The following is a 72089-nucleotide window of genomic DNA, read 5'->3' as shown; positions in this document are numbered from 1 at the left end:
TAGATCAGCCAATAGATCATATCACTGACATATTTAATTACTCTCTTTCCACAGGTACTTTTCCCACAGTATGGAAACTGTGTCCGCCCACTTCCACTAAGGTCCGCCCACTTCCAAAAAAAGAACGACGCTGACAATATCGCAAACTATCGTCCTATCAGTGTCCTTCCCGTGCTTTCAAATGTTTCTTAATATATTGTTTTTGAATTTGATCTATTAAATGATCAAATTCGGGAATACTTAACAACAAATAATTTATTGGATACATTTCAATCTGGTTTTCGAAGTAATCATAGCACATGCACTGCACTAGTAAACGTAACGGAGGATATAAGATGGGCTATTGATAACAGGAAACTAACGCTCCTGACTCTACTTGACTATAGTAAGGCATTTCAAACAATTGATTTTGACATATTACTTCAGAAATTATCACTATTGTTTATTTTTTCTGAACCAGTGGTTCAATGGTTTCATTCTTACCTTCACGAACGTAAACAAAGAGTAGTGATCAATCAGGATCATATATCGACATGGCATTGTATCAACAGTGGAGTGCCGCAGGGTAGCGTACTAGGTCCCCTTCTCTTTGCCCTTTACATTAATGATCTCCCTAAAATTCTCACCTATTGTAAATACCATATTTACGCTGATGATTTTCAGTTATATGCTTCTTTTCCCCAACAAGATATTAATAATCCGATTGAGAAAATAAATACTGAGTTAAACAAAATCAACCACTGGTCTACGGCTCATGGGTTAAAATTAAATGCAACAAAATCGCAGTGCATCTTAATTGGCTCCCCAAGAATTCTCTCTTCTATTAATATCTATCAACTCCCAAGTATAAAATTGTCCAATACTGTTATTCCATTCTCCACAACTGTCAAAAATTTGGGAGTCATACTAAATCAAAATCTCTCCTGGTCAGATCAAATAAATGGAGTTTGTAAGAGAGCATTTGGTGCCCTGCATACGTTAAATCTACTAAGAAATTTCTTACCAATATCTCAGAAGATCAAACTTGTCAAGTTACTGGTGTTTCCACATCTTGACTATTTTGACTCAGTCTATTCTGATCTCAAAGAAAATCAATCAAAGCGCTTGCAAAGAGTGCGAAATGCCTGCATTAGATTTATTTTCAATATAACTTACAGGGAACATCTCACATCCTTTTATAAAAAACTGCCATGGCTGACGTTAGTTGGAAGAAGAAATTTACATAATCTTACCCTATTGTATACACGACTCCAAAAGTGCATTACCACCTGCAATTCTCCCTTTCCTGCAATAGCAGGCAACCCAAAAAGCTCAGCGGTTGGGTTGGTTGCACATTCGAAAGGCATTGGACCAAACCACAATTTTGTTACAAATATATCAGTGTGCCAAACTGCAAATAACAGAATAAAATAAATTGTTAAGACTTAACATTTTATTATCGTGATGGCAATGGATGACATAAAAGTTACAAAATCATCTTACCTAAGCAGTTCAAACAAGGTGAATGGTAAGAAATAGACATAAGAGGAAAGCAGTTTCTTTCCTTTTTCCAAAAGAAAATCTCGTAAAAAAGAAAAAGATTATATAATGTAAAGGTTTAATATAAAAGCCTAACAACCCCAAAACAAACATCCACACGACACAGAAAGAGAGAGAAACACAGAATAAGGAACACCAATGGCTTAGCTGACTAGCGGGCCCCTCATACAAGATAAAGAGATGGGAACCTAGTTGTAAACCTAATTGTTATAATAATAATAATAATTATTATTATTATTATTATTATTATTAAAAATCGTCTACTTTCCCAATCTCTGACCGTACCTAAGAGCATGTCTGCATATAGTGGTCATGTGAGTACCTTTTGTCAATGAGTGGCCCTAAAGGTCAAAAGGGATGCAAATCTCAGAGAGAGGAACAAAAACTTTCTTATGATAAATTCTAGGAGAAAGTTCGAAGAATTACTTTTGACGGGTGCTTTCTTGTTTTTCGGGGACAGAAAATTGTATCGGCTAAGAAATTACAGTATATAATATTGCAAATTTGCAAGTGCATTTATTTACAATGCAATTTGAGGTAATAAAGAAATTGAGGACTTCGGGACAAACGACTTGTCAAGTCCAAAATGTGAAACTATAAAGGAGATAGCTTCACAAGGATTTCTATTCATCTGATTTTCTTCAAACTTGGCACATATATACTAGACCGAAAATAAATGCACACATGTTTTTTTTTTGTTTCTTTCGGAGAACAGGTTAAAGGAGGCAAAGGGTCCCTTTTAAAAAAAGGGTACCTTTGATTTAAAAGGACCAAATTAAAGAAACGAAACTCTGCCGATGCAAAGATGACTTCCAAGTACAAAATACGGGTTTTGAAGTTTTTCACAGAGAAATATTGCGGAGGCAATGCTCCTTCGAAATGAGAAAGGACCCCGAACAATCTTTATGGAAATTAGATTTCGGTGGAATTGCTTGGAACCGTGTTATGTTGTAGATATGATGTTCCTGAGAAAAAGTCTCAGTGGGCACAACCAAAAATCGTTGGCCGTTTGTCCACCACGAGGACACTTTCTTAAAAAAAAGCCGAAGAAAACGACATTCGAGATTTTGGATAAAATGACTAAAACCGTGATTTTGTAGATATTGTGATTCCGAAAAAGTATTAATGGCCATAACCACCAATCACTGGTATTTGGCCACTACAGGGCCAGTTTTTTGAAAACAGCCAAATATGGTGATATTCTGGATTTCAATGAAAATCAGTAAAACTGTGATGTGTTGTAGATGTTGTGATCCTGAGAAAAAGTCTCAATAAGCACAACCGCCAATCACTGACCGTTTGGTAACTACAGAGCCACATTTTTGCCAACAGCAGAACTTAACGTTATTTTGGATTTCATACCAATTGCTTGAAACGGTGATATGTTGTAGATATTGAGATTCTGAGAAAAGGTCTTAATGGGCACAAACACTAATCAATGACCGTTTGGCCACAACGAGGCCACTTTCTTGAAAGTAACCGAAGATGGCCATGTTCTGGATTTCGGTAAAATGACTGAAACTGTGATATTTTGTAGATATTGTGATTCTGAGAAAAGGTCTTAATGAGCACAACCACTAATCACTGATCGTTTGGCCACCAATCACTGATCGTTTTGAAAGTAACCGAAGATGGCGATGTTCTTGATTTCGGTAGAAATGACTAAAACTGTGTTATGTTGTAGATATTGTGATTCTGAGAAAAGGTCTTAATGGGCACATACACTAATCAATGACCGTTTGGCCATAACGAGGCCACTTTCTTGAAAGTAACCGAAAATATTGATGGCCTGGATTTCGGTAAAAATGACTGAAAATATGATATGTTGTAGACATTGTGATTATGACAAAAAGTCTTAATGGGCACAGCCAATAATCACTGGCCGTTTGGACACAACGAGGCCACTTTTTTGAAAGTAAGCGAAAATGGTGATGTTTTGGATTTAGGTAAAAATGACTGAAACTATGATATGTTGTAGATTTTGTGATTCTGAGAAAATGTCCTAATGGCACAACCAATAATTACTGACCGTTTGGCCACTACAGGGCCACTTTTTAAAAGTAACGGAACATGGTGATGTTCTGGATTTCGGTAAAAATGACTGAAACTGTGATATGTTGTAGATGTGGTGATTCTAAGAAAAGGTCTTAATAGGCACAACCATTAATCACTGACCTTTGGCCACAATCAGGCCACTTTCTTGAAAGTAACCGAAAATATTGATGGCCTGGATTTCGGTAAAATTGACTGAAACTGAGATATGTTGCAGCCATTGTGATTGTGAAAAAGTCTTAATAGTCACAGCCAATAATCATTGGTCGTTTGAACACTACGAGGGCACTTTATTTAATATGGTGAAACTGTGATATGTAGTAGATCTCGTTATTCTGAGAAAAGGGCACACATACTAATCACTGACCGTTTGGCCACTACAGGGCCACTTTTTGGAAAGTAATCGAAAATGTTGATGTTCTGGATTTCGGTATAAATGACTGAAACTCTGATATGTTGTAGATATCGTGATTCTGAGAAAATGTCCTAATGGGCACAATCAATAATTACTGAGCGTTTGGCCACTACCGGGCCACTTTCTTGAAAGTAACCGAAGATGGCCATGTTCTGGATTTCGATAGAAATGACTGAAACTGTGATATGTTGTAGATCTTGTGATTCCGAGAAGAGATCTGAATGGGCACACCCACTAATCACTGACCGTTTGGTCATTACAGGGCCACTTTCTTTTAAAGTAACGGAACATGATGTTCTGGATTTAGGTAAAAATGACTGAAACTGTGATATGTTGTAGATCTTGTGATTCCATGAAAAGGTCTCCATGGGCACACAAACTAATCACTGACCTTTGGCAATAACCAGGCCACTTTCTTGAAAGTAACGGAACATGGTGATGTTTTGGATTTCGATAGAAATGACTCAAACTGTGATATGTTGTAGATCTTGTGATTCCGAGAAAAGGTCTCGATGGGCACACATACTGCTCACTTTCCGTTTGTCCATTACAGGCCACTTTCTTGAAAGTAACCGAAAATGTTGATGTCCTGGATTTCGGTTAAAAAAAAAAGACTGAACTGTGATATATTGTAGATTGCTGATTCTGAGGGAAGGTCTTAATAGGTACAACCACTAATCGCTGACCATTGGCCACAACTAGGCCGCTTTCTTGAAAGAGCTGAAAATATTGATGGCCTAAATTTCGGTAAAAATGACTGAAACTGTGATATGTTGTAGATATTGTGATTCTGAGAAAATGTCCTAATGGGCACAACCAAATAATTACTGACCGTTTGGCCACAACCAGACCACTTGAAAGTAACCAAAGATTCGGTAAAAATGATTTCGGTAAAAATGACTGAAACTGTGAGATGTTGTAGATATTGTGATTCTGACAAAAGGAATTATAGACACAACCACTAATCACTGACCGTTTCGCCACTACAGGGCCAATTTTGGAAAGTAATCGAAAATGTTGATGTTCAGGATTTCGGTAAAAATGACTGAAACTGTGATATGTTGTAGATCTTGTGATTCTGAGAAAAGGATTTAATAAGCACAACCACTAATCACTGATCTTTTCGATACTAGAGGGCCACTTTTTTGAAAGTAACGGAACATGGTGATATTCTGGTTTTCTTAAAAAATAACTGAAACTGTGATATGTTGTAGATCTTGTGATTCCGAGATTAAGTCTCAATGGGCAGACCCATTAATCACTGAGCGTTTGGCCATTACAGCGTCACTTTTTTTAAAAGTAACGGAACATGGTGATGTTCTGAATTTAGGTAAAAATGACTGAAATGGGATATATTGTAGAACTTGTAAGGTCTCCATGGGCACACAAACTAATTACTGACCTTTGGCAACAACCAGGCCAATTTCTTGAAAGTAACCGAAGATGGTGATGTTCTGGATTTCGGTAAAAATGACTGAAACTTTGATATGTTGTAGATCTTGTGATTCTGAGAAAAGAACACAACCACTAATCACTGACCGTTTGGCCACTACCGGGCCACTTTCTTGAAAGTAACCGAAGATGGTGATGTTCTGGATTTCGATAGAAATGACTGAAACTGTGATATGTTGTAGATCTTGTGATTTCGAGAAAAGGTCTTAATGGGCACACACACTAATCACTTTCTGTTTGGCCATTACAGGCCACTTTCTTGAAAGTAACTAAAAATGTTGATGTCCTGGATTTCGGAAAAAATGACTGAAACTGTGATATGTTGTAGATTGCTGATTCTGAGAAAATGTTCTAATGGGCACAACCAATAATTACTGTCCGTTTGGCCACAACCAGGCCACTTGAAAGTAACAAAAGATGGTGATATTCTCGATTCCGGTAAAAATGACTGAAACTGTGATATGTTGTAGATATTGTGATTCTGAGAAAAGGATTTAATAGGCACAACCACTAATGACTGACCGTTTCGCCACTACAGGGCCAATTTTGGAAAGTAATGGAAAATGTTGATGTTCTGGATTTCGGTAAAAATGACTGAAATGATGGAGTGTGTCAGTGGATCAATTGGATTAAGATTTTTAAGTGGGTTAAGAGTCAACAGGATATGACTCACTGCGACACACAACCCACCGTGACCCACTTTGACCCAACAATCCATTCTGACCCACCTAACCACTCTGACTCACCAACTCATTCTGCTTAGTGCATTGTAGACAGCTTCTTCTGAGCACTGGTGAATTTGTCTACATTTTACTTTCAAGGCCTTCTTTTTTCTTCTTTTTTCATTTGTTTCTATTGAAAAAAGAACTTCAGGCACTCTTGCAGAACTTCAGGAAATTGATCATATTTGCAATTGTAGTAATAGCAATAGGAGTTACTTCTTGACTTTTCAGACACAGCCTAAGAGTTTTTAGAGGAGCTAACTACTGGAATTTTTTTTGAATCACCTATAATGTATGAATTATTATATAAAAATTGAATATAACTATGTATGTGTGATCATCATGATCAAATTGCAAAGTCAACTGAAATGACATTTGGCATATACATAGTTAGGCCCTAATCTCAATATAATTTTTTAAAACTCCCTTTTGTTGAGGGTGGGGGCATTTTCTATATATAGGATTGATTTCTAAAAATAATCGAAAACGATCGATATTAGTTGACTGCCTAATATTGATATTAGGCAGTCCTTGATATGAACCACCTTGACTGCCATGATATAAATTTAACTTCAACTGCTTCTTCAATGTTCTTCTTTTTAGTTTTTAGTTTCTATGGCTAGAGTCGAGAGTAAAAAAATATGCTGTTCAGTAAATGCTGTTTACAATGCAGTGAGCAGAGTGGGTCATGGTGGGTGATGGGTCGCAGTGGTCACGGTGGGTGGTGGGTCACATGCTGTTGACCCACGTCCCACTCAGAAAACTTGACCCACTTGACCCACCGACCCACTGACCCACTCCAACTCTGGTCAACGCTTCGGCGTCTGGAGTAAACAAGTTCTGCCAGGGGAACTTTTTTCTTTAAAAATATATTTTTATATGTTCATATTTATTATTATTATTAATTACATTCTTGCATTTTTTCCTACATTATCTTAGATTAGTGATCGCGGTTTAGGATAGATTATGTAAAGTCAAATACGGTTATGTATGTTTACACTTTCGTTTCTTCCTTTCAAAATGCACTCCTATCTGTTCACGTAATCCAAACGTAGGCATACACTTCTGTATTGATCAACTATAACATTCTAGTTTATGAGTTTATTTGCTTTGGCTCTTCTGAACTTAAGATGTAAGTAAAAACATATTAAGAACAAAATAATAAAGAAACTAAGTCTACCTGATGGATAAAAATAAGAAATTATATAAAATGCAATGAGCTGATCAGTATAGTACTGTATACGTACTTTTGGGCCACCCTGTATATTATTAACAATTTATTTCTTGCATTTAATAATAACTAGCTAAAAATAACCACTTTTCGCATGGATCAGATAAAATATCTATGTAAACAAACTGAACAACGAAACGAAAATATATCGGTAATTTTCTTTTACATATCGCGGGAAATGCCCCTTGAGACCTCCTGGTTCAAAATTTAAAAAGAACGCCTCTGGCTCCCAAGCGATGGGAGCTGTATTTAGAAGTCAACGCCTCTGGAAGAATCACCATTCATCTCAGCGACCGTGAAAACTAAGGATTTGATACTAATAAAGGTCATTTTGGATTATTTTTACGTGTTTCGGTACATCTCCCCCCTCCCGGGAGCTGATTTTGAAAGTCATCGCTAATTGAATGTCACCATTGATCTTAGTGACCGTGAAAACTATGAATTCGACACAAATATCGGCCATTTTCTAATATTACATGTCTCGGTAAACGTCCCCCTCCCCTGAGACCCCTGGTTCGAATTTTTTTTTTAATAAAAACCAGTTTGTCCTGGTCTGGGGCCTGGACAAAAATATCCGTTATTAAAATTTAGTAACTTTCTGTCAACTCGTCTGATTCCCAGGCCGCACACAGACAGACACACAAGCAAACTCGAACAGATAGAACAAACAGCGTTCTTTCGCATAGAATGTTGCTTCCACCCAGCCTAAGTGCCGGAGGGCTTCTTTTATACGTAAACACGTCTAGTGAATCTGCCTCTTCTATCGAAGTAATGGGTCGCGTGTAGTTCTATCTAGTATTAGCTGTTTTGTTATTATTGACCTTGAAGAACTAACAAATGGTTTCTCATGAAGTCACAAGTCGCTTTGGTCCGTGAAGTTGATATACAGTAGAAATGACCTACGCATTATTCACCCGTTGTGAAATAGAAAGATTATGTTGATTTTATCTGAACTCCCACAAATCTGTTATAGCAAGAGGTCTTTCCACAACTACTTCCAATCTAGATTAAATTTCACGCTTAACTTTTTGAGTCATACACAAGAGTATCATTGATATGTTAGTGTTAATAATATTTATGGAACCAAAGATAGGTTTTAAACTTCCAAACTGTGCTGTGCATAAAAGTTGGAAATCTTATAGAGTGGTTTCATCCGTGTGTCTGTTGATGTATACCAGAGCAAAGATGAAAGTGATATACAGAAATGGTTTTCTGCTATTAATTCTTCATCCAATGAATAGAATAGGTTCCATCTCATCCGTTAACTTTATATTGAACCCAGAAGTGGTTCAAATTAGCAATTTCCGGTTCTAACATTTAACCCATAGATGAAAACGGTAACATACATAAAAACTTTTTTTTTTTTGTAGACGATTGCGCGTGTATAGGCAACATATCATGGTCATTCACAATCTCTACTAAAATTGAAAATGGTTTAAATTTATTATTGCTTCCGGTTTCAACAACAGTTTCAACTTTAATCGTCATAGCATAAAACGGTAACATAGCGAGAACTGATTTTTGAAAACGAGTTACCATCTAGAGACAACATCATGGGTACACAAAATATTCTACCGAAATTATAAATGGTTGAAATTTACTATTACTTCCGGTTTCAATTTCCAATTTCCGCCTAATAGAAATAGTAAATGCTTCAAGATGTGGTCTTTTGCAATTAATTCAGTATCCAAAGAATATATTTTATTCCTACGTTAACCTTCTACTCAAACCGGAATTGCTTCAAATTAGCCATTTCCGATTTCAACGTTTGTCGATATATAAAGAAAATGATAACGGATAGTGAGAAGTGGTTTCTGCAAACGATTTAGAGTCTAAAGACAAATATCTACAATACTAAATTCGGCTGTAATTAGAATTTATTATAAGTTCTGGTTTCAATAGCGGTTTCAACGTTTATCGCTATAGAATGAAAACGGCAGTAGATAGCTAGAAACAGTTTTAAGCAAACGATTCAGCCTCTCAACAAACATATCGTTACTATCCATATAACTCTACTAAAACTGGAAATTGTTCAAATTTACTAGTACTTCCTGTTCCAATACTGATTTCCGTAGAGCAAAAATGGTAAAATATATTAAAAAGTGACTTTTTGCAATCGATTCAACGTCTCAAGAATACCCTCCTCCATCTCCGTGGCAGCTTTGATCAAAGCAGAATTTGTTAAAATTAGCCATATTCTGTTTGAACGTTCCTCGCCATAGAGCAAAAACAGTAACAGATAGAACATTTTTGTCCAAACAATTTACCGTCTCTAGGCAACATACCATAATTATTGTCAACACCCTACCGGAACAGGAAATGGTTCAAATTAACTATTATTTCCTATTTCAATTCTTGTTTCCAGGAATCAAAACAATAAGAGACATCAAGATACGGCTTTTTTAAATCAACTCAGGGTCGTAAGGAAATGTTCCTCCAAGAATTCAGCATCCCAAGAATATTTTCCACCAATTCCTATTCAAAACAGAAGTAGCTGAAGTTAGCCAAGTTCGGTTTCAACGTGTATTGCTACAAGTTTAATGTATGACTAAGACTTTCAACTTGTTGCATATATTAGACGAGTTACCAATACCAATAGCAAACTAAAAGAAGTGAGTATCGTTTCACAGTGTGAAACGTAGATTTCCAAACTATATGAATTCAATAGTGAAACTTGAAGTAGTGTTATCATCTATCACAAAAGAAAATGCACGTTTTTCGCGGGATAGTATCCTTCTATCACCTCTCGAAATAATTAAATGTTTTAAAGGACCAATACCTAACCATAAATTGATAAATGTATTACCTTTCGTTTTGCAGCTCAGACAAGATACGATAGAAATATCGTAAACCTTAATAGAAAGACAAAACAGCTACGTTCTTTTACAAGCTTGAAACATACAAATATTAGCAATATATATTTACAGAGTAGGGAGTTTCTGCTACGTTATTCCGTAGTTTATTGGATCCATACAGAACTACCACCCAGATGCTATGTGAGCTTTGTGGTGGACAAATACCGTGTGCGTGGGAGTTTTCGGGGTGGTCCCGCTTCCTCCCACTGTTTTCATTCCACCAATTCATCCCATTATCATCCATACAGCCTGAGCCGTAGTTACCTAAAGAACGTATGACAAAGTCAAGTACTTGACCTACTAAGTAGAATTTGGTACGCTACCTTTAGACCACGGAGGCCAAAGCCGTGAACTGGCGTGCTCATAAGATCAGTGCAATTTGTAGTTATGTTCAATTAACAAGCCAAATACCAAATGATGTTACATGTTCCTGTATTCTTTATATCATAGTATGATACTACAAATATAACAAAATATTATGATGAAATAAATCACCAAGACGCCAGGGTCGATTAGGTGTTCCTGGAACGGTGGCTCAGTGATTGAGCGTTCACCACTGGTGGATGGGGTCCCTGGTTCGGTCCCAGGTCTCGCCAAATGAAATTTGTGGTGGACAAACACCGTGTGTGGGGGGTTCTCGACGTTCTCCCGTTTCCTCCCACTTTATTAAATCCACCATTTCATTTATTTCTCATCATCACCGTCTCCTTTAGCCTAGCCGGCATATCTGTGGGACGTAAAACTCAAAGATTTCATTTGCATTGTTTTGTTTTCGTATTACTAGTAACAGCAGTAGTGGTATTCGCTGTCGTATTAGTACAGTAATAAGTAGTAGCAGTAGTGGTAATAGTAACAGTAGTAGCAGTGGCAGCAATAGTGGAATTAGCACTAGCATTGGTAATCGTAATAGTAATAATAGTATTAGCAGTAGTAGTTGTAGTATTAGTATCACATACGGTGTAGAAGTTTTATATATCTTATCTGTTACTCGTAATGAATTAATGAGTGTAGTATAAGACTTTTACGTCCATGAGCTGTATTATTGTATAATAAACATGGCTGGACAGAGCAAGCACAAATAACAAATAGACAGACAATATAGGGATATAGAAAACAAACTTTGGGTAACTTTTCATACGATTTTCCCATTTGAGAAGGACAAATAGACATTGCAACATTATAACGACACATCTCTCATTTTGCATTGCATATTGAAGAATTGACTTGACTTATCAACTTGGTTGTTCTCAGGCCGGTTACGCCCGGCCCGTTTAGAGCCCGGCTCATTTGTGGCCGGCCAGTTTAGGGTCCGGTCCGTTTGTGCCCGATCCGGTTAGAGCCCGGCCCATTCTCTGCCCGGCTTGAGATTCGGGCCGGATCGGGTCTAGCCGGACACAGAATACAGATCCATCCGGGCCGTCTTCGGGCCTGGCTTTGCAGGGCTCTGGTCTACAGACACACGGATAAAACCGTTCTATAAGACTTCCAGCATTTATGCACAGCATAGGTTTGAAGGTCATTTCTATATTAACTTCATGAATTAAAGGGAACTTGTATTCCTCGAAAGGCATTTGTTGGTCCTTCAAGGTCAATCGAACAATGAAAAAACTGATACTAGGAGTATTTTAACACGTCACTCACTACAACGATATAACAGAATGCTGCCTCCGGCTGTTAATAAAAGCTTAACTAGCTGGAACTCGCTAGTACAGTAGCAACGTTATATACCAAACAACGTTGTACTGTGTAAGAAATGCTAGGGGTTGTTCTGTCCATGTGCGCCGCCTCCTTGGTGTTCCCTGGTTCCAACACTCACACAAATAATCTTGTCAGGGCGCTGCAGGCAAGATTTTTAGTTTCGAAACATAAACATAATAAAATAAATATTTCTCGCTTGACACTATCAAAAAATAAACAATTAAAACATAGAGATGGGAGTTAAAATTTCTAACCTCTAAAACATAATTATTTGTTTCAAATGTGTTTGTGCAAAGGCAACCAAGGAACACACTAAGTTAGTCACTTTATACTTTACGTTCACAACAAAATCCTTGCAGGGGGCGCGGTGGCTCAGTAGTAGAGCGTTCACCTCTGGTGCTTGGGGTCCCGGGCTCGATCACAGTCCCCGCCAAGTGAACCTTGTGGTGCACAAACATTGTGCTCGTGGGTTTTCTCGGTGTACTACCGTTTCCTCCCACTTTCTTCATTCCACCATTTCATTCATCTCTAATCATACCGTCTCGTTTAGCCTAACCCGCATACCGTGGGACGTAAGACTCAAGGATTACATTTTCAAAATCCTTGCAAGTTCTTTTTGCAATACAATTAAAATTATTTTCTTTTATGATGATATTTTCATTTTAATTTGTATGAATGTAGTATTTTCTTTTAGTAACTTTTGATAACATCACTGCCTCTTGCACTCATTCTGCATCATCTAAGTTGTTGAAATATACACTAAATACCACGATTATATATGTTGGGAATATGCATTACAGTAATTAAACTTGAACCCGGGTTTAAACCTGTTTCTTTACGTTTAAGTCAGCCGTGTTACCGACTGAGCTAGGACAGTCCCAACTTATCCTTATATTACCGGTATATTTTACTTTATCACAGCACAGCCCTTTATGACAGTGTTCATAAAAGATTTTAACTAAAAAGAAATCAATAAAAAAAATCGAGACTTCCCTGAAAACATATAACACGTCCCGCATTTATATGCACCCACATACATTTTGGAAAGTCGGCGCCGTTGGTTCTATCTGTTGTGTTTGAAATCAGTGTTTCTTTCAGAAACTATGTTCCGGGGGAGCACACTTCGTATTCCGGGGGCACTATTGATAACTTTCTATTTTTTTTATTATATTATAGACGTATTATTTTGGTCTCTTCCGGGGGGCAGTCTCAGAGCTCCGGGCGGGCAGTACCCCCAAAAACACTTCTGGAAGAAACACTGTTTGAAATACACCTAATCTAATATAAATAAAATAAAAAGTTTGTTTGTGTGTCTGTCTGTCTGTATGTATCTGTGTGCTGCCTGGAGACCAGACGAGAGGACCGAGAGTTACCAAATTTTTATCTTGAGTACCTTGGCCCAGGTTCCAGATCAAGACGAAGCGTTTTTTTTTTTTAAATCGAACCAAGAAGTCTCAGGAGACGTTTACAGGGACATATAAAAGTAGTAGAAGATAACCGATATTAGTGTCGAATTCAAAGTTTTGGCGGTCGCTGAGATCAATGGTGAAACTCCGATTGCATTAACTTCCAAATTAACCCCACTTAGTTGCGGGTCGGGGTGCCGGAGGGGATACCTGACATGTAAAAATAATCCAAAATGGCCGATATTAACGTCAAATCCAAAGTTTTCGCACTCGCTGAAATCAACGGTGATACTACTAATACAGGCGTTGACTTCCAAATACAGCCACCACGCGAATAATGGTTTTTCTGATAGTTACTACTAAATGCAAGAAATAAATTATTAATAATAAATGGAAACAGATAGCAATGCATTTTGAAAGAAAGAAACGAAAGTGTAAACATACATAACCATGTCTGACTTTACGTAATCAAGCCTAAACCACGATCACTAATCTAACAAGAAGAAAGTTGGCTTTAGTAAATTAACTTCGGGGTCATTTTCTGCGAGGTAGTATTGCACATTTAAAATATGAATATTTAAGGATGCGCACGAGTCGAGACATGTCTCGAATCTGGGCTGGAATTCGAGTTCAGACACACTTTGTAAAATTCGAGGCGAGTCAAGACAAACTTATTTCTCGACTCTAATTTTCGAGCCGAGACACGAGTCCAGTCGAGACTTTTCGTAAAAATCTCGACTCGACTCGAATGTCTCGAAAATCTTTCTATAATTTTTAATATTATTTTGAAGAAAGTATTCAGTCAGAAACAGCCTTGAAACCAATTCCAGTATTTATTACTTTAGAAAGGTACCGAACGCATAAACTTAATGGTTAATCATTCGAAATCAAGATTTAATTTTCAGCAAAATTCAGTTAATTAAAACTAATAATTAATGTCGTGATATTTGATTGTACTTCAAATATAATAATAATAATAATAATAATAATAATAATAATAATAATAATAATAATAATAATAATAATAATAATAATAATAATAATAATAAATGCTCTGGGGAACATACACGTGAGAATGTATCTAGTATAGCTTGAGCAAGGCACAATGACGGCGCACGCACACTGCTTGCAGACTACGTACACCCCTTGATGACGACCATGTTTCCCAACGGTAGTGGCATTTTTCGACAAAATAATGCACCATGTCACAAGGCCAGGAGTGTGATGAAGTGGTTCGAGAAATGTTCAACAATGTTTTATATCTGTTGACGGTGTGCGAATTACAAGGGGGATGAGGTAAATCCCCATTGGTAATACTATATGTTCCTATAACCAAAGGAGATTTCCCTCCATGTCAAAGAACTATGTACTGTGTAATTAAAATGTATGAATTGTTTTATCTGTTGTGTGTATGAAATAAATTATTAAAAATGCAACAAATAAATTATTAACAATACATGTGATCAGATAGGAATGTATTTTGAAAAAAAAAGAAAAGAAACGGTAAACATACTTAACTATACATAATCTGACTAAACTAACCGATGGTAACTAATCTAGAATAATGTAGGAAAGATGCAAGAAAACAATTAATAATAATAAATATCAACATATAGAAATATATTTTGAAAGAACAATGTTCCCCAGAAGTAACCTTGTAAATTTAGGATTTAGGATTTAGATTTCTGGGCTTTCGGCATCTGAGACAATTTAGCCCGTCACGTTCGAGGGATGACGTCTCTAGGCGAACACGCTTTCTGGGGAAAGGGAAGGAAGAAAAGATTGAGGAAGAAAGGAAGTGATCTGAAACCTAAGGTATCACCCTGGCATCTTCCTGGTGTGAATGTGGAAAACCAAGGAAAATCTCATTCAGGGTGACTGGCCTGAAAAACTTTTAAATTTTTCGACCGAGTGCCCCCACCAGGAATCGAACACGGGAACGCCTTCACGTAATCATATAAACGTATGTTTGTCTATTCCATTGCATTGCGAATAGGCGAAATTGGAACAATGTTGCATTGGAGTCAGTCATTTAGTTCGAATAAAATCTGTTATTCCTAGCACAATCCCTTCGAGGACATTTCCAAGATCGGGGCAGTGACCCACATGGTCGAAAGTAGTGTTTCCACGAGATGAGACGAGAGAAGACTTCAAGCTGTCCCGTCTCGTCACATATCTCGTCTCGTGAGACGAGACACGAGAAATGAATCGTCTCGTGGCAACACTAGAACGGATGAGGCCCACAAAAAGGAGCTGTTATACAAAGGGGTTAAAATTACAGCTTTTAACCACTTTCGTTTGGTTATCAGCACAATACACAACACGACTACAATCTTCCAATCAGTGTTTCTTTCAGAAAAAATGTTCCTGGGAGTTATATTTAGGATTCTGGGGGTACTGCTGATATTATTCTATTATAGATGTATTATTTTGGTCTCCCCGTCGGGGGTACTCTCAGAGTTCCAGGGGGCAGCACCCCAAAAACATGTCTGGAAGAAACACTGCTTAAAACAACGACTACTTAATTTCGACCACGGGCGCCCGAAGGGAGGGGGAAGGGGCCCGGCCCCCCTTGCTCACGAAAATATATGTGTAATATAGCAAACTACGTATATTAAATACCAGGCGTAATATAGCAATCAAGGAGATGACCCCCTTAAAAATTTCTTCGGGCGCCAATGGTTTTCAGTAATGAATTATTACGACAGGAATATTTGTCAATATCGTCGGTACAGTCGAAAGGCAAGCCTTCGCCACTTATTCTGAAATCCTTTTTTCAAAACCTCTGGCGCCAATTCAAAAAATAAGAAGGCCTATGTGACTTTCTGATTTCAAAAATGACTTTGGTTCGAATAACATCATAAAACAATAAAACGAAACTAAATTTTATTGTCAAACCAGCATCCTTTCAAACTCAGTACAGAAAAAGTCCTACACGTTTCTGTCTTTGTTCGGAACGAGAAAACTCATGAAACAATGGTTAGTTGCTGATGAAACTGGCATTAAGAGAACTTGTATTTCTATAAAGGATTTTTATACATAGATATAACCACCAGCCCTCGGAATGAAATCTTCTGAAACACTGATCTCAAAGAATGGTTTAACATTTTACTTGAATCTGGAACAGTATCACTAAATATTTAAACTTGAATCGGTTAGAAAAAGGAAATAAAAGCTGTTTGTAAGAATCATTTAAAAAATAACTTTAGGTCTTCCTTGTTCTTTTAGGATAGTCGTCATTTGAAAAAAACGCTGGTATACTTTCGAAGGCAATAATTTATTCCGAGTTAATAAATTTTTAAACAATTTCAAAAACTGTCTTTGCATTTTTGAGACATGACACGATACGAGGCATTTCAAGAGACGTCTCGTCTCGTCTTGGAAACGAGACGGAACAAGTAGTCTGTCTCGTCTCGTGTCTCGTATCAAAGGTTTCTGTCTCGTCTCGTGGCAACACTAGTTGAAAGAAAGAAACAAATGAAATCTTTGAGTTTTACGTCCCACGATTATGCCGGTTAGGCTAAAGGAGACGGTGATGATGGGTAATGAATGAAATGGTGGAATGAACAAAGTGGGAGAACCCCGAGAAAACCCACGCACACGGTGTGTTTGTCCACCACAAAGTTCACTTGTCGAGGACTGGGATCGAACCCGAGACCCCAAGCACCCCAGTTGAACGCTCTACCACTGAGCCACCGCGGCCCCAAGAAAGAAACAAATATGTAAAGATATATATATGAGTACACACACACACGGATAAAGTAGTCATACATGTATTTTAATCTTCTGACTACTTAACCCCGACTAATTTAAGATTGCAAGAAAGTAATTATTAAGAAGAAATATAAACATATAGAAATGTATTTTGAAAGAAAAAAAAAGCAAACCGTAGAAGCCGTGTTATGAATCTGGGTTGCCCACTCAACAAGCAGACACCTTACCGAATTATCTGCGGCAGAACATTTGTGGTTTCGTAGCTTTATTTATACTGTGTGTGTTACGTAACGACGCTACGGGATGTCATTACTAGTGCGACCACCTCATTCAAGACCCGTTTTGTAAATTGATTGAGGAAAAAAGAGTGATTTCGTAAATCAACAAAACGGATCTTGTATATAGAGGGTGTAACTAAAAGGTACGGCAAGACTTCATGGGTGGATTTTTTATTGGTAGATAAGCAAGAAAGTTCAGATGACCATATGTCGGGAAATGCATCATTCCAGAGTTACGGCCTTTGAGCCGACTAATGGTGTGAAATAGTCACATTCTGGTCGCTCCTTAATGTGACTCAATTTAAACCTCAATATATCAAACTCTGATTAAGATAGGAAGGTAATTTTAGTAGCAATGTGTTCTGCAAAAATTAAGCTTTCCGCTTATATGCATTTTATGAGTGTATCCCCAAGAAATGCCATCTCCAAAATGCTTATGCAAAAATCAATTAAAAAACAAGTAATTACCCTCCCAGTCCTCCGTGGTACTCCCACACATACATAAAATATACAGGGTGAGTCAAAAGTCCTTGGACACCTGCATAAGTTTGAAAATCGACGGAAAAGTAAAAAGTGATGATGGGAACAGAGGTTTGATGAGGGGCCGCAACTTTTGAAGTGCATGTCATTCATGGCCGCCATCTTGAAATCCGCTATTTTGGATTCAAGTCACTTTTTAAATGGGAAGGGGTGTATGACTCATCAAATAACACTAGCTTGAGCTCAGGACTTTAGTGGTGTAATTTGTTTTTCCTATCTAGTACAGTTTAGAAGTTATTAATGTTCATAGGTGGGAAATTACTTTGATACTGAATGCTACAACACATGTTCTACGTGTTGGCCATCCCGTGCAATGCACAACTGTAGTCGCCGCAACCACTCTGACTGCACACGGAGGAGATGTCTCCTGAAATTTGGTCACAGGCTTGTTGGATGCGTTCCTCCAGGTGTCTCAAATCACGGATTGTCTCAGCATACACTATCTGCTTAAGATGTCCCCATAGATAAAAATCAAGGGGCATTAAGTCAGGGGATCTGGGCGGCCACTCCACGGGACCACGGCGACCAATTCACTTCCGTGGCAGTTGTTCATCCAACCATTGACGGACACCAAGTCTATAGTGTGGAGGGGTTCCATCGTGCTGAAAATAAGATGGGAAAATGCCGTCAGCGTTCAGTGTGGCAGGGAACACAAAATCCTGCAACAGCATCAGATACTGTGGTGCAGTTAAGGTGTTGTAAATGAAAAATGGCCCAATGATGCGGGTGTCCCATATGCCACACCACACCATCACCTTCGCTGGACTATGTTCTCGACTCGGGTCAACCCAGTTCGGATTTGCGTCACACCAGTATCGACAATTATGTCGATTAACCTCCCCGTTCAAAATGAAATACGCCTCGTCGTGAACAGCATGCCCTTGACAAACTCAGGATTCAGTTCGTGTTGTTCAGTAGCCCACACGCAGAACTCCAACCAGCGATCAGGGTCATCCTCGTTCAGTTTATGTTGCATGTGCAACTTGTAAGGATGCCTCTGATTGGCGTGTAATATCCGGACAACGGAGGATTGACTTATTGGACATGCTAGGGACACACGACGGGTTCTTCGTTTAGGACTTTTCACAAATGACGTGACAACCACCGTTGCAGTTTCCTCATTGGTGGCAGTCTTTGGTCGCCCACTACGTGTCCTATCTTGAACAGAGCCCGTCTCTCGGAATTTGGTGATCACGTGAGCCACCGTGCTGTGCGATACCGGTTCTCTGTCTGAGTGCCGTCGGTTGTAGTCAGCTGCTATTGTTCGGTAGCTGCGTTCCACTGATATAACTATGATTTCGATCTTCGGTTCACGTGTCAGACCTATTTTAGATCACCTGGAACAGAGAGAACTGGGTCAGTTACAAGGTAATTTCCCACTTTTGAACATTAATAACTTCTAAACTGTACAAGATTACACCACTAATTTTCTGAGCTCAAGCTAGTGTTATTTGATGTGACGTCCCATTTAGAAAAATAGCTTGAATCCAAAATGGCAGATTTCAAGATGGCGGCCATGAATGACATACACTCCAAAAGTTGCAGCCCCTCATCAAACCTCTTTTCTCATCATCACTTTTTACTTTTCCCGTCGATTTTAAAACTTATGCAGGTGTCCAAAGACTTTTGACTCACCCTATATATGTAGGCGGAAAGCATCGTCCTTTAGAAATACATAGATACCAAAAATATCTTACTAGGTTAATTAGGGTCTGAGCTATTGAGGTTTAAATTGAATCACATTAAGGAGCGATCAGAATATGACTATTTCCACCATTAGGCGGCTCAATGGCCGTAACTCTGTAATGATACATTTCCCGACATATGGTCATATGAACGATTTTGCTTGTCTACCCATAAGGACCCCTGAAATTTTGCCGTACCTTTATGTTACACCTTGTATATATGTGTGTTGGTGCAACAGTAAGTTCCCAAGAATATAGATTAATTCATTTTTGATTTTAATCTATACAACAAATGCTTTTTACGAAAGCGATGAGCCTGCGAGTTAAAGATGGATAAAGACCGTGAATAAAATTGAAGATCTGAATTGCAGAACATCCGAAGTCCACCAGAGTACTTTTTTTGTTTTTAGAAGAAAGACAAAAAGATTATACTTGGAATGCTATTCTGTTTAGCTGAAATTATTTTGAATTTTTTTAAAAAGTTTTGATTTGGACTTACGTATTATGCAAGTGAATAGCCCTGAAACATAGGTGCTAACATAGAAAACAGAAAACGAAAAATACGAAGAAAAAGAGTGGACTTGGGATGTTTTGTAATTCAGGTTTCCAATTCAAACTTCAAATGGAACTGGGGTAACTCGCTGACAATGGCTGACTTAACACTTTGACAATAGCTGGTGTAATGGCTGATTTAAGAACATAATTGATATGGCCTGTTAGCTAAGTAGACTCCCACCCTTCCCCCTCAACATTGGATACGGAAATGGAAAACTTATTTAGAATTTTATTGTTGGTTCCAGTATATTTCAAGCATCACTTCTCGGAATCTGGGCCTGTGATATGTCGATATATCGCTATCATCGATATCTATATTATCATATATTAATATTCGATATCGCAAATATATGGACATGAATATATTCTAAATTTTCGATATCGATATTCGGGGAGTGGGGAGACGAAGTATAAAGGACCCCTAAGACTTGCGATGGATGAAGAAATTAAACTTACTTTTTGCAAGATTGTTTTCTAATCATAATATCTTTATTACCAAACATTGCAATGTAAATACATCCACTAGCAAATTTGCAATATTATATGATGTAATTTCTTAGGCACCAGAACTTTTTTGTTCCTTGAAAAAAGAAACAAAAAATCATGTGCAAAAGCAAGTACTTCGAACTTTGAACTAGAATTTACCATAAGAAATTTTTTTTGCTTCTCTCTCTTGGAGATTTCCATCCCTTTTGGCCTTTGGGACCGCTAATTGACAAAAGGTGCACACATTATCGCTATATGCATTCATGCTCTGAGTCAGAGTCAGAGATTTAGAAAAGGAAACGACTTTTTAATAATAATAATAATAATTATTATTATTATTATTATTATTATTATTATTATTATTATTATAACAATGGGGTTTACAGCTAGGGTCCCGTCTCTTTATCTTCCATGGGAGGGCCGCAAGTCTGCTACGCCACTGGTGTCTCCTATTCTGTGTTTGTTTCTTTTTTGTTTCGTGTAGATATTTGTTTTTGTGCTGTTAGGCTTTTATATGAAACTTTTATATTATGTAACTTTTTCTTTTTATGAGTTTCTTTTTTTGGGTGGGATGGGGGGAAAGAGAGAAATGCTTTCTTCTGATATCTGTTTCTTACCATTCATCTTGTTTGAACTGCTTAAGTAAGTCATTTTGTAACTTTTGATGTCATCCAACTCCGTCACAATAATAAAATTGTCATTCTTAACAATTTGTTTTATTCCCTTATTTGCAATTTGCCACACTGATATATTTGTGACAAATTTGAGGTTTAGTCCAACGCCTTTCGAATTCGCAACCAACCCAACCGCCGAGCTTTTTGGGTTGCCTGCTATTGCAGGAAAAGGAGAATTGTAGGTGGTAATGCACTTTTGGAGTCGTGTATACAAAATACTTACTACGTCAGAACCATCGTATCTAGCCCGTAGATTTTTATATTTATCAGACTTTCATACTAGAAGCACAAGATCACAAGATAATTTCTTGCTCTCCATACCCAGTCACAATTCTGATTCATACTCAAAATCCTTCACAGTAAGCACTACACGCCTCTGGAACAGTCTACCTCAATTAATACACAACGTTTTCACAGTCGCCAAATTTAAAAAATCTGTAAATTCCCTTCTCTTAAGTAAAGATAAGGATACTGGTAGCACATGAGGCATCTTCGTTTTATGAGATTATTAATAACCCACATATGAACACACAACCAATAGGTAACCTATGTTAGTTTGTACAGCTTATATATTCATAGTTCTGGTACCGCTATATGCAATATGCATTTTAAGTTTCTCCATGTTATTTTGTTTCCCATATTGTATATTATTTTCAATTTTTGTTTTTGAAGTGTTTAACTATTTTTTTACTTAAGTAGTAGATTCTTTTTTCTTATGTGGTTCAATACTTTTCTTTTGTAATTGTTAATATTTTCTATATATTGGTGCTTTAAAAAAAAAGAATGTATGCACGTGGTTAAGTGCTCGGAGAAGGCTGCAGAGCCTTAACTTCGCCACGTAAAAGAAGTCATAAAATAAATAAATAAAATTAAATAGAGTATCTTATTCTGCTTTGTGTTAGAATGATCTATGTCTATGCTAATTACTCGTAGATTGCACGCACAAAATGTTTTATTGTATAAGATTATTAATTATTTTATCTATGTGCAAGGTTTTCTGCAATATATTAAATTAAATGTAAAATCTGTACGTCTAAGATTGCATGCACCATTTTCTATAAGCAGGCCAAATATCATTCAACATCAATATTCCCGAGCAATTACATTGTGTAATCTTCACAATCAGTTAATTATGAAAGGCATAGATTGATTTTTCTATGCCTTATTGTCAATATGTCTCTATAATTAGAAATTACTATAAGTAACAATGTTCAATGTAGCAATTCTGCTTTGAAATTTATATATCAATAGACACTCTTGTATTTCCATCTGTACCTCATCATTTTTTTTTCATTTTCTATGTATTTACACATCACTTGTATTATTCATATTAGTACTTTTTTACTTTTAGTATTCCCAGCATTATTTCTTTGTATTATATTCATGTATTCACACATTTTTCATATAATTTGTCAATAGTTCTGTAATGTCTTATATTTGTAGATTTTTCTTAGACTTTTGTATACTTTCTTTTATTGTAATTTAGCTATGTATTATTTTACTTGCCACTTGTTAAATGGAGCATATAGTTCTCCCAAGGGCATCGAAATAAATAAATACACATGGCGGTTTTGGAAGGCTACGAACTCCGCACTGGATGCCTGTTAACCGCCTCAAACGACGAAAATGTGAGTCGTGTGAAAGAACGTTTGCAAACAGACCTTCGAATGCGTTAGTTTAATGGACTACATGTTAAATATTTCAAAACCTATCGTCTATGTAATTTTCATCAGGATTTACACATGAGGAAAGTGTACGCGACACTTGTCCCAAGAATTTTAATCGACGGCGAGAAAGCTCGACAAGTAGAAACTAGTCAAGACGTTGAAAATGTGTATGTGGTGATGAAACGTGAACCCTGAAACAAAGAGGCAAAGTGCCGAGTGTCACACCTCGGAGTCCTTCGCCTCAAGAAGGCGTGAATATAAAAATCAAAGATCAAGACTATGCTCATTGTACTTCTTGACATCGGAGAGATCATCTACCGTGAGTTTGTAACTCCTAGGATAACCGTTAACTATAACTTTTACGTAGAAATCCTCAAGATACTGATATCAAAGATCCGATTTGTCAAAAGTGACGATTGGGAACTTAATCACGACAATGCGCCAGCCCAGACTGCCCTCTTCGCGATCAGCTAACTGGCCAAATCTAACGTGGCAACGTTGTCCCAGCCAACCTACAGTCCCGACTTGGCTGCCGCTGACTTCTTTTCGTTTCCCGGTTGAAATCTTCCCTGGTAGAATAATATTACACAACAGTTGACGACGTGAAAGCAATTTGTGAAATGGTTTTAAACGCACTAAATGAATAGGCCTACAAGGACACCTTCGTAGATTGGAAATCCAGTTGGCAAAGATATGTCGAGACAGGAGGACCTTATTTTGAGGAACTTTAATTGTACTATGTACTATTACTCTTATTATTATGTAAATAATGTTTTGTTGGGACAGACCTTGTATTTCTGTAGTTCACAAATTAAAATGTAATAGTTGATATAATTTTAGAATGTATTTCTATTAACCATAAAATGTACTATTCTCTCTCGTTTAACATAATCAAGAGCTTAATAAGGTCATAATCCAATACCTGTTTTACCCCAATAAGTTCTCATACACCACGGAATCTTAGATTTACAAATTAATTGTTTTTACAGGTTTACTTGTTTGTTCATTTATACCGACATAAAAACTTTTGCTCAATTCAATCACATCTAGCAATTGGTGAGGTGTCATCTTGTGTTATTAGTTTGTATGTTTATCCTAAACGCTAGTGAAATGGTAAAATTCGTCGTTTCAATAAATAACTTTATAAATAGAGGCAGTGAAAGCAACCCATGGTAAAAATTCCCATTTTGTGAGAACTTTGGACATGTATTTTTCCGAAACAGATAAAGGTAATATTCAGCCAGATTGACAAAAGATATATATATATATATATATATATATATATATATATATATATATATATATATATATATATATATATATATATATATATATAGAATCCACGCCGAGAAAATTCTCTAGGGACGAAAACAAGATATAATAGTAAGCAAAGAGCGTGAAATTAGTGCTAGTTTTTCATTTTGTTTCTATCTCAGACGTTCATGCTACTGAGGAAGTGTTTTGTGGGGTGTGATACTAAAAATCAACTGTCCAGAAACGAAAATTGTGTTCTAATAAAATAAAAGAATGAACAAAAACAATGAATTTAAAAATTAAGAACAGGCGGAAAGCAAAAGAAAGTAAAATTTCAAATGACAAACAATCAACTTTTTCACAAAATATCTGAAAACGAAGCTTTTCTAGGATAGTTAAGCTGAGTCTGATGGCATAAAAGAGTGATGCAAATTAAATGTCTGACATTAAAAAGTATGGTACTTGTTCTTAATTAAGAAACATTTATTCATAAGCTATTCTGAATTCTTGAAAGATCGATTACTCTCTTTTCACATTATTATTATTATTATTATTATTATTATTATTATTATTATTATTATTATTATTATTATTATTATTATTATTATTATTAAAGTGACTTGTGTCTCAAAAACGTAAAAATATATGTACATTTAAATAAATTACTTGTAACAAGAAAATTAGAATTTGGTTCCGTAAAATAGAACAGCATTTCTATAACTTTGACAAACAAGATTGAATCTGTGCAAAAATGATTTATTCCACTGCTATGTTTTAAGATGAAAATGAGCTACTACTCACACAACTATGAATATTGGAATGATTAATGGAGTTTGGAAAGAGGTGCAATTCGCCAGCCCGCTCACCTTGGAGTTTCGAAACACAACCTATGCCAATCGTTTGTGCTACGTTTGTGCCGGAATGTACCGCAAAAAGTTTCGTTTGTACCACTTCCGGTACGAATTTATAAGAGTTTTAAAGTGGGGGGCTGGGGAAACGGCAGCCTCCAACCTTGGAATTTCGAAACAAAACCTATTCCAATCGTTTGTGCTACGTTTGTGCCGAAATGTACCGCAAAAAGTTTCGTTTTTACCACTTCCGGTACAAAGTTATAAGAGTTTTAAAGTGGGGCGGCTGGGGAAAACGGCAGCCTCCCAGCTTGGAGTTTCAGAACAAAACCTATTCCGATCGTTTGTGCTAAATTTGTACCGGAATGTGCCGCAAACATTTTCGTTTGTGACACTTCCGGTACGAAGTTGTATGAGTTTTAAAGTGGGGGGGCTGAGGAAACGGCAGCCCCAACCTTGGAATTTCGAAAGAAAACCTATGTTAATCGTTTGTGCCGGAATGTACCGCAAAAGTTTCTTTTGTACCACTTCCGGTACAAAGTTATAAATGTTTTAAACTAGGGGGCTGCCGTTTCCAAAGCTTCGCCACCGTTGAATTTCGAATTAAAACGTATGATAATCGTTTGTACTACTTTTGTACCGGAATGTACCACAAACATTTTCGTTTTCAACACTTCCGGTACAAAAATATAAGAGTTTTCAAGTGGGGGTTGTGGAAATGACAGCTCCATCCATGCCTTTCAATTTCCAAATGAAAAGTATCTGAATCGTTTGTACCGAGATGTATCGCAAAAAGTTTTCGTTGTACCGCTTCTTTTAAAAAGGTATAGAAGTTTTAAAGTATGGAGCTGTGGAAACTGCATCCTCCTAGTTTAAAACTTTTATATCTTTGTACCGGAAGTGGTACAAGCGAAAATTTTTCTTGTACAGTCCGCTACAAACGTAGAAAAATAATTGACATACATTTTATTTCGAAATTCAATGGTGGGAGCCTGTGGAAACATCAGCCCCATAGATTAAAACTTCCTTATCTCTGTACCGGAAGGGACACAAGCGAACTTTTTGCTGTACGTTCCGGTACTAACATGGTAAAAGAGATTGACATAAGTTTTGTTTGGAAACTCAATGGTGGGGATGCTGTGGAAACGGCAGCTTCCTAGTTTAAAACTTCTACGTCTTTTTATCGGAAGTAGTACAAGCAAAAGTTTTGTAGTACATTCCGTTACAAACGTAGTACAAACGATTGGGAAAGTCTAAATTTTGGAAATTGAAAGGAGGAATTTCCGTTTCTACAGCCCAGACTTTTAAACTCTTATACTTTTGTAACGGAGCTGGTACAAACGATTTTTTTTTGGGGGGGTACATTCCTGTAAAAACGTACCACAAACGATTGGCATAGTCTTATCTCGAAATTCCAAGGTGGGGGGTTCTCGAAACGACAGCCCCCTAGTTAAAACTGTCATACTTTTGTACTGGAAGTGATACAAACAAAAATGTTTGCGATACATTCCGGTACAAACGTTGTACAAACGATTGCATAGGTTTTGTTTCAAAATTCCGAGGGGGCTGTGAAAACGGCAGCCCCCTAGTTTGAAACTCTTGTATCTTTGTACCGGAAGTGGTACAAACAAAAACTTTTGCGATACGTTTCTGTTCAAAAGTATGTATGTTATTTTTCATTAATTGTTTTTGAACTTGCAATACAGTTTCTTCTAACTTTTCTTCCTTTTGATGCAAAGCATCTACAGTTGATGATTCAGCTACATCACAACAATATCCTAGAAGATTGCCAATAAAACCCAATAACGCTCTCTTAGATTTCTTAGGTGCCGGCTTATGAAACATAGGTTTCGGTATATGCAAAAAGTTTTTCAAAATGTGATCGTGTAATTGCTTAAGCGTATCTGCGGCTTTGCACACATCAATGTGATAATACTGTTGTGTATTGCAGTGTAAAAATTTATACAGCGTAGAAGAGTTTAATTTTTCCGGGAACACAAAACTGATATTGAAAGTTAATGGTACTGAGTGTTGATAGGTGACCATATTACTTAACTTTTTAAAATAAAATCCAGACGAAATACTGAATTCTAAAGTTGCTACAGTGGTGACAGCAGTTATCGTCACAAAAAGCAGAATGAGATAATTTGCCTGCAACAAAGTGAGAAAAGTGGCACATTAGAATAGAGATCATGCCTAATTCTACAATTAAATATAGATTTGAAGCAGTATTCCTGTGTTTACTTCTTAACTTCATGGTGAAGAGCTATGAGCAATAATAAAACAATATTAAAATTATCTACTATATACAGCACTAGAAACATTTGAGTGCTTCTTTCCCTTATTTCGTCTAATATGTACATATTTATTTATTTATTTATTTATTTCTATGTTACTTGACGGCTCACTGACAGTGAAAAAAAACGACCAACAAAAAGGTCAAGAAAGAATATAAAACATATTCAAAGAACACTTGTCATGCAACCCACTACTCATACACAATAAATAATACTCAAAATAAAAGGATTATAAAAATATCCCACAGAAACTAAAAGGTAGTTTCAAAATTATCAAAAATAGAGTATCAATACTTCACTATACATTACTAACGTATCGTAATAATAAGATTAGCTTATTAACTCATATGCTCAAGCTTACTTTTTTTTTTTTTTTTACACCACAGGAAAATATTCATGCATCAAATGTTTGTAGATTCGTTTATTCTGTACATCGTAAACACAAAAAATAATTTTATCTATGGAATCCAAATTTTCCTCCAAGAAATTTCTCACAGTTCTTAAGGCTATGTGACATGCTGGTGTTTTAGGATATAAAAATGCACCTGTTGAAATGGTGGGCAATGCAACTGTACGAAAATCATTGTTTAAAACACTAAATAAGATTTTCTCGTAACAAGACTGTAATGATTTGCTATTTTCACCTTTAGGTCCACAAGTGTGTATTACGTGTTTAGCTGGAAGATTGAAGCCTTCTGTAATTATGCACGAACCTTCTTTTAATTTCCCAATGCGTGCACATTCTTGAGTTAATTGTGGCCCTGCTGCTAAGTGTATTGCCCTGTCTGCGCCCCCTATGGGTAGTAAATCCGTGTTGCATGGGATTACAATGGCGTCACCCTGGAGTTCTACAATGCTTCCATGGTACAAAGCTACTTTAGAATTGATCTCAGTGTTCACACCAAATTTTGAAGGAACTTTAGGTGCATTAGGTGGCGTACGTCTGGCTGTGACATCCCACGCCGGTAAATGGAGCATAGAAATGGCCTTAACAATATTTAGGCACGTGTAATTGTCAGTTTGATCATCCTTTTCTTCCTTTCCCTCTTTCCTTCCAGTGAATTCAATAATAAAGCTAGATGTTGGTAAGCCTGTTTCGTCTTCATCATTCCGTGGAGACAGCTGATTCCGGTCCTCCTCATCTTCTGTACAGTTCTCTTCAGGGGGTACGTTCTCTCCTTGAATGGCTGAGTCTCTGGCTTCAATATCGTCACTGGTGGGAGGCTTCTTGCGTTGATGGTCGTGATCTCCTAACTCGTCCAGAGGCGACGGAGGGTAATATTTCTTAAGACGGTCAACCGTAATGGAGTCTATCTTCTGTCTTCCTGTGCCAGTAGTGAATTTAACGAAGTAACTATTTTCGTTATTCTTGCCTTGTATCTCACCTGGTCCAATGTATTTCCCAGTGAAAGCACGTGTCTGGCCCCGTTTCATATTATCTACATATATCCAAACAAGATCTCCCTTCTGAAATTGCACTTGTTTATGACGCTTGTCATATGATTTTGCAGAAGTTTGGAACCTTTTGAATAATTTTTCAGCAGCCTGCTCTCGAATATCATTAAGATGAGATAGCCTGACTGCGTTGTCTTGAAATTGACACTGTGTGTCAAACATAGCTTGATGTATTAACCTTGGTTTGAAACCATGAAGTAATTCAAAACTGGAGTGTCCCATACTTGTGTTAATAGAAATATTGTGGCTAAATGTAACCTTGGGAAGTAACTCCACCCAGTTTCCTGAATTATCTGGGTCAATGTTGAGCTTCAATTTTTGTTCCAAATTACGTATTGTTACCTCAGCAAGCCCAATAGAAAAATGTGCTTTCACGTCTGCAAATTTCAACGTAACACCACAAATATTGCACAATTCCTTAAATATGGCGCTTGTAAAAGCAGCTGCCCTGTCTAGGCAGAGTTCATAAAATAACCCATATTTTAAAATGACGTCATTAAAAAGGAATGATGCCAAAGTATTGGCAGTGGTGTTTGGAATACTAGCTGTTATACAAAATCTTGTGGCTTCATCCACACAGACTACAAAATATTTGTGTTTCAAAATATTGTTAGTGCAATAAGGCCCAGCTACGTCCAAATAAAGCCGGTAAAAGGGCATAACACTAGGGTGAGTTTGCAGCTTACCATAACTCAAACCAACTCTTTTCTTTAACATTTGGCAGTGAAGACATTCTCTACAGCGTCTATATACAAAACGTTTCATGTCAGGAAAATATACACTGTTAACTAATAATTTATATGTTTTACTAAAAGCAGAGTGATTGGCTCCCAAAATCTCCTCATGATACTTCTTAAAAACTGTTTCCCGCAATGACAAAGGAATGGCAAGCAAGTAGTTCATACCCATAGGTGTTTTGTTTTTTCTGTAAAGAATGTTATTGCGCAATTCATAACAGGAAGCTTGTCTTTCATACTGATTGTCTTTAGATTTGCCCTCAAGCCAGTCAATAATGTGCTTAAGAACATTATCTTTTCTCTGAGCGTCGCTAATATTAATATCGGTGTTATCTTCTAGAAAAAAAAAACACAGGGGTCCTCTGAACTTAACTTTTCATCTTCGAGATCTCTTTTATTGGAAGCAAAACGACTGATATTATCGGCTTCTATATTGGCTGTTCCTGAGATATGGGATATTGTAAAGTCAAATTGCTCCAGTTGAGAAAGCCACCGAGCTAGCTTGCCACTAACATTTTTACATTGTTTCAGAAATGTGATCGCTCTACAGTCTGTTTTTAGAAAAAAATGTCTTCCGATGAGCCAGTAACGAAAAGAACATAGTGCATATAGCACCCCAAGAAGCTCAATCTCATATATTGAGTAATTTTTTTCTGTGGCGTTTAGAGACCGCGAACAATACCCAATAGGAACTAATTCACTGTTAGGGTTATCATCAATTGGTTGCTTAGCAACCGCCCCCACCCCAGATTTACATCCATCCGTGTACAGAAATAATGGTCTGTTGGGGTGATAGTTCATTAAAGTTGGTGAATTTATGATTGCTTCTTTGAGTTTTTCAAAAGCATCCTGTTGTGGCTTTTTCCAGCTATATTTAGCATCACGCTTAAGTAATTGTAAGAGAGGAGCTGAAATTTCACTGAAATTCTTTACAAAGCGTCTCACGAAACTACAAGTGCCGAAAAATGACTTTAGTTGTTTCTTAGTTTTAGAACGTTTGTAACATTTTATAGTGTCAATTACTTTGTCAGACACAGAAATACCATATTTATTCACTTTATGTCCAAGAACAACTACAGAAGTCTGTGCAAACTTGGTTTTCTTTGGAGACAATTTTAAACCTCGCTTGCGAAAAGCATCAAAAAGTAATGTGCATAATTCTAACATTTCCGGTATGGTGTCGGATACTATAAAATAGTCATCTAGGTAATTCAATATATGGGGCGATGGAATATCGGCTAATGTCAGTTTTATGAGCCGGTTCAACGCCGTAGAAGAACAAAGTAATCTTTGAGGAACCACATTATAATGAAAGGATCCCTCCCCCGGAACAGAGAATGCTGTGATTGGTTTGCTATCTTCTGTAATGCGGATTTGGAAGAAGGCATCTTTTTGGTCACACATTGTAATAAATTTCTTTCCAGAAACGCGATTTAACACGTCCTCCATGCTAGGAATCGGAAAGGAATCCACCCTACAGTTTACATTTACAGCCCGAAAATCAGAAACAAAACGATAATCACCTGTTCGTTTTTTAACTAAAAGAATAGGTGAGTTCCATGGGGATATAGTTCTCGAAATGATCCCTCTTTGTAATAAATTATCCAGCTGTTTTTTAACTACAGCGCGCAAATGGTACGGTATAGGTAGGGCTGGTTTACAAATGGGCGTGTTGTCTTTGAGCTGGATTTGATATTCATAATCCTTAGCAAAAGAAAAATCTTGGTCGTGCCACATGAAAATATCACTATAACGATAAGCGAGATCATAAAATTTCTCTTTATCACTTTCAGAAAGTTCGGGGTTAACCTGAATTTGTGACCTGTCAAACAGTTTTCTTTTTTCTAAAATTTCCGGTGACAATTCCTCCTGAATTTGACCTACTAGATAAGCAGAGTCTTCCTCTGATATTTCTTCAAATACTTCGGCTAACCCTATTTCTTGACCCTCGTTTAACGTTATGTCATTAATAGTAGGATTCGTAATCCATACACAAGGCTGAGATGGTGACAACACACAAAAAGGAATAAAAATTTCTAATTTATTCTGCAAAGAAATATTTGGCACTAAAAGATTCTTATTTCCTCCTATATCGTAACGTTTAGTGAGAGAAACTCGAGTATGTGTTTTCGCTGGAAGCACTATTCGTTCAGAAAGTGTGTAAACAGCTTTAGAAAGAGACGCTAATTTCTCTTTTAAAGTTTCAGAAATTACACCCTCATTGTTATTACGTGGAAGCTGGTTTACAGGTGGTTTCCCAAATCTATTAACTGAAAAAATATTGTTTTGAAAATCCAGGAAAACATTATGGGATGTTAAGAAATCCTGACCAAGCAAGGGCTTAAATGGAAACCGAGGAATTATTCTGAACGGATGCGTAAAGCTCTTTTTTCCTATGAAGAAACGCAAGAAAACAATATGAGATACTTCAATTGTGTTGCCCGTCACTCCCTTTAATTTTGTAGTAATTGCTATTTTCTTTGCTCCTTTAGGAACTAAATTTTCAGGGAGACAAGAAACTTGTGATCCTGAGTCGATTAACAATGGAGTGTACACGCTCCCTGCTCTAATATTAATGTATGGGAGTTCTGATTCCTTGAATATAGGGACTTGTAACACAGAATGACGAATAGTTGTGTCCCGACCAACTATTCCGTTTCTTCGTTTAAAAATGCGCGACAATCTCGGGCTATATGATTTAATCCTTGGCAGCGCCAACAGACAATAGGAGAACGTGGTGGTTTAGAAGTTCCCACAGCGGGGCTTGAACCCTGGTCACTCGAGTTATTGTCAATCGCGTTACCCCTGTCACTATTACTCCCTTGATTTTGAGCATAATTGTTGTAGTAGCGAACTTGGTTTCCCCCTCTACCTCGGCCTCTTCTTCCTCTGTTATTACCACGAAAAGATGAACTTGCATTTCCTGTGTTTGTCGATTGACCTTGATTTGCAGTGAGAGACGTAATATTTAAATAAAGTTTCTCTAACTGTTGCTGTATTTGCTGCAGTGCATTGGAGTCAGGGACCTGAGAGTTTACATGCGCGTCAGCATTTTTCTGAGCAGAAATTTTCTCAACAGCTCTGGACTGTGTGGTAGGCTGAGAGCAAGAATGCGTATTCATCGGGTCAACATTCGTATTACTAGAAACTAATGACGACTGCAATATTGACGAATTACGCTTAATGTATTTCTCGATGGTTTTCCGTTCTAATAAGATCTTTGTTTTTTCCTCAGTTATTAAGTCTGATATCAGTTTTTCAACTGAATCATATTCCTTACGAATTACGGCCCTAAAATACTCAGGTTGCAAACCTTCTATGATTAATTGTGTTTGTTTCGCTGGGGGGGCTTGAGGGTCTACCCTCAAAATGAGGTTGAGTTTAGAATAAACATAATCAGATATGCTCTCAGTTTCTCCTTGTTCGCGAGCACGCATTTCACTTTCTGTCAACTGAGGCATGGTGTTGCTCCCAAAAGCTTCTATTAATTTCGCTTTGAACTCATCGTAAGTCCAATTAGCAAATTCGGGTTTTTTGGAAGTATTGTCCATCCAAAATTCAGCCGGACCCTTCATCAATGTACATAGTATTAGCTTTTTTCTTATGCCTGTCCAATTATTGATGGAGGCAATAGCCTCGTATTTCTCCAAATATCGCCTGATGTCTTCTCCTAATTTAGCATAAAATGGTTCGGGCCTTACTATCGTATGGATCGAGGTCAATGAACCTTCTACATTCTCACTATTATTCTGGGCCATGTTTAAACTGTCCGGTGTGAAAGAATAAGAAATACTTGAAACTGGGGTAGATAAATGCAAATTGTCTTTAAGATTAGTATAAAAATTTCTAGTAACTGGAATGGCAATCGGTGATGAACAAATTATGGGTTCAAAGTACTGCGTAGTGGAAATATCGTTTAGATCATCAAAAGGTTGTAGATACTGTTCAGCTAATAATCGAAACATGCAGAAAATGCTAAGTAAACATGCATATAAAATCAGTGTCACCACAACATACTTAAAGTTAAAATAAACCCAATCTTTGCGTCACTTCAAAACAATAAATAATAAGAAAGACATGGTTTGATGTAACAGAATTGTAACAAAAAATGATATGATAAAAATCGATGGATTGACGTTAATTTAAAAGTCTTATGGTTCGGAATTTATAATAACAATGTCTCACAGAAGCTGCATTTCTATATTAGGAGAAAAAGTTCCTAAATGATAGGCAAAGGCCTCAAAAATCTTCATAAAGAAATATTCACCATCTTGCTGTACTGTACTGCGGGGTTACAACCACAGTTATTTGCTCTATTATCAGTTCTTTACTGAAAGAATGTGGGGATAGCACTTCGCATGGCAAGAGAGAAAGTACGTGGGGATCTGAGCAGTAAGCGCTGAAGTAATTAATTGGGGATGAATGAAATGAAATGCATGTTTTCTAATAGAAGAAATCACAGAGACGCAAAGGTTAGGAAAGGAAAGGGTTTACTGTACCTCAGCCATTTCGATGTGATGAGCCTCTTCAATTATCGGGTGAAGCCTTATCCTCCAATCCGTTGAGTGTTTCCGTCTGGTATCGATCCCGGACCTCACGTTCGAGAGTGAAGAACCTCTCGATCTCAGGGCAACAGCTTTCAGATGTCCTGGCCTCTTCGGAATGACACCTCTGTCATGCAGTGGATGGTGAGGGCCCAGGCGTGCCGACCGTCTCTCAATTGCTGTTACGACGACTCTTCTGAATAGGGGTCCAAAGTATGTTTCTGGCGGCTTCTGTCACACTTCTCACCTCGAGGGTTCCGTGTCCCCTGGTTTTGTTCTACTTCCTAGCTTTCGCTTCTTCCTGGTGCTCCGCACGTGGATGACTAGCTCATCACAATTATGTTGGTTAATAGGGAAGTTTAATTGCTGAAACGGCGTGGCTGAGTTTGTTTTGGTGAAGTTACGGAAACTAGGAAGAGAATGGTAAGCATGAATTTGTATTGGGATGAGGTGACAACATAGGGAAGTCTCTTCTTTATTATTTAATAATTACAATTTCTTGTTTGAAGAACAATAACAACATACAGGGAGAATTCAAAATAGGCGCTTAGCCTGATATCCTCTACAATATATATATATATATATATATAGAATCCACGCCGAGAAAATTCTCTAGGGACGAAAACAAGATATAATAGTAAGCAAAGAGCGTGAAATTAGTGCTAGTTTTTCATTTTGTTTCTATCTCAGACGTTCATGCTACTGAGGAAGTGTTTTGTGGGGTGTGATACTAAAAATCAACTGTCCAGAAACGAAAATTGTGTTCTAATAAAATAAAAGAATGAACAAAAACAATGAATTTAAAAATTAAGAACAAGCGAAAAGCAAAAGAAAGTAAAATTTCAAATGACAAACAATCAACTTTTTCACAAAATATCTGAAAACGAAGCTTTTCTAGGATAGTTAAGCTGAGTCTGATGGCATAAAAGAGTGATGCAAATTAAATGTCTGACATTAAAAAGTATGGTACTTGTTCTTAATTAAGAAACATTTATTCATAAGCTATTCTGAATTCTTGAAAGATCGATTACTCTCATTTCACATTATTATTATTATTATTATTATTATTATTATTATTATTATTATTATTATTATTATTATTATTATTATTATTATTATTATTATTATTAAAAGTGACTTGTGTCTCAAAAACGTAAAAATATATGTACATTTAAATAAATTACTTGTAACAAGAAAATTAGAATTTGGTTCCGTAAATTAGAACAGCATTTCTATAACTTTGACAAACAAGATTGAATCTGTGCAAAAATGATTTATTCCACTGCTATGTTTTAAGATGAAAATGAGCTACTACTCACACAACTATGAATATTGGAATGATTAATGGAGTTTGGAAAGAGGTGCATTTCGCCAGCCCGCTCACCTTGGAGTTTCGAAACACAACCTATGCCAATCGTTTGTGCTACGTTTGTGCCGGAATGTACCGCAAAAAGTTTCGTTTGTACCACTTCCGGTACGAATTTATAAGAGTTTTAAAGTGGGGGGCTGGGGAAACGGCAGCCTCCAACCTTGGAATTTCGAAACAAAACCTATTCCAATCGTTTGTGCTACGTTTGTGCCGAAATGTACCGCAAAAAGTTTCGTTTTTACCACTTCCGGTACAAAGTTATAAGAGTTTTAAAGTGGGGCGGCTGGGGAAAACGGCAGCCTCCCAGCTTAAAGTTTCAGAACAAAACCTATTCCGATCGTTTGTGCTAAATTTGTACCGAAATGTGCCGCAAACATTTTCGTTTGTGACACTTCCGGTACGAAGTTGTATGAGTTTTAAAGTGGGGGGGCTGAGGAAACGGCAACCCCAACCTTGGAATTTCGAAAGAAAACCTATGTTAATCGTTTGTGCCGGAATGTACCGCAAAAGTTTCTTTTGTACCACTTCCGGTACAAAGTTATAAATGTTTTAAACTAGGGGGCTGCCGTTTCCAAAGCTTCGCCACCATTGAATTTCGAATTAAAACGTGTGATAATCGTTTGTACTACTTTTGTACCGGAATGTACCACAAACATTTTCGTTTTCAACACTTCCGGTACAAAAATATAAGAGTTTTCAAGTGGGGGTTGTGGAAATGACAGCTCCATCCATGCCTTTCAATTTCCAAATGAAAAGTATCTGAATCGTTTGTACCGAGATGTATCGCAAAAAGTTTTCGTTGTACCGCTTCTTTTAAAAAGGTATAGAAGTTTTAAAGTATGGAGCTGTGGAAACTGCATCCTCCTAGTTTAAAACTTTTATATCTTTGTACCGGAAGTGGTACAAGCGAAAATTTTTCTTGTACAGTCCGCTACAAACGTAGAAAAATAATTGACATACATTTTATTTCGAAATTCAATGGTGGGAGCCTGTGGAAACATCAGCCCCATAGATTAAAACTTCCTTATCTCTGTACCGGAAGGGACACAAGCGAACTTTTTGCTGTACGTTCCGGTACTAACATGGTAAAAGAGATTGACATAAGTTTTGTTTGGAAACTCAATGGTGGGGATGCTGTGGAAACGGCAGCTTCCTAGTTTAAAACTTCTACGTCTTTTTATCGGAAGTAGTACAAGCAAAAGTTTTGTAGTACATTCCGTTACAAACGTAGTACAAACGATTGGGAAAGTCTAAATTTTGGAAATTGAAAGGAGGAATTTCCGTTTCTACAGCCCAGACTTTTAAACTCTTATACTTTTGTAACGGAGCTGGTACAAATGATTTTTTTTGGGGGGGGGGGTACATTCCTGTAGAAACGTACCACAAACGATTGACATAGTCTTATCTCGAAATTCCAAGGTGGGGGGTTCTCGAAACGACAGCCCCCTAGTTAAAACTGTCATACTTTTGTACTGGAAGTGATACAAACAAAAATGTTTGCGATACATTCCGGTACAAACGTTGTACAAACGATTGCATAGGTTTTGTTTCAAAATTCCGAGGGGGCTGTGAAAACGGCAGCCCCCTAGTTTGAAACTCTTGTATCTTTGTACCGGAAGTGGTACAAACAAAAAGTTTTGCGATACGTTTCTGTTCAAAAGTAGTACAAACGGTTGGTTCATAGGTTTCATTTCGAAATTCGTTGGTGCGGGGCTGCCGTTTCCACAGCCCCTCTCGAAAACCCATATAACTTTGTACCGAATGTGGTGCAAACGAAAACTTTTTCAATATATTCCGGCACAAATGTAGCACAAACGATTAAAATAGGTTTTGTTTCGAAATTCCAAGGTTGGAGGCTGCCGTTTCCCCAGCCCCCCCCCCACTTTAAAACTCTTATAACTTCGTACCGGAAGTGGTGCAAACTAAACTTTTTGCTGTACATTCCGGCACAAACGTAGCACAAACGATTGGTATAGGTTTAGTTTCGACACTCCATGGTTGGGGGGGGGGGCTGGCGAAATGCATATTTTGGAAAGTCTTATGAATACACGAAAAAAATTTCGAGTGCATGCAAAAAATACTAGATAATGTTTATATCAGTAAATACTGTTTACGAAACATAGGTTAAAAGTACTCTATCATAACATAAGAAACAACACGATTTTAATTAATCTGAATTGGGAATGTGATTTTAAAAAATGTATATATTGACAGATTCTTTAAGCACATTTTAAACTTACTGTATTAAGCAAGTGAATGTTTTCTAAGATCTAACTGATATTTTTAAACAATGGCATTATATATATTACCAAAATTTAATTTTAAGACTGTTGCTCTTAGCTTTTCGTTGTTGTAGATAGATGGAGAGCTTGATAACTTTTATAGTGTTGACAAGGAATTATTTCTACTTAACTGACTTGTATCGACATTCTGTTTTATTTTAATTCTCATCTTTTTACTGTTTTCTTATTTATTATTATTATTATTTCTATTATTATTACTATTATTATCTTTAGTAATATTATTCCATCAATGTAGTCTTCTGATACCACATGCTGTAGTTTTGCCAAAAAGCTGTTCACGGCACTGAAATAAAGATTAATAATAATAATAATAATAATAATAATAATAATAGTAATAATAATAATAATAATAATATTGTATACAAACGAATTTCGGCAAAATATAACGTGCGGAATGTAAAAGGAAAATTAGACTTTTTGACTTTAGAGGTGGGATTTATAACTTTTCAGGTTGTCATCATTGAATAGAGGAAATACGGTTATTCTATAGTGTAGAGATAAATACACAAATTGTCTGAAGGAAAACAAGGTATCACTCAGCGAAATTAGACAAAACTATTTGTTTCTTGTTGTGCATAAACTACACTGTCATCCTGATTGAATAACACGTAATGAATGTCATGTTTTTCTACAAAGCTAACCTAAATTTTTCTTTCTTTTTTTCCTGTGTTAGTAGTATATATATTTTCTACGTTAATTGAGGAATGTAACTAAATTATGCTACACTCTAGATGGAAAAAAAAAGGATTTTCTTTTGGCAACATTTCAGAAAGTGTTGACTGTGTCATTTAAATGACATATCACCTGGCGACGTTTAACAACTTTAGACAAGTATCAATTTCATGCTACGTCGTAACTTACATTTATTTCTCCAAGCACGCAATTTCTGTTTAATAAAAGTATATTTTAGTTCTGAAAATTACACAACGAAAAACAGCATTATGAATCCCTTTGTAACGTCCAATGAATATGCCCCGCTGTTAACGAAGACTCTGATTATGATAGAGAACGAAATGGTGGAATAAGCGAAGTGGGAGGAAACGGAAGAACCGGAAAAGTCAAGCACAAGATGTTTGTTCACTACAAGACCCACTTGACGCTAGCTGGGGTCAAACCAAGGACCTCACTCATCAGAAATGCACATTCTACAACTCTATCACTTGCGTCTTTGATGTCCATTGTGCTATGTAAGGATATGTTACTAATTCGTACCCCTAGAATTAGGTTCTAAGAGCATACCTAGGTACATATGGAGTGTACGGTGCCTCAGTAGTAAACCGCTTACCTCTGGTGAAGTTCTTACTTCGATTCCCGGACAAGTAAGTTTGTGGTGGACAACATGGTGTGAGTGGGTTTTCTCAGGGTACTCCCCTTTCCTCCCACTTCTCATTCCACCAATTCTTCCATGATCATTCACTGATCTTAATCATCCGTCTCCCTTACTCTAAAGGGCATAATCGTGGGACGTTAAACTTTAAGATCATTTCATTCTTGTGAGAAAATATTACTGACTCAAAATAGAATTGAATTGTTATCAATGTTTAACATATATTAATATTGTAATTTGTGTTTACTGTATTTAAAAATAATTAATTTTATACATATTGAAATATTGTTACAATTCCCCAAAACAGAAAATATAATAAATTGTTCTTTTCAGGTTCAAGTTTCTTTCTGGCTTTACTGCAAAATTGACACTATAGAGTTACGAAAACTTGTTCTGCGTGTGCGAATTAGAAAAAAAATGAAATGAAATCTTTGAGTTTTACGTCCCACGGTTATGCCGGTTAGGCTAAAGGAGACGGTGATGATGAGTAATGAATGAAATGGTGGAATGAGGAAAGTGGGAGGAAACGGGAGAACCCCGAGAAAACCCACGCACACGGTGTTTGTCCACCACAAAGTTCACTTGGCGGCGACTGGGATCGAACCCGGGACTCCAAGCACCAGAGGTGAACGCTCTACCACTGAGCTACCGTGGCCCCCGTGTGCGAATTAGAATCTACGGCAAGTGTAATGAATAGTAACGAGCTGTGAGGTATTACTAATAAACACCACCGGAAGCAGAAGACAAGAATGTTTCGAAAAAATTCCACTTTCCTTGAAATTTAACTTACGTAGAGTTTTATGAACGCATTGCTTAGCTAAATCGGGGCTTAATCTATAATGGTATTCTATGTTTCTTGAAAGAAGTGGATAACGGTGATATTTAAACTATGTATTAAAAGAGTCCTAGTAAAGAAGAAATCCAAAAGAATCATTTTTGGAGGAAGGGATAGCACGATAGATTCTTGTCAACACCTGCTAGGAGTGTGACACTCCCACAATGCCTCTGAACTAGCACTTATATAAACTGTTATACCTATGCTAATTCATTAAAGCGGGCGTAAGTACTATTGCCAACAAGATGAGAAATCAAATCAGGATACTTATTATTTTGTAAATTAATATATAGAATTTTTATTATTTTTCTCTCTGTCTTATTTTCATGTTGAAATTATCAGAATCCTCACGCGTAAGGTGAACTGCACGAGGGAACAACATTTCAAACAAATTTATTATTGGAATATATTTTGTAATGAATTGCATATCTTTAAACGTTGATTAATAATCTCAATTGTGTTCGTATAATCGCTTTATCAATTTAAAGTGTTTCTACTGTGACTCATGAAAAACTAACACAGTGCTTGGGATCTAAGACTTGGTTGAACTAGTGTTTGTGAAGAAAATAGTGAAATTTCTCTACTTATCTATTCGTCTCGATTCTTGTCTGGTTTTTGAGACGAGAATCGAACGACTGAATATGCATTTATCTCTGTCTATTTGATGACATGTTCTGTAAGATTCACGAGATTTTAATGAAACTTTGCATACTTTTTCTTTCAAGCATACGAATTAATCTCAATCCTTGGGAATAAAGTAATCCTAGAAGGTAGAGCGATCTTAATTTGGAGTATGTCCATATACATATTGTAGTATCCAAATATTTTCCTCGATAACTTCCGTAAAAACAATTCAGCTTTTACTTAAAGATTCTCGAACTACTTCCTTGTATTGTGGAAGGGATAATTTCCCTCTAACTTAAAGGATTCCACATTCTCATAATATAACTAGCTGAACCTGCGCTCTCTACATAGCGCATCATCCACATACCGTCGTATGAGAACCAAAGGAACGTAACTCCAAGAATGGAATTTTTGTTTGCTTGGATTATGAATATAATTCTGAAAGCCCCAGTTGGTGTTATTTGAGTGTTATTGAAGTTGGCTTTGTCACTAACTTATCTACTATGTAATGATGTATTTCCCATCTTATTAAAGCAACAGTTACTTAGGTAAAACTACTTTTCTCCCTCTCTCCTGTAAACCTACGAAAATAGAGTTACGTTCCTCTGGTTTTTATAGGAAGATATGAGCATGAATCTCCTTGTCATTCCTCACAACATCTGTACATGCCTCTTTACAGACACAAGTGAAGGACGTATTTATAAAAATCCGCAAGGGGTATCATAAATGGGACATTTTTTCGATTTTTTTTCAATATCTTGAACCGTTTGCAAGATTTCTTTCTTCTTGAATGTAGCGTGTAATAAACAAATGCATTACACACACAATTAGTTATAATATCAATAATATATGGTGTTCATTGGGCAAGACACTCCAAAAAAATAAAGATTCATCTTAGACTGCAGAAATGGTTATCCTTCGTTCTTCAATACCATTTGGCCATGAACGCCGAAGAGTATACTAACCCTGTCTACAAATGTATGGTGTTGGGATGTGTAACTCGTAAGATATGATGCTTTACTTTTTGAAATTTCAATACTTCCAGTGTACCTCTAAAAAAATGTAAACAAGAAGTAACAGATATTTTTAAATATTTAATTAAAATCGAACAATCTACACAAAATTTACAATCAATCAGTGATAATGGCATCTTTCTAGAGCTTGTGGTTTCCGACATATCATTGTCAAAAGATTGACCACAAACATATAAACGTTTCTTGACCACAAACATATAAACCTAGTATTTTAATATATAGATAAGTAGTCAGTTTTCTAATGATCACTTTTTTTTCATCCCGTGTGCAATTTAATGGTAGAGTATTGTGGATGGTATCATTATGTTCCTTATAAGATAGGGAATCAGAAAAGTAATGATGGACATGTCAGGCCTGCGACTGGGAGGGTTGGAGGAGGTGGGGGGAAATTATGAGTTATCGCTCGCTTAACTCCTTAAAACTTCGCTCTTAATCATTCGACTTTAATTTTCTTTTTTAAAAAAGAAAGGTTTCAGTACGTTCTATACATTATGTTATTAGCACCTTTTACGTAAATGCAGCCGTTTTGGTTAAAATTTCAAAATAAGAAATTTTTCCTACGAAAAAGTATTTCATTTGGCAAAATAATCATGTTTGTATTATTTATTTATGCCAAATAGCTGAATTTATAAAAGGAGCATGAGATACGAAGAAATTTTTATTTTCAAAATCGTTGTTGTATAAAACGTAAGGAAAACAACAACATACAAAATCTAATATTTCACTCAAGAGAAGCATTAATATATTTTTTAATATACACTTCTTCCTTCAATTTATTACATTGTGTAACCCATATTAATATTAACTTTGTAGATGCCCGCATAAGCATTTTAGAAATAGGTTTTAATTATCATGGAATAAGTACTTCAGTCATTTGTTCTCTTATTATATTCATTTACTGAAAAGTAAAGGGTACTCTCCTTCCGATGAATCCACACGTTAGTCATCGGGACACTTTCAGAATCCGAAGTTGCCCTTCTTACTTGAATCTTCATAACATTATTTTTTTTTTAATATTTTGATATACACTACTCTACACCGTGACACCACATTCAGAACACATTAAGAGAAAACAAGAAATGGTTCAAAAAAGGACAAAGGAAACACACAAATACTTCCTGATGTCTGTTCCTTCGCGTCACAGAGATTTTACGCTGTTAACCGATCGGCAGTAGGTCGAAAGACGAACGAACAGGTTCACGAAAGAGTAAAATAAGAAGTCACATTATCTTAGTAACATATTCCATATCTGCATAGTCTACTTCGAAGTACCCATCTCATAACCATGATTCAAGTTCATCGCTGAGAGATCCTCTTTAGGTCTACAAGGGACATCACACATTATTGGCTCGTGTTGCCCTTTCCCATTAACAGTCCAACCGTAGTCACTGTAGATAGTTCAGGATTCGCAATATGTTTAACAGAACACTGTTTGGATTCACCGGCATTTCTTATATTCTACATGGCAAGTTTTTCGAACTCGCTCGACTGAACTTTGACTAACCCTTATAAGAAATTCATATAAGTTAACTCTTCTATAAATCAATGGATTTATACTCTTACAGAGCTTGCACTTATCTTTCAGTGCAATGTGTCGATACACACAGATGCATTGTCTGTCACATAAGTGTATGCATGTTTTCTGCGGGATAGTATCTTTTGCCCCTTACTATGAGAATTAAATTGGTACACATTCCTTGCTACCACCTCGCGATTTAATTAAACGTTTTAAAGGTTTTAAAAGCTCAATCCCTTTTTCGATGTTTTGACGCCTCAGATACATGATGGATACATGTGAATGATACCCTCAGAAAGGCAGTTATATTCTGAAGAGAATTGTGAGCGAATCATGATCCTAGGGTAATTAGGGGTATCTCAGGAAATCTTTACATAAGATCATTTTTATAGGGGAATCTGGGGTATTGTGGGTATATTTACTGGCGGGCTTACTTTTGTACCTAGAAGATTGAAATTTTGCACAAACATACAGTCCATCGAGTAGTATTTATCAGATTTTTCAGATTTCTGTGTTAGAAAAGGGGGATCCAGAGGGGCAAAAAGTTTAGAAAAGGGATACTTAACCAAAAAAAAATCCCTTTCTTTGCGATTTTCCTGCCTCAGACACATGATGGAGACATGTGAATGGTACCGTTTGAAAGGTAGTTCTATTTTGAAGAGAATGATGAGCGAACAATTATCCTAGGATGAATATGGATGTGTCAGGAAATTTTTACCTGAGATCCTAAAAAATAATTGTTTTTGGTTAGGTCTAATTTTATTATTTTGTTGCAGACTTACTTTTGCACCTAGAAGACTGAAATATTGCACAAACATTCCCTTAACCGAGTAGTATTTATCACATTCTTTTCAGATCTCTGCGTTAACATAGGAAGGTCCAGAGGAGCAAAAAGTTTTCAAAAGGAATATTTCAACAAAAAATCCCTTTCTTCACGATTTTCTCTCCTCAGATACATGATGGAGACATTTGAATGGTACCGTTTGAAAGCAAGTTCCACTCTGAAGAGAATAATGGACGAACCATGATTCTAGGATGAATATGGATGTCTCAGGATTTTTTTTACCTGAGATCAGGGTCTTTTGCGGTAATCTGGGGCATTGTGGGGATTATTGATAAATATTTTCCCGCCCTTACTATTCAAGATAGAAGCTTGAAATTTGGTACACATATTCAGTCCACCGAGTGGTATTTATCAGATTTTTCAGATATCTATGTTCACACAGGGCCGTTCCAAAGGGGCCCATAGTGTGACAAAAAATCCCGGAAATTTCCCATTTCCCCTTTATTTTTCCCACTCCTGGTATATTGTATGGACATGTGAGTGATGCCATTTGAAAGCTTGCTCTATTCTGAAGATAATAAGGTATGAACCATGATCCTAGAATAAATAGTGGCGATGCAGTAGTTGCTTGACTGAAAGTCTAAAATATACCCGAAAAACCCAAGATTTTAAAATCTGAATGGCAAAACCTATTGCATTCTGGCAACTTCAAAGGCTTCAAGAGACGAAATGAGGCGTATCAGACGGATATGGATTTATTAGGGAAAAATATTTCCACTTAATATCGTGTTACTTCTACAAATTTGCTCCAAACTCACTCCAATATCTATACATAGCAATTCATCTCCTTTGTGAGTCTCTTATCCTTTACTTATGTGAGTAAGGAGACATGCACAATGGGAAAGATATTCATGGTCATAATAGAACAATACGCTGAGTAGACAGCGCAGGCTCATCTAGTACTATTTTTAAAAAGGAGGTGAAATTTTTGTTGGGACTCGAACACACAACTCACGATTCCATGAAAAGGCCGAGCAGCTAGGGGTGGTGAAATCCATGACGTACACAGATGAACCCTTCAGGAAAGACGCAGTAATAGTCACCAAAGCCTATACCAGCAGTTTAACGAATATGTCGTGTTATGGAAATTTCGAAAATAATAAATTCAAAGAAATATCGATGAATTCGTGTGTCGGACTGAGGTCGACGTGTATCACTTTCAAAGCCTAAAAATGAAAATGACTGTATTTTGTTACTCAAACTAGTTTTCCCCTTAAGCTCGTACTTAGTTTGGGTACTCTCAATTGACTATTACACTGATCAGACTCCATGAGTCGGGAGTCCAGAGTTGCCAACCTGAGAGAAGAAAATTACCTATTTTCGTCTTGAAAATTAGCGTATATTAAAAAAAATAGCGTATATTGCAAAAAGTTAGCGTATATTCGTTATGCATGTGATAATTGTAAAAATAAGTATAATATTACTGTTCATAGCAAAAATATATAATAGACTTATCTAGCAATCTTTCAGTTTCGAACTGCAAACGTCACTGTCCCCACATTAAAAAAAAAAAAAAAATCCTTATTAACAGTACTATGAACAACAACAGTATTTTCATTCTCTCGTAAACGAAATTGAATTTACGGAATGGATGCAGAGTTGCCATTTGCCGATTCTCAAATCGTTATTGATTTTAGTGGCAATGATTTTAGAAACCTCAGTGTATGAGTTTTACAATTATTTAATGCACATCTACAATTTATTTGCACATTCAAAAACTGGAAAAAAAAACCTGTGCGTTCTAAAGTTATCGTATATTCATTTATTATTGCAAGAACATTATTGTATATAGCATTAAGGTTTAAATTATCGTATATCACGATTAATCATGGTTCATCAATGAACATTACGGTTCCTATAAATACTTCTACTTCTAACTTAGTTAGTTCCAAAGGTTTATTGGGGTCCTTCTGGTTAAAATATAAATTGCTTTCTCTAACGATTAGCTCCAGAATATCAGCACTAAAAAAACATTCGAAAATATTCAATTGGAGTTTTGACTTCATTTGGAGAAGACAGACGCGATTTACATTGTAGTGCATGAAGAGGTGGATCATTTCTTGTTATTCTTCTCCATTGGGACTTACGACTGGCAGCAGTTGTAGCCTCACTGGATTCGGCATTTAGTATTTCATCTGTAAACACTACAAACGATTCAATCAATTTACCAATCTGAAAGAATCGACTTCAATGAAATCAAAGCAAAATACTCTAGTACAATGGTTTTGAACGTATCTTCTGATCCATTTGAAATTTCAGATTTAGGACGACATTCTTCATTATCCGAATCTAGAACGCCTTCTAAATCATCTTCGATTGTCTGGAGCTGCTCATCTCACTGTCGTCAAGCGGTATGTATGGCTGAACGAGTTGTTTTTCCAAAAATATGTTCTTGTTCATCTGTAAAAGATATATAAAGCTTTTACAGTCTTCAGGAATCTTTATCGGGCAATAAATCAGTAAATAATACAAAAGGGTAACAGGAAGGAAAGAGAGAGAAAGAGTGATAGAGGTTTTCAAAATAACACAAAATCGAAATTAATAAAGCAAGATGTCGGAAATAACGTTACGTTTAGTAAATTTTTTAGTGTTGAAGTTCGGATTATTTTCATTCATAAGTTGGCAACCTTGAAAGCATATACTGCACGCAATAATGCTTTCCATGGGCCGACAATGAAGTTTGAGATCTAAGATAACAAAATTCAAAGAAAAGAAGGTAAGAAACAAACATTTTAAACTTTTCATTAGGCCTATCAAAGAAATCTTTGCTTCTTAGTAAAAGAGATTCGTAGTTGCTCAATGTTAATCAGAATATACAAACACATTTCGGACGATAAAATACAAAATGAAATTAGTATGATAAGTTACAAGCACTTAAAATAAACAAGAGACACTTACCTTCTAGAAAAATATTTTTTCAATGAAAACTTTCAATGTTTTCGACTCCTCTTGCTTCAAAAATAAACAAAAAAAAATGCATCCGCGCATGCTGTATCCGTGCTCACAACAGAAACTGCTGGTAAACCAACAGACGTAATTATGAGTGTTCATAACAGATGGTAGGTCATAAAGGAAACCACTTTAAATGGAATGGCACCATCTACGATATGGCCTTCAAAGTATCACGCTCAACATGATTTGTTAATTTCGATTAACAAGGCGCCATATAGGGTTAAAAGTATCCCAAAAACTAGTGTCGCCCAATTTAAAATTTTGGTAGCAAGGACTATTAAAAAATTGCCTAATCCACTACTTGAATCCCAATCTTGCAACACTGCTGGGGAGTGAGTTGTCTTTGAAACAGTGACAACTTTTTCAGGTTTTGCCAGAGGGGGTGACAAGATTATCGACCAATAAAAGATTTTTCACTTTTTTTTATTAGTATTGTATTTTACAGTTTATTAAAAAGCATGTGCAGTGACGCAACTAGGTTAGTTATCGCCCGGGGCACCCCACCCCTTGACCAACCAAACCAAAATGCTCCGCGACTACACTTTATATTGGCATCACACAGTAATTCTCCTATTCCATTTTTTCTTCAACTGATAAAGCTTTATTTCATAATTGCAGTATATCATTTAATTTTTACTATAAGATAAAAACCCATGCTAATAAGTATTTGATTGCCAAATAATCTGAGAGGAGCATACTTGACATATTCTTATAGTCTTCTTATCATAATAGCTGTAAATCAAAATGTTTTTGGAATTTTATCGGGATGTGCATACATGTAAAATGGATTAACAGTCTTTCGCTTTAGAATAGAATATTTAATTAATTTGTCTCGAGTATTATACTCGAGCAGTTTGAAGATCTCTTAAATCGATGTGCTAGCCCTAAATGAAAACACAAAATACTGGAAACTAAAATTCAACTTTCTGGGCTCTCTTGGTTGCAAAGATTTTTATAGGCCTAAGTCCTCAAATGATAGCTTTGAAGCTACCTTATGTTCTATGAACGTCATCCTAAGATTGTTGAGTCGTTGTTTTCCTCTTAAGTTTCTAAGGTAATTTTTTATGATCTTTAGTTGGATAAAACTCTTTTCCTTGCCTTATAGTGAAAATAAATATATGTCCAGTTTTGCGCCCCCCAACCTGGCGCCCGGGGCACACACCCCATTTCCTGTACCCCTTACTTACGTCACTGATCATGTGTTTCTCAAATTCAATTCAGGCATTTGCTCCCGCCCTGCTTAGGCGTTTCCCAAAAAACCATTATTGTAATTTTGTTCATATTTCATAAACAAATATTTAAATCATAACTCAGTATGACATGAATTAACTTAAGATACGGGAAGGAGAAAGATAAGTGCGTTAAACCATGTTCTCTCAATTTGTATCGGTAACAAAACGTAGATAATCTTACAATACAGGTAGAACCAAACAGAACTGAATATTAACTATGTATACTGTAAAGCGATTACGGACTCACTGTAAGTTTTTCAAACTATTTACATCTTCTGAGTAAGTCCTCACAGAATTTTAACGCAATTTATTAAATACATTAAGGGAAACGTTTTCCACATATAGAGTATGTGCCTTGCCGTGTGTTAGGTTTGTTAAATTTGTACCTCTCGTATAAAATATTCTTTTTATTACTAACATTATGAACACAAGATTTCATGTTGCAAAGCAATGTATTGAATGAAATTATAGTTTTAGTTGATGCTTAAAGCCAGACTTTTCAACCACAATAATTTTTTAGTGATATGCAATAATACTCTTGCGATAATAGGTGAATATACGATTATTTTAGAACGCACTTTTTTTTGTAATTTTTAAATGTGCAAATAAATTATAGAGGTGCATTAAATAATTATAAAACACACACAGGTTTTTCTACACTCATTCCCGCCAAAACTAACTCAATAACGATTTAAGAATTGGCAAATGGGAACCCTGCGTCCATTCTTAAAATTCAATTACGTTTACGAGAGGATGGAAGTATTATTATTGTTCAGAGTAGTGTTAATAATGATTTTAAAAAATGGTGGGGACAGTGACCCCGATTTGGAGTTCGAAACTGGAGATTACTAGATAAGTTTGTTATTTATTTTTTGCGATTATTAGTAGACCCTATTATTATACTACGTTCTACAATTATCACGTGCAAAACAAACATACGATGTATTTTTTTTTTTTTTTTTTTTGTAATATACCATAATTTTAGACACAAAAATCGAGGATATATATAAGTAAAAGCTTCAATTATTTTTGTCAGTCAAAAAACTAGGGGCCCTAGGCTAGATCTGTCAATGCATTTCTTGACAAAAAAATACTATTGTGCTGCCAAAATGTCTTGAGCCGTGGCAAAAATGCGAGCTAAAGCTCACACCCTCACACACCCATGCGTTGAGCCAATAAGGGTTCAGTGTTGCTAAGCGAGAGCAAGAAAGTGTAATTCCTTCAGCCGATAGCAGCGCTTGCAATGGAAGACTAAGTATCAAGTCAATGTGGCATTAGTATAGTTTCAGTAGATCCGTGAAGAAGAAAACCTAGAAAAGATGAGCTGCAATAATATTTCTTGAAAAGCATTTCGAAATACATGAATATATTTGGGGCCAATGTGTCTCAGTGTTAAAGCGCTCACCTCTGGTATTAAAGATCCCCGCTTTGATCCCAAGCCAACTGAGTGTGTGTTAAAGAACATTGTGTCTGTGAGTTTAGTCGAAGTTCTTCCGTTTCTTCCCACTATTTAGGCCTATTCCATTATCATTCATATTCGTTATTCATCTCTCCTTTAGCGTAAAGGACAGGGACGTAAAGCTATAATTTTCATTTCATTTCATTCATGAATATGTATATCTATTATAACATTCTAAATATTTGAAATGAAAATAATGAATTAAATTCAACAAACGCAACAGCAGTCATAACCAAATACGCAATTTAAAAGATCATGTGACACGATCGTTCCAAATTGCTCCATCGTTCCGAAACTGTGACTGCACTTGTGAGGTTTTTTCTTTTCTTTTTTTTTTTTTTTTTTTTAAATCGAGAGCTTAATCATTAAAATCCGAAGATGATAGGCGGACATTCGAAAAAGAGCTTGAGCTTATTTACGACCATGAAAATGGCTAAGCATACATCAACCACGAAGGGTCTTCTGCATTCTCTATCAACCACTTCTGACGTCATCTGTTGGAGCTCTTAAAAAAAAAAATCCATTTCCCCTATCAGTTCAAACGCAAAACGCTCAATACTCGATTGAATAGTGCATATTTCTTATGTTTACGATAAATAGCAACTGTTCTGCAGTGTTTGCTTCTAATGTTATTCCATGCTGAATTGAAGGAATGACATTAACAGAATTTAATGCCTATTTGAAGGAGTTTGGCTTACATAAACGCTGTTTATATATTTTTGCTGAGCATGTCCGTCTGTCCGTCTGTCCAAGATACCAAAAATCTCAGGAACTTATTGAATCAGCTCCAAATTTGGTCAGCAGGTACAGGGTGAAACCTTAGCAATAAAGTTCATTTTTGGAGGGTGATATTCAAACCGGAAGTACTAAAAAAAATAAACAATTCTTATTTTTACGTTGATCCCTATAGAGCTCGATTAAAATAGATTAAAAGTCCCAAGAATACATTTAGTTTCCACCCTAACCATATACTAAAAGCGGAAGTAGTATAAATTCTTTAAAACTTCCGGTTTCAATACAACCAATAATGATCTACTTAGAGCAAAAATTATAAGAGATAATGAGAAACTGGCTTTTCGGAATCGACTTAGCGTTCTAAGAATACCTACTATTTTCTCTCTCTTAACTCCTATCCAAAGCGGAAGTAGAAGAAATCAATCATTTTCGGTTTTAACATGGGTTCCCATGAATAAAACCTGAAACAAAAACGGAATGTAGTTATCACAACAGGCCCGTATCCACCTGGGGCTAGGGGGCCGGGGCCCACCTAAACTTTGGCTGGCTCCCCTAAAAGTTTCACGATAGGCTTGCAAATGAACTATAACATGATGATGAAGTATAATATGATTGGGTCAACCCCCCTAAATTCTACCGGTTTCCCCCTTAAATTTTGGGACTGGCTACGGGCCTGTATCACAACAGACTTATTATTAGTTATTGTAACAGACATTACGTTTTATAAGCATAATATTACGTTGAAAAGGCATGAAAGTACCTACATGCTAATTAGTTCCTGTTCCCCGCTTGTCGCTTCCTTCAGGCTCAAACACAAATTTCAGTACTGCTCATGGTAGCGTCTACATGCTACAGTCCTACAGTGCTACCACCTTTGTAAATTGACACTCCTTACTCTTTCAGATCGCCATACTCAAGAACGACCGCAGAAGTCTTTCCAAGGGGGGCAAAAGAACGATTCCAGGAAGGTAAAATACCGACACGCAAGCACAGTTACGAATACCCATACGCCGTGTAGGTACACATAATGCCTCATATAGCACAGAAGATTTTACGCACTTTTCTTTACTAACTAAAATAAATGAACTACTATAGTAAATACTATATATTATAGCATAATATAATTACAGTATAGTATAATTAATAGGTAGTATAGTATCTAATACATAAATATTAAGTATTATAATATGTGAGAACCAAGAAGTATATGTTTACATGTGTTTACAAGAACTGAATACCCTTCAAAATTCAGAGCGGGGAGGCAACTGCCTCTTGGTACCCCGCGCAATCGGCAGCGTCATTTCAGATTTTTCTAGAGGCGAAATGTGAACTTACGTTTTATGGCAACATTCAGAAACTTCATGAACTTTCACCACAAATTAAACCAAAATCAAAGACGTATAAGGTAACCATATAGCCATGAACTAGAACGTTCTTATATGGCAAAACTGTAACTTTATAATGTTCGGTAAAACATAACATGTAAATTTTCAATAGAATGTACATGTTGTAAAATTCAATAAAATGAAGACTTTTTTTTTTTTTTTTTTTTTTGGTCATGAAAGCTTTCAATTGTGAGTTCCGAACTCCATTCATTTCTTCAATTTATTATTATCCAGTTATGTATTTCCGTTGTAATTTAAAATAATAAATGACAATAAATTAAATTACTTATTTGCATTTGAAAATATACCATGGTACAGTAATATGACATTTTTAAAATTTTCAGTACGTGGGCATCCGACACAAAATGTCCTGGTCTCAGAAATTTCGAGAATCCCTGGAAATTGGGATACTTTACTCTGGCAGTGTATGACGTTTCCTGCGCACAATGTCCAACATTTGTACTCAAGTAGTTACGAATTCCATCATCAGGTGTCACCCAGCACCAGTGCAATAACCCCATCTATTGCTTTCCTCCAAAATATACGAAACGTAAAGAATCAATCGTACGTGATAATTCCAAACTGATTATGATTTTAGCACAAGCCAACCAAAAAGCTTAAGGATAATGCAATTTTAATCATGACGTAACTAATAACCAATCACAAATAAAATAAGTGACATTTTGCGACAAGAATCTCTGCTCTATCGTGGGTCGTAGTAACATATGGTAAAAATAAAACATGGTGTAGAACCGCGGCCTTTAAAGTTTATGAACCCACAACCAAGGGCGCCGATTTCTCTTTAAATTTGGGGGGCCCATTCAGATGCAGAAGGTATATATATGAGGATTTTAAAGACAAATTGCATTCAAATTATGCCAAATATTGTACATTCATAAAAACTTTAGGGGACCCACATGAGCTTTGGGTGAGTCCCGCCCCCCCCCCCCAGATCGGCTCCCGTGCCCACAACCACTTGTTCTTTCCATTATCATTATATGCAGGAAGAAATAATGCCAGTTTCTTGAATCGTAAAATACTCAAAACTCTCACACAGGGTCAGCCATGTTCGTATCCACGGGAATCTAAGGGGCCGGCCCCCCCCCCTAAAAATTTTACTGGCTACCCTAAAACTTTCACGGCAGAGTTGCAAATGAACCATAATATGGTGATGAACTACTGATGGTGAGGATAATATAGTTGGATCGGACCCCCTCTAACTTCTACCGCCCCCATACATTTTTTGGCTGGCTAAGGCCCTGGGTCCATTGGGTCTGGACCCCTGCACAACTCGACATATATTTATACGTTTTCTTAATAAAACTATACTTGTTGAGGAGAGAAATTGTTGATGCAAAATAAAGATTTGATCTTATTCTTCATCTGTACTCTTTCTTGACTTATAAAAACAATCTACCGTAGTTCTACTATTTTTTCTAACAATATAGATGGCAGTACTTAACAATTACTTATCGTCTTTTCGAGTATAGAATTACACCAGTTCAATACTACATAGATAGGTTGTCTTCTTTTAGTGTTGAGACCTCCTCCCCAAACTTTGGGCTTCTCCCAACAACAACAAAAAAAAAAAAAAAATCTGAGTGCTTGCCTGGTGTCACATAGGTATTCCTTAGATAACAGGTCTTTCAGAACGGATATCTCCGTGTGTCTGTCAATCAACAAACATTAGAGTCAAAACGGTAACAGATATCGAGATGTGGTATTTCTGAAAACCATTCAGTGTCCCAAGAATCGGTTTCATCTCATCCACTATTAAAACTGAACGTAGTAGCAATAAATCATTTCTCGTTTCAACGTTGATCGATATAGAACAAAAACTAACAAAAAGTTAGAAGATTTTTTTATCGGTTTAGTCTTTTGAAGAAAAGAGTATTTTCAACCCATCTCTGTACTAAAACCAGAAGTCGTAGAAATTTACTATTTCTAGTTTCAGTATTGAAACCAAAAGTACAGAAACGCCTAGAGATCGTCACAATCATCATAGGTATTCTGCCATTATTGACAGGTCACTTACTGCAACTGAGAAACTTCCATGCTCCACGGTCTTCCAGTAACATCTTCGCCTTCACGTAGGATTTTTTTCTCTTTTGATATCGTCCATTAATTGCAATAAGAGCGTAGGTCTGAAATATACATTTGGAGAAAGACGTTGTTGAAAATTTAAGTAGTGTTTTTTTTTTCTTACATAAAACAATGTAATATGCAGCATTTTATTCCGATATTGAATTGAAATTTTGACAGGAATCTAAACAAGCAAGGTAAAAGCCGCTTATGAGTTTGATGCAAAAAGGGCGTAACTTCGCTTAAGCCCTTATTACATCAAATTCCTCAATTGTAGTATCCTTGGCCTCTCCCTCTCTTTCCTGCCACAATACCGTCTAGCACAGGGCTGTCCAAATGGTGGCCCGCGGGCCGCATGCGGCCCGCCAAACCATTTTCTGCGGCCCACAAAGCTTTCATGATTTATGATTGTTATAACTGATAATATTTTAATTTATATTCATTCATTCTTTTAATGTTTCCACCCTTCTTTCGGAATTAGGCATCCATTTGTCGCTTCTATACAACAATAGCGCGGTCATCCACGGCAACACTGGAGTCGGTAATGTAATCGTTGCTGAAAGGGACGATTACTTCAATGAAGGAGTATATATTTGTTCTAGCTTTTTAAATCAGACCCTTTCTTCCTCGAACTTTGCCTAGAAGCCATAGCGCGCAAGCAATACACCACTTCTTGTGATAAACACAATTTAGCATACTTTCCAAGTTGCAAACGTCTGACATTAGATTTTGAAAATGAAGCATTTAATTTTTCTGAGTTCTGTAGAGACATCAAGAGTATCACGAATGGATTAAATGGGAGATTCTCAGATTTTGACAAACTAAAAAACGACATTGCATTATTTACTGTGGTTTCCACACAGAGCAACATTCACATATGAGCATGAATCTCCTTGTCATTCCTCACAACATCTGTACACGTGCCTTTACACACACGAGTTAAGAACGTCTTGATAAAAATTGGCAACAGGTATCATAAAGGGGAGATTTTTTTTTTTTATCATTTTTCAGTATCTCGCACCGTTTGCAAGATTTGATCCTACGTAATTCCCATTGGAGTTTGTAATTCATCTATGATCAGTGTTTTCTTTCTTCCTGCATGCACTTGGCTTGAAATATCTTACTTGCAAGTACAAGCCAGCCAAAAAATCTAATAGCCAGACCATTTTGCAGTCACAGTGTTCACACAGAATGCATGTAGTTTGCTGAACGTGATTAATTGTGTAGCTAGTTATTAAAACAAAAGTAAATGTGAAACTTCAAAAGAAAAATAAATGTGAAACTTCAAAAGAAAAATAAATGTGAAACTATAAAACAGAAATAAACATGAAATTACAAAACAAAAATAAATGTGAAATTGCAAAACAAAAATATATGTGAAACTACAACAGAAAATGAGTGTGAAACTACAAAACAAATAAATGTGAAACAACAAAAGAAAAATAAACGTGAAACTATAAACAAACATAAATGTGAAACTACAAAACAAAAATAAATGTGCAATTACAAAACAAAAATAAATGTGTAACTACAAAACAAAAGTAAATGTGAAACTATAAAACAAAAATAAATGTAAAACTATAAAACAAAATAAATGTAAAACTATAAACCAAAAATAAATGTGAAAATACAAAACAAAAAATAAATATGAGTATGAAATACAAGCATCAAGAAGAACTAGAATTCTGAGCTTTACATACACATAATTATACAAAAGTGTACACTGGAGATTAAAACATTAACGATATACATACGAAGTAATGAAAATAAAAGGAAAATCTATTATTTTAAACACTAAAGCACAGAATATCTTTCAGAACATTTGGTTACCACCCTTCGAATATTAACACGGTCCCTTGTCTTCACTTGTTACATTTTCTAAAATTTTCCACCACAGCGTCACTTGTTGCATAGGCAGGCAATCAGAATAAAGTGAGAAGGCAAAAAATAGAAAATTTATTTCTGGAGGTACCACAAACTGATAGCTAACAAAAGGTAAATAAAATGCCATGTCCTCCCTTGATTGTAATAACTTTAACGCAAAGCTAAAGGCTCGTTCATAAATCTTGAACTTAATGCTATAAAACTGAGACTAATGATGTTCCTGAAATCTGGAGTCTGCTGGTTCGAATCCCGGACATCTACTGTTACGTATGTTAATTTTACCTAGTAGTTGTAGAGGATTGTAGATCAGTCATCACGATAAGAAGAATCTTGTCTGCCGCTATCTTTGGATGTATTAACATTTTCAGTTATGCATATTTTACAAGTGAAGTATAGGAAGAAGTTAGAGAAAATCTTTGGTATTGTATCTTAATTCCAGTTTTGTTGATCAAATTCAATTCTACATTATCCTTTGATCATAATACAAATACATTGTACCAAGAATGTCAAATGCGCAAATAACATCGTGCATAGTTGGAACAAACATGTAATACCAAAAACAACTCGAAAATTATTTAAGTGCGAAATTAGTCATAAGAGGGTAGCGTGCGGGAACAAAAATATTCATATGATTGCAAAGACACTTTTGATCGGATAGAAAAGGGTTCATAACATTTATCATATAATAGTTCATCCAATCAAAAAATAATAATTAAAGCCTTATCTTGCATTGTTATAATGATACAACAATATAAATGTAAATAAAAGAAAATTGTAATAGCGATTTAAAAATGTAACTAGTTTTCCTAGTATAAAATATTAAAAATATTAAAAACTTGTCTTACACAATTAATTCCTATCAAGTACTTACAGATTTATAATATTGGTTATATGAACATGAACTAGCTAGAATTTCAGCTAAATACCAATGAACGTGAAGAAATTTAAAAATCGATATTAAATGAGAAAATGTACAACTTTCTGTTAAGAGCATGTAAAAGAGATACCATTCCTTAGTTGAAACCAAATATATGAGCTCTGATTCACACTATGAATAAATTATAAGAAAATTCAAAAATCAACCTAGTACAATACACAGCAAAAATTTTATGGTTGTTTATTACGCAACATACAAATTAAAAAAAAAAAAACAAGAATTTTATGAATGAGAAAATAAATTCATCAAAAGATTGCGATCTTTGCCTTTTTTGATCAGGGATCACAAAGTTTTTGAACGGTCCATGAATCGAGTTTTCGTATTTTCTACTGAATAAACACATCGTACCGAGTTAAATGATAGTTTGGGTTTGGCTACACTATATGAAGATCTTAAGATATAAGGCCTACAAAAAATTTTTTGTCTAAAATATATTGGATCTTTCGATCCACAAATAGCGTTAGATCTACAAATAGCGATCTACATGAGAACACATAGGGTCTAAAAATATAAAACACATGTAAATGATCTTACAGTAGGAAATTTATATGTTTTCAGGGAAGCAGAAAAATTGTGCTAGAAAGTAAAAATATCAGATAAAACAAAACTGTATTCTCACCTTTATTTTTTTATTTTTATTTATGTATTAATTTATTTATTTTTACTTTGGAAAAATCTTTGAGCAAAAGCTACCTCTTAAACCAAGAAATAGGGCTATGTGAGAAATTTTCATTCGAAGCTTGTAACTTCCTTTGAAATTACAAGCTACCTGCATACGAGCTTTCAAAGTACTTTTGTTGGTCATTGGTAACTTTCTTTGATTTGATTCTTATAGTGTCTCCAACAGTGTGTATTTGAAGAAGTTACACCCACTGAGGCGTCCATTCTCTTTTACGTACGTGTCCTTGTTCCATAGTTTTACAATTTCAAACAAAATTCACTCTTTCTGTAAAGAGAGGCAGAACGTCAGAAATACACCAGTGGACGTGGAAGTCCAGTTTCGCCTTGAATGAAGTGTCCATGCAGCGGAGAAAGACAAGACGAATAAAACTTGATTCACTAAATTATTTGCAATTTGTTGTGTAATTATTGCCTAGTTGCATAGAATTTGAATTGGATTCGTCTTTTCTGCTATACAGTATTTTAACCAAGGAAAGAAAATGTTGACTCTCCAATGAAGTGAACAAATAAAAATAGAGGGAAGTAACCACAAATCAACGTACAGTTAAATATGCTTTTAGAGAAGGTTTGAAACCTTCAGTTGTTCCCAAATTATAATTGAGAAGGAAATTGTTAATATTGTTACAGAGTGGGTAAACAAAAATTCGAATGAAGAAAAATAGAATAATAAGTAGTAAAAATAAAATAAAACTTGTGAGTTGTAGGGAGGATAAGTTCAATAGAAGAGGTAAATATAACAAAGACCAAGGAAAGGGAAAATCAATAATAGAGAATTGTAAAGGAAAGAAAAACAAAAAGGTGGCAGCAAACATTATAAACAGATGATGTATGAAATCAACAAAAGCAGTTCCGGCACACGAAAGAAAATGACGCTGTCAGCAAATATATGTTTTTAATGGAAATTACCATCATTCGTATTCCGCTGGCCAGCAACCTGTTTGATGTAAGGGGAGAAAAACTGACTGAAAGATAAATTGATGTTATTTGACGTCATTTCATGAAACGAAAACATTGGAAGTAAATACTGAAAATGGTATTCAAAGTTAAGACAAGAGAATGTTAAATAACATGCATCTGCCATGGTCATGTAACACATCTAAATTGAAATATCAAACTTTTTTTTAATTTGACTCCCTTTTAACGGTTATATTTCGAGAAGGATATTCAAGAAATAAATAAATTCATTTCTTTTTATTGATTGAGGCATATAAAGACAACGAGAAAGCTTTAATTAACGAAAATTCGTTTCTCTCTTATCAGATGGTGCATCAGAGAAAAACTCTTAAGGATGATAATAGAAACATTTTTTTCTATTTTGGTTTGCAATTCATTCCCGAAGAACTTTCAGTTTACTTACTCAATTTACATTTAACTACTGTCAGGACGACTCTTAGCATGTTTGAACAATTATGGCCTCTCAAAAGACAATACTCGTAATATGAATTGTGTAAGTCTGCTTCTATATTAATTCAATAAATAACAACTTGTGTGTTTAGTACTGCATAAGATTCATTCTCGAACGCTAGTCTGTTTATGTGTTAAAGATGTCATTTGGGGGCACGTCAAGTTCTTGTAAGGTATGAAGTGCGAACAAGGGGGTTCCATCTACTGCCAGGAATAACCCACTCAGACAGTTACATGCTAGCCATACCATTTATCTTCCATAACAATCGTTTACGTACCTAGTACTTGAGGAATGTATATTTCATGTTCCCAGCATGTGTCGATAGGTAAGTACGCTTCGAGGAATTTCTGGCACTTGAAAGGTATTTTACATGCCTCACTGGAATGTGAGAAACGTGAATAGCACATACCTCATGTAGCACGACCCGGTCGCGTGAACGTTGCTTCGCATTGCGACACTCGTTTGTCTATTCCGTTAATCAAGGAAAAAGGCGATTTGAAAGAGGACATGAGGTGTGTACTGATTGTGTTTAGTTAATATAAAATCAATTAGAACATCTTTTACAAAATTTCTGTTTCTTCGAGGTAAATAACTTATGAAAGTCCAACGATTATTGTTTTATATATTTGGTCATGTATGTACGTGACGTGTTTTCATTTCATATATTCTCTACACCACTTATAAGTTCAAGTTTTTGTGTATTATAGTATACAATGTTCACTAGAAGAAAATATCAAATTATGTATAATTGTTAAGGATTATAATTAGCCTGAGGCTTAGTTTCGCTCTAGCTTTTGTAACAGGTGGTAGAGTCTCTAATATCATGACGCATGCTTAGTACAGTCCTGACGCATGCCAGTAAATGTGTCAAGTCCATACCCGGTACGTGATATGCAAATAGCAGGTACATTCCTCGAGGGCGGAAGTAACCTTATTCCTTTCATGTGAATTTCACATCATTTCTCTATTCAAGTACCTATCATGTATATGTCAATGTACCTCGAGAAACATTCTTGAGGCTCTACACATACCTAGCATGTACTTGTGTTGGGTAGGAAACTAAAATTACAGAGGTTGTTCAGTATATATTTGGCCAATTTCGACTTACCTAAAAATCAAAAAGAATCCATGGCGCCAGGTCCGTAAGTGCTCGATATTAGTGAACAATAAGTCATAGGACAGTAAGAGTCAGTAGCATTGTACTCTTGCAGAAAAAAAAATCATGTAAAATATGTGATGCATTCCAATCTTTCTATTTATATAATTAAAGTGTTATTCAATAATATGACTGATTCAAACATGGAGACCATGATGGCCATTTGTATTTTTGAGGCCATTTCACCTCCCCAAACGTTATTTGTGGGCTACGTGCAGCCACAATTAAACAGCATTTTCTGTAACGAAACTATCACTTGTCTCTTCAACTACCCTGTGCTTTTATTTCTTTGAATAAATAATTGTTTATGAAACAGAAAGAGTCCATGGAGGATTTGATATAAAGTTTCGATTGTAATAAAACCATAGTAAAAGAAGAATTTAAAACAGAATTTGTACACAATCCTAAATTGGATATCTCGGATACCAATGCAGAGTGGTTAGTGAAGTGGTTAGTGGCGTTCAAACGTTACGGTACGTACTTGCCTGGCAATGGCGGGATGTTTCTTTGAGGAAGATTTGGACAAGTTGATCTCCCGCTATGACAGGAGTTTGAAAATTAGTGGAAACCTTCTCGAAAAATAGTTTAAGGTCTGCTGTTTCACATAAAAATATATTTGCCAAGAATAACTTGTTTTTGAGTTTTTTTAAAGCTTAATTACTTTCTGGACACTCTTCGTATCAGTTTCCGATTTAATTTTGGTTTCTCACAGTTTGGAGATTTAGTACAGCTTCTCAATATGAAACGAATCTGACTTGGAAAACTTTCAAAACATAACAAAAAAGGATTAACTATATTATTTCTACCAGCGGCAGCTTTTGAGGGAAGTCGCATTGCTAAAAATTAAAATTTTATTGACACTAACCAGAGATGAACACCCTGATTCATTTTGCACTCATGAGGGCAGTCGTAGCCTCACTCACTCTCATTTCGATACATGATAGTGAGAGCCTCAATGATATTTGAGCGTAAACGGGAGTAAATTGAGGGTCACTGTAAGTGAGAGTAAAGGTGTCAATAATATTTCAAGGTGAAGGCGAAAGAGTGTTAATGTGAGGGAGCTGATTGAAGGTGACTGTGACGGAGGTTGACGCCCAGTGAGTGTTAGTGTGAGAAAGGGTGAAGGCATCCACAATGTTTGATGATGAGGATAAATATGTGTGTGAATGTGAAGGGATCGATTAACGGTGAAACTGATTGAATCTGAGTGTAAAGGAGTTAATTGAGTGTGGTGTGAGGAAGAGTGAAGGTATTCGATTGTGAGGGCGAGTGAGTGTGACTGTAAGAGAGTTAACTGAGGATGAGTGAAAGATGGTAATGAGATGAGTAATATTTTAGGGTGAGAGCTAGTAAGCTTCAGAGTGAGGAAATTAATTGAGGGCGAGTGAAAGCGGGTAAGTGTGAATGTGAATTGATTAAGCTTGGGGGTAAGGGTAAAAACATCAATAATATTTGAGGGTGAGGGAGGGTTAGGAAAAATGCCCATTTCTGACTCAAACTTAAGAAAGGAAAATGCTTACCAAAAATGCTTACGTAACATGTACACGAATTACTACATTAGGTATTTTTGTAGCGTTAAAATTTCCTAATATAACTTACCTCAAGACCCGCCACTGATTTTCAGCATATTTTTATGCAAAACGTATATTATATAGTTAGTATTAACTCCCCAAACTGGGGGATGAATCAAGTCATAGTCCTTGTCTTATACGACTGTGTAGACCCTACATATTTATTTGATAAAATAAGCAGTGAATATATTTCCGTAATGTTTACCAAGCTCTTGTGTAACCTTGATGCCAATATCCACTGTGTGTAATCTACTTTGAGTAAGTTTACTGAATCTCTGATGTGTATAAATGCAGTACTCTTGCATGTTTAATCTTCGTGGTTGTCCACATGTCTGGACAAAGTGATGGATGTTACAGATTGCCGACGGGGAAAGCAAAAACATTCATGAGAAGGAATACTTCTACTGTAGATGAAAATGCAAATAGACGATCAATGTCTTCTCTTAGGAAAATATTTTCGTCTCGAAACGGTTTATTTTAAGAAATTTAAGATGTTTCATTTCAGTCGTCTCCGCATATATTAACTCGAAGTAATAAAAAAGAAACTTACATTTGAAATACCATCAAAAAGTCAACTTTATTTGTAATAATGCCAAAATAAAATTCACAAATATCAACATATACGTAGGTCTACGTGCATAAAAAATTCATTGGGACATTTTATGCTTTATTAATTAAAAAGTTCCTGAAGAGTTTATATTATATCATTTTCACAACAAAAAAAAATAATCTTGTCATGTTATTTTACATTAACAATATTATAATATTCAGTGGCAAAAAATCTTTGAGTTTTACGTCCCACGGTTTTGCCGGCTAGGCTAAGAAGACGTTGATGTGTAGTGAATGAAATACTGGAAGGAAATAGAACTCCGAGGAAATCCACGCACACGGTGTTCGTCCACCACAAAATTCACTTGGCGAACTGGGATCGAACCAGGGACCCATGCACCAGAGGTGAACGCTCTATCATTAAACCACCGTACCCCCTCTATTCCATGACCAGTTGAGTCAAGGGGCAAGTTGACTCAGTGATACTGCTTTTATGTCTCATGGGATGGGTCCCGGATTCTATCCTCGGCCAAGTCTCAAGAAAATATGACAACCCGCACAACTCCAGCGAAACCGTGAATTGCTAGCGTAAACGCATTTGGCGTGAGAGACCCGGGTTCGATTCCCGGCAGGAGCTCATGTGGTTTGGATTTCACGTTAATCAGTAGGACCCGTCTCATATAGCCTTGCTGCTGAAAGTGACGTTAAACTCAAAATCAACTCAACTCTAGCAAAACCGCGGTTTAAATACTGATTTCTACAGAACAAAAACAGTAAGAGATATCGAGATGCAGTTTCTCGTAATCGATTCAACTTCCCAAGATCGATCCAATCGATTCAACTTCCCAAGATCGATCCAATCGATTCAACTTCCCAAGATCGATCCAATAGGTTTGTCTTCCCTCCTAGCTCTATTCAAACTGGGAAGTGGTTTAAATTAACTATTTCCTATTTCAACAGTTATTGCTTGTTTCAACGAAAACATGGGATAGCGCGTAGGCAAAATTACTTTTTGATTACGATTCAGCGTTCCAGAAACAGAAAATATATTTGATCTTATTACTCTATTGCAAACAATACTTATAGAAATACTACTTCAAAACTGAGTATTGAATTCACATGGAGTAGATTACCTTAGTTTCACACTGTAAAACGCAACTTGTTTTCATATGAAGAATCTGGCAACTGTAGTGAGAATGCATTTTTTTCGGCATTTGAAGGCACATTAAATATAATGTTAAAAAAGGAATACGATTCATAGCCAGTGCCGCATTTAGAAGCTCAGCGCCCCTAGGATTTTTCCTTTCGGCGCTCCCAATAATTAACTATTTATTGCAGTTAGATACCACTCATTAGATGCTACAGTAACTGTGTTAATGTAGATGAGAGTTTCTTGTTTTTGTATTTATTCCTGCATAGATTCGAACCTACGCAGCTTTTATCAAATGTAAAAATCCGCTATTTGCTCTCTTTTTTAACTTTTTGCTAAGAAAACATTTTTTAAATATCATTTAATTTTTAAATTTTGCGCCCTTCAAAAATTTTGCACTCTAGGCACGGGTTTAGTCGGGCTAATGGGAAATGCCTTGCCTCACCGTTTATAGCAGATCAGTGTCATTTCAAGCAAGTCATGAGTAGTTATTACTTTTTCCGCTAGGGGCACTCTAGCGGAAATAACTCTCGCAAATAACGATGTTTCCAATTTGTATGACATTTTTATGACAACAGTTATCTACTTCTTGGCAATTACATGTTTAAACTTGAAGAATGATAACGTAACTTATAAATTTGAAGTCACGGGATAAATTCTGCTTCCCGAAAGACATTTTGTTGGGATTACGGTACACAACTTCGTAACAAGGGACAATTCGAGACAAAACACGTGTGAGACGGACGATTCATTTTACTCATCAAATGATATGAAAACTTTCAGTTTAATTGTGGGGCGTTAAACTGGAAGATTTCATTTCGTTTCACTTTTCTCTTCCTATTTCCCGATGGGGATATATATCTTTCATCCAGCTCTCGATATGGAACATTTTCATATGTACTTACTTTGCATTTGTATATTAAAGAATTTCTTGCTTTCTTCTCATCTTCGTTAAAAAAAATAGTCGTCATGACTTTTTCGGTGACCCTCGTATATATTTCTAAGTAACAATGGAATATTGTATTGCCAACTGACTTATGTATGACGTCACCAAATGAGTTAATTCAAGGTTGCAAAACTTTGAGAACAAGATTGAACCACGGCCAATTGAAGGAAAACATGTAAAAAGTTTCGTTGCTTGCTTCCTCATTTTTCGTTTATTTGTTCAGGTAGATAATACCATAAGATTTATGTGTAAATAGAGAAACCGTTACTATGTACCAAAGTGGTTACGCACACTAAAGATATAAAACATTGACTTGACACCTAGTCTTACGTTCCGCGCGCTGCTATCGGCTGGGGGAATTCCACTCCCTTTGGCTAAGGCGCTCTCGCTTAGTAACAGCTGAACCCTTATTGGCTCAACCGTGGGTGTGGTGAGGGTGTGAGCTTTAGTTCGCATATTTGCCACGGCTCAAGACATTTTGGCAGCACTATAGTATCCATTTCACAACTTTGTCCTTCGAAATAAAGTTCACTCTATGTTAAAATGCTGAATATACCTTTCATTAAATGAATATACTAATATGGGTTTTTATAAAATCTTAACGATGATACAATTAGCCGATTTTTGAACCACTTAAATGGCCCCTTTCTGAGCTACCAACTGTGTTCGATGTGACGCTCAAGGGCCCGAATGATCACCAGGTAGCGTAGTTTCTAATGTAGCAAATTCCTACGTGGAATGGGAAGGAGAATGTCTCGCCATGCCGCTTTGGCAACTTTCAGACCCTGCAAAGTACTAGAAACGCGTCAAGCAAGTGCCTGTTTAAGAAATGAACACCCAGAGAGTCCTATTCGAGACGTGTTTGGGAATTTCATAAGGAGAGACATTAAACAAGATCACTCGAATTCCTGTCTCTTTTAATTGCCTTGCGTAGAACGCTTGGGTGATCAAGAGTATGGCTGGAGGCTTTGCCAATGTCAATGTTCATACATTGTCATCGTACAGGTGGGGATGTGTGTGTCATACAGAAAGGCCATTACGTTCTCCTGGAAGTAAGCTGCTTTGATTTAGTGATGGAAGACACTTTGAAATGTGGCAGCGTTCCCGACTTCAATATCCGCCATTACCAGAAATCCATTGGAAAAGTTTTTTCTTACACTGCACCATAAAGTCAGAAGATATCATGTGGTCTGTTTGACGGTAGATAATGGATTGAACTCTGTTGGCCTACCGTTTATCCACTGTACTCATTCATTTCTACTTATCCGTTTCGTGTTTCTCTTTTTTAGTTTTATGCCGTTTGGTAATCTCTCTTGGATATGGCGCTCTGTAAGTCGTCTTCGCGCGCTTTGTGATGTTTTACCAATGCGAGGTTCTAACAGATGATGTTGGAAACTGTTATGACATTATAAATATTCTTCGCAGAAAATATCAAAGAATCTAAAAAGTTAATCTTTACTTCAGCAATCAGCTGGCTTGATGGTCCAACTCTTTGGAAGCAGATGAAGAGCATTTCAGTTTCGCTGCGGTAGTGTGACAAATGCTTCCGTCTATGTGTATTTCGCATGTTAGTGGAAGAATCCTGTTGCATCGTCACGTTATAATGAATTGTAAGTTAGATCCATAAACATCAGTAAACTTCGGTTAATACTTATATATAATGACAGCGAAATGTAATGGTGTATTATCTTTGACAATTCACAAGCTGAATATTGGACAAATAGTGATTTTTTCTGTGTGAAAAAATATATAAGAAATCTAATCAAAATAATTATTTCGTAAATTGACGTGTGTTTAAAATGAATTTAAGTGAGTAATACAGAAATTACACCAGTTTGACATTATTTATCCTTTGCGAGGTTTGTGAGTAATCGTGTGAGAAGAATGCGGAAAATATTCGTGCCTTCAACAATCGATTGTTTGGTGTTGGTACGCTCAGATGAGAGGAAGAGCACGGCAGTTTGGGTTGCACTGATGATTACCGTATTATCAGTTAGGATTATTCTTCTGAACAGGCACTCCTCATTAAGTTATGGAGATGAGGAACATGTCTGTTGTGAGAATTCTCCCTTTATATTGCACTCCCCACTATGTCGTGGAGAAATGGGAGCACTTCTTTTGTGAGAATTCTCCTTTTTGCATCGCACACTTCCCATTGAGTCTTGGGGATATCTGGAGCACTTTGTTTTGAAAATTCTTCTCATTGCATCATGCACTCCTCATTGAGTCATGGAGATATGGGGAGCACGTCTATTATGTGACTTCTTCTCTTTGTATCATGCATTTCCCACTGAGTCGTGGAGAAAATGGAGTATGTCTGCTGTAGGAATTTTCCTTTTTGCATCGTACACTTCCCACTGGTGGAGTCTTGGAGATGTGGGGAGCACTCTGTTTTGGAAATTCTCCTCATTGCATCGTGCACTCTGCACTGAGTCGTGAAGATATGGGGGAGCAGGTCTATTATGTGAACTCTATCATCTTCGTATTGTGTGTATCACATACACTCCACTACTCATGCAACTAGCAATTCTGAGTACCTATCATCCTGCCTCAGTATGCGACCACGCTTGAAGGCAGTTAATTTCACAGACACAGACTGTAAATCACATACAACTACTCTTGTGGTGTCCTATAAACTTCAAACCACTAACAATATTCGCTTTATAGACACTGCGATCAACCTGCCCTCTATGGTGAGTTTACCTTCAATCAGAACATACGGAAGTTATACGAGAAATGGCATAGTAGCCATTTTCGAAGCACCCTTAATTTGTTTCCGATATCTTGATTGAAATGACGTTGCAGCCATTTTGGAGGCACCCGGGAATTGTTTCGGACGTCTTGATTAGCCAATCGTCTGTTCCAGTATTGTTCATTGGTCATTCTATTTTCGGTTCGAAAAAGGCTTGGCTACAACATGTAGTGTCATTTCAAATTTTGTCAAAGTAGAGAAGGGGTCAAAATTCTCCATCAGCATGAGAGTTTTACATTTTTACTGTATTAGTAAGCAATAGATTACAAAGTATGGATTTCTCAAATTCAGAGGGAAGCAATTGCCCCTGTCATTCCCAAATGATGCTCCTGGCAACAACTTATATCTACTTTGTTCAATGCAATGTAATCATACCTTCTAACTAAAGATATGTTGTATTCTGTTCTTGCAGATTTTGTTCAAATCAAATAATAATTTAGAATTAATTTTAAATGTGTCTCCATCAGTGTACCTTGACTGAACATTTTTATATTATCTATAATTATTATGCGTAAAAAATAATATTTTTGGAAATCGTGAATACAGTATTTAAAAAAAAAATAGAAAGCTATTTTATTTTTGTTGCCCAATTCAGTTCACGATGAGCATGACATGAGGACAAAGCATAGGCGAGAAACGGGAGAGAATGAGAAACAAGCAATGAAGGCAGGACTGCATGGAAAGAGAACTCGATGAAATGGAAGTGACAAGCTCTTGGCCGTGGTCCATCTGCTGGCATTTCCACGTGTCTATTCAGTTATAATGATCTGTCGCATGCAGTGGGGACGCCCTTGGTTTTTTCACTCGCATCTCATAGTCATTGTTACTGAACAGACAAACGACACTCTATCGTTCTTTTCTCTCTCCTTTTTATTTTACAAAAAAAGAAAGAAAATAATAATAATAAAAAAAGTTTGAAAGTTGTAAGGACACATGTCATATTTCTCTTGCTTCACTCCTACAAAAATTGCAGTCGCCGTCACAGAAAGACTAACAGCCAAATGCATTATTTTCTGTTGAGTCATGACGCGACGTGGTATTGTCTACAAAGTTGCATCAAAGTTCTTTTAATAATGTCTAATACTTATTTATTTCCTCCAACAGAGATGTATTTTCCTAATTACTAGAGGCTAATTAATAGTTCTAATTCTAAACCTATATCAAGAATAGTGGAACATAAAAGTAATTCAATTTTCCATTCTACATATAATACAAATTTTCATCTTTTTACATATTCATAAATGCATATATACCTATACATACATACATACACATAGCCACATATAAATAAACACACATTCAAAAACATACTATTATGCTTATACATACATACATATAAATACGTACCTTAAAGTTCAGGAATCCCTACAGTATTTTACGGACTATAACACGGGCTTTTTTCTTCGAAAAATTGCCTCCAAAATTCCGTGTCTTCCCACTTTGCCTTATTCCCATTTTGCCTAACAGTTTATAAGCTGTCAATCACCGATAATAATCACATTTACCAAATACCTCTATATAGAAGATCTGACAGTGTTTAAATACTTATATAATAATAGGTGACAGAAACTTACATACAAAAGCCACATTCACTTCAAATAATCATATCAAAATGTTTCAAATACAAGTAGTAACTTACATAAAAGAAATTACTACAACAAAATTAACAACTTATCATAATAAAGAACTAAGTTTACTAAACCAATGTATATTCATTTTAAATACTATAACAAAAGATATTTCAAATATAAAATATTGTAACTATACAGTGTGAATACACATACAGTCGTCCAGCAGCAGACATAACAGTAGGTAGCCTTTGTCAAAAACACAACATCGGGTGTGAATTCGATATATTTTCTTACAAAGAATACACATTTCGAAACCGTAAGACAATTAACCCTGAATAGGCGATAAACAAATATCTTCCCTATCCAAAATCGCTCAAATTTTTCGCCCATATAAAAAAGTTAACACTTTCAATCGTCCAGGGGTTTCGAAATTTGGTTTCTGTGTAACAAAATACATCGAGTCCGGTACACAGAACTTTTATTATTATTATTATTATTATTATTATTATTATTATTATTATTATTATTATTATTATTATTATTATTATTATTATTATTATTATTATTATTATTATATGGCTGTGTAATCGTTGCTTTTGTCAACGAGGACTTTTGTATGTAAGTTTCTGTGACTTATTTATATATAAGTATGGAAACAGTGTCAGATCTTCTATATAGGAATATTTCCTTCCAGAGAAGATCGTTAGGTATAATAGGAATTAGGCTAAATGGGAATTGGCATTTCACCTAAAATGACGGATGTGATTATTATCTGTGATTGACAGTTAATAAACTGTTAGGCAAAATGGGAATTAGACCAAATGACAAGTAAATCCCAAAATTCAGGTGTGTCTTGTGCTCGAAATTAATATAAAAATGTCCAGTGTTTGATTTAAAATTCCCGCCAGTCTTAAAATGACCATATATTCGATGCCGCGAGAAACCTATCTCTATCTGGCAACATTGGATTCAACTGGCAGCAGCAGTGCACCTTTGCGATTGACAAGAGTTGCGCGGATTTACAAGCTTGCTAACACTGTCTCCCTCCCGTCCCGCCAATCACAAACCAAGAACCACAAGTGACGAGTTCAGATGACGATTTTCAAGAATTTTAAAGGTCAGTTCGGGTTTATAAACTAAGAATCTTTTTTAGTCTGACTGCAATCTAATAATAAAAATGGTAAAAATGTTACGGCATTTAAAAAAAAAATGCTTAAAAATTAATGTGCGTTTTGTAGACCATAGCGTCTTATAGTCCGTAAAATACGGTATATATTCATATAATGCATAAAAATGAAAATATTGATGTTTATCAACCTCATTGTTAGATCTCTATAATGCTCAAGATACCCTTTAATTTTTTAAAGTATAGATATTATACGCGTAATTAAAATACCATTTTCAAAATGCTATGAGAAAAGAATCACTGGTCAGAATAATTTCAAATTTGAACTCAAAATACTTGAAAAAGGGGTAAACGTTATGGCATAAGAAAACAAAAGTTTCAAAGTGTATCAATGGATGGCGCTGTAATCGGCACAACGAAAATGGATAAGAATAATTAAAAATCAAATTATCATGTGCTTTTCATGCGGTTTTTGGTCCAAGGACAATTAACAACCCTGTCATTATGTGCTTTTTATGCTGTGATTGACCTAATGAAAGTTAAAAATCGAATTTTCCCACCCAATGCGGTATGACCTTGGAGTGATGCATGGGCTTCCCACTGACAGTGCCACAACTATTGAATGACTTGGAAGTCACCTTTTTTCGTGACAAAACCGAAACAATCATGCACATTGAACAGTACAGTTGGTTTAATGTGCAAACTATGCCAAAGTCGTCGTATTTCAATTCCAAATGTTACTTGTAGCCGAATCCATTTTCGTTATGCCTCTTACAGCGCCATCTATTGATACAGTTTGGAACTTTTTTCTTATGTCATACCGTTTTCCCCTTAATGCATATTCAGTTCAAATTTGAAGTCATTCTGACCAGTGGTTCTTGTTTGTTTACATAATTTTGAAAGTGGGACTTTAATTATAATCACCCTGTACATTGTAAGAAGACTGACATTTATTGTTGGAATTAGTTTTATAATTATATTATTTTGCGTTCTCATTTATATTAATAGTGAACTAACGTACATTCTACGTTTGATTTCATTTTTATTTATTTATTTATTTATTTATTTTTACATTAAATTGTATATTTTTCCAAGAAGTGTGGAATATGTATGTTACTGATAATATTTCTATACAAGAATATCTGTATTTGTTTTACATGTACATCTGTACTCATTAAATTCAAGTAATATGTAATAAATATTCAAGTAATTAATTTCTAGGTTTACGTACCACACTTTTGCATTGTCGATAAGGGAGACGGTGATAATGATAATTAATTAAGTGGCGGAATGAAGAATGGGAGGCAAAATAGGAGAACACCGAGAAAACTACGCTCAAGGTCTTTGACCATCATAAAAGTCACTTGGTCCAACGTGGAATTTAACCAGGGACCCCATGCCCCAGACGCTCTGTCACTGAATAAAAAAAAAAAACAGGGTTATTACAAGTAATCAACAGATTTCATAAATTCACTGCAGCTTTATTATTTGAAGTATTGTCACAAAATTTTGCAGACGTATTGAAACACTCAAAAATATTTTTGTATTCGAGGCTTGCTTCTGATTTCTGCCACAAGAACGCAGCAGTGAGCATTTTATTCAAGATGGCGACAGGAGCGGAGAAAGCTTGTTGCAAAGCACTGTTGATATGAGCTCTATGTTCTGTTAAATTTGTTGCTAGAGGAGGCGTAAACACTGGATCTCTCACATACTTTCACACGAAAAAAAAATCGCGTGGTGCTAGGTCCGGAGAGCGTGACAAGAATTTCTGATCATCATTCCCACAACGACCGATCAATCGCTTTGTCAATCTTCTGTTTAGGAAATCACAAACATCGAGATGGAAGTAAGGCATCCTAAAGCTGGTGGATTCGCAATTGGTGGATTTTTGTGAACTTCATTCAGCAGTGTCGTTGCATTGTTAGAACAGACTAATGTGAATAAAACTCGAGCAAAACCAAAGCTTTCTCTGTGCCTCTTGTCATTTTGAATAAATGCTGACTTCTATACTCTCATGTCAAAAATCAGAAGTGAACCTGCAACACAAATAAAGTTCAGTTTTTGAATATGTCTGCAAAGTTTTGTTTATGTCGAATAATGAAGCTACAGTCAATTTATGAAATCGGATCGATCATTTATAATAACCCTGTACATTATTATTATTGTTATTATTATTATTATTATTATTATTATTAGTAGTAGTAGTAGTAGTAGTAGTAGTAGTAGTAGTAGTAGTAGTAGTAGTAGTAGCAAACAAACTATACTAGCATTCTTGTAAAAACTTCAATGACTTAGTGGTGGAATCCTTACACCTGGTAATCCAATCGAATCCCAGGACAAACAAGCATGTAGTGAACAAGAGTGGATCAACAATTATTGCGTTTGCTACCAGTTTCTTTACTGCACCAAGTCTTACATCATCATTCAGCCTAACTTATTATCTGTCTTACTTCCCTTACAAACTTCAACCAATAAACGCTAAACTAAAAATAACTCCTTCTTCACTTCTTCTTTTCATTCTTCCCGATACTGTCACGCTGAAACCTACGCAATTATAGTA

The sequence above is a fragment of the Thermobia domestica genome, chromosome 10 (assembly GCF_964235325.1).
Source record: "Thermobia domestica chromosome 10, izTheDome1.hap1.1, whole genome shotgun sequence".
Lineage (NCBI taxonomy): Eukaryota > Metazoa > Arthropoda > Insecta > Zygentoma > Lepismatidae > Thermobia > Thermobia domestica.
This window is presented reverse-complemented; position numbering follows the sequence as displayed.